Source organism: Cyanistes caeruleus, chromosome 2 (assembly GCF_971803275.1).
Source record: "Cyanistes caeruleus chromosome 2, bCyaCae1.hap1.1, whole genome shotgun sequence".
Classification (NCBI taxonomy): Eukaryota; Metazoa; Chordata; class Aves; order Passeriformes; family Paridae; genus Cyanistes; species Cyanistes caeruleus.
In genome coordinates, this window is record NC_141702.1 from 26,963,534 (window position 1) to 27,035,622 (window position 72,089).

Consider the following 72,089-nt stretch of genomic DNA (forward strand, 5'->3'; position numbering starts at 1 on the left):
AGATTCTCAAAACCACATAATTATTACTGGGGTGACTAAAAATATATTTAACATTTCACAAATATCAGAGAAAAAATACTAGTGTATGGATGAGCTATAAATGTAAGGAAAAACTCTTGGGAAGGACCCCTAATAATGTTCCCTCATTGTTTCCAGATACTGCTTTTGCAAGGGTCAATAAAAATGCCAGGCCCTGGAGACCTATCTGCATAATCCCTGCTTCTCCAACGTCTCTGAGTTTATGTGGCTTCAGCATTCATCCTGGATTAAGAGCCAACACAAGTCATGGATGTGACAGAATCTTGCAAAGAAGACTTTGCAAGAGAGACAACATTGTGCAAATATATTGACCTCTATTACTCTAAAATATTGAGTCCACTAACTACTGCTACAAGCAATTCTGTACTATTTGCTGTGTGAATACTCGGAGTATCTTCTGTGTCAGTCTGGTGAACAGCCTTTCTACAGCGGATTAGATGGACTTTTTTGGAAAGAATTCCATCTCAGTACAAGTTAGGATGTTATGCAGAAGGAAAACATGACTTACAAATTGCATAAGTGAATTGTGACTTGGAGCAAGAAATCGATAATTGGAATTTTAAGCTACGCATCAGGTAGTCTTTTTGGCAAGCAGAACGACAGCTTCATGTGAAAAATGCTGCACTTTCTGATCAAGCAATTTTGGAATCAAAACAAAAAATATCATTACAAATTCTATGTTAAGGATCATTGTGCACCAGCAGTGTGAAGAACTGAATGATTTTGTAAACTTTTTCCATCTGTACTCTTGATGATTCACTTTATTTTTTAGTCACAGCATGCAATAGTTTTTCTAAGGTCTCTTCCTAGGGTAAAAACTTTCATGTATAAGCATCTAATTCATAACAAGGGTTGCCAGAAAGGTTTGAAAGAAAGTACAGTCTTATTTCATGGTACACTAAACTTTAATAACAGCAAAACCTTCCAAAAAGGAAGAATTTGATTTACAATTTCTCTGTGTGCATGTTTACTCTTAATCAGAAGTACTGCTCCTTTGATACAGTGTATTAAGTTGAACAAAAATTGATTTTAGGTTGAATCCATCAATTGATAGGATTTTCTGCTTCAAAATTAGTCTCCTTCAGCAATCATGCTAACCAACCAGTAATTACATTAAAAAAAAAAAAAGGATTCAGTTAAGTATAGCAGGGATAATACATCACTGAGGCACAAACAAAGATGAGAAAGAAGCTGTGTAGTAGATGTAATGTTTTCTAAAGGAGAAAAATTGTGCATCCAGCCTAGAACTGTCTGAGAGTAGAAAAAGAGAGACTATTTAGGGAGAAAGTATTAGTTTAGCAACTTCTAGCAGTCTGCTACCTTTGAAAGCTCAAAACATTCATTAAAACAAAAACATTTTTGTTTTAAAAAAAATCAAAGGATACTCTAGTAATGACTTACAGACTTTTTGGTTGTGAACTTGTCTAATCTTTTACCAAACCTTCCAAATAAATTCTCTAATTATATCATATCTTGTGGTAACAAATAGAGAAATGTCATCTGTTAAACATTTTATGCTTCTAAGAGTCCCTCATGATTGTCTTCTACAAACTTAAAGAGTCTTCACTTTTCCATAAGGATCTTGATATATTCCATGAGCACTTCTGATGCCTTTCGGAATATATTGTAAAAATCCAACATCTTCTAGATTAAAATTTCCTTAAAAATAATATAAATATTGGCTGTGGACACCTTATACATTTTAGAAAGAGGTCCCTCACTCCTTTCTCAAACTGTTCTTCTCTACTTGACCATTTCAAGGCATGGTTTCCAGATGACAGACCACTATTGTCATAAAATATATCCCTTGTTTTTCACTTTGTTTCCCCCTTTTTACAATTCAATGTATATAGGTAACCATTTTCTAGTGGAAAGAAAAAAAAAATATAGCTGATAAATTCTTGAATACTCATAAAAAAATCTGGCTTTGGAAAAAAACATTGCATATAAACAAAGACTTTTATTCTTTTCAGCCACAAACTTGATAAAATGTAACACTATAAATAAGATTATGCAGAACTTTTTAAGATCTGGTCAAAATGCTTACAGCCTTTAAGACTGTGTAGGTATGGTTAGTCCAATTCAAATTCACCTCAAAGTATTATATTTATTAAGTAAAACTGGGTAAAGATTCCTTATTTAGTAATAGAATCAGAAGAAAACTTGAGCTGGAAATGGTGTCTTGAGGCCATCTAGTCCAATACTTATAATAATCCCAGCTAGATCAGATAGCTAAAGCAGCTGTCCTGTCAATATTCAAATATGATTCCATAGATGGGGACACCACAGGCTTTCCAGAAAATAACCACTTATATAGTGCTGTTGTTGCTTTTGTGCTTTTTCCCACCTTAATGTTGAATTTTCCTGCATTATGACTTCTTTCCATTGACTCTTGCCCTAAAATAATTTTGACCTGTAAGAAAACCCTCATTCTGTCTTCCTTGTATCCTTCCAGGAGGTAGCAGCAAACCCCAATAAATTCTCTCAGCCTTTTCTTCTAGGTGAACAGGTCCAATTACTTCAGTGTCTCTTTGAATATCATGTTCTCAATTTTCATCGCCCTTTGCTAGACTTGCCTCTGTAAGGCAACATCCTTCTTCTAGCAGAGAATGCAAAACTTAGATACAGTAATTCAGATGCTGTTCCACAAGCTGTAGCAGGGCATCTCACCCCCACACAAGAATCTATCTGTTGTTTGTTAACCTGTCAGGTAACCCAAGCAGGACAAGCTGTCTTGCAATGAGTTATTTTGGTGCCAATGAGGTTAACCCTGGTGTGGCATCTCCCAGCTGCCAATGAACATCTCACTGTTGAAGTGAGGTCTGGGAAGATAACCCAGTTTTCTGACTGACAGACACCTCACTTTATGACCATAAAAGCCACTCCAAACTTTCACAAAGCAGAAACCTGTACATCTTCCTGGAACTGTGTGGAGTTTCTCCCGTGAGCAGGGATGCTTCATTGTTACTGCCCAGGGATTAAGTGACGCAATCTGTGCACATAATCGTCATTTCAGTGGTAAGTTACATTTGACTCCTAATCAATTCTATTTCTTTCTCCAGCTTTAATGTAGGTCCCTTGATATATGCTCTGTTCTATGTTATGCTGTAATCTGCTGTATCTGCTAATAGTTCTTTAGTTTTATACTGATTAGTAAGGAATTGTGATAAAGATCTTTCATCTGTTGTCTCTGTAGCCACTCAGCTCCCAAAATCTGGCTATGGAAACCCAGAATATTTGAAGTCATCCATGGGGACTAGGGTTTGTGAATGTGAGGCTCCTCCCATCTCTCTATAGAGGGCCTCGGACTCCCTGGTGGAAGATCCTGTACCAGATGCTCGCTGAAAAGTCACCTGTCCTTGCCCTTTCTTTAATTCTGATCCATAAACTCTTGGTTGACTCCTCATCCATTACCAAGCAAAGCTCCATATGTTCCAGCTGGACAACGACATAGAGTGCAAACACTGCCTCCTCATCTGCCTTATTCTGTCCTCCCTAAAAAGCCTGTATCCTTCCATTGCAACACTTCAGTCACAGGAGTCATTCTGCTGTGTCCCTGTGATGCCAATAATATCATAGCCATGCAGGCATGAGCATACCTCCAACTCCTCTTGTATATTCCCCATGCTACATGCATTTGCAGACAGCCATTTAAACTGGGTTCCTGATGAAGCTGATTAGCTGAAATTCCTTTGTGCTGTCCTTTCTGCAATCCTAAATACTGTCTAAACCATCGCATTTCATCCTGCATGTTGCAGATGGATAAGTTCTTCACAAAGTGTGTAGCTAACAAGTGTTCAATATAGTAATAGAAAACGTTTATAGTCTGAGATTTCATATGTGCACTTGCAGTATTTTCATCATTCATTTCATGCATATGATCTCACTTTTTAAGTATAACAGGAAGATGTTTTCATATTTATTGTTGTGTTTGTGACTTCACAGAGCAAATTACACTGGCAAAATGAGATGTGACATTTGGTTTATTCACAATGGAAAGAATGATGAGATATAGTCACATTCTTTGCAAATGAAAAAGTAAAACTAACTTATTACAGCAACATATAAGAATTCAGCCTTAAAACAATAGCCAAAATAATAATAATAATAATAATAATAATAATAATAATAATAATAATAATAGTACTTCAATATTCTGCATCTTGAAAGTCTATTGTAAGACTAGAGTCTTAAAAAAAGTAATATGAGTATATTTATATATGCACATGTACAATAGACACATATGCATACTTCTATATATAGCAATATCCATAAATATTTATACATATATTCAAATTATATTCATACTCTTATGCTATTACTTACTGGCATTGCTGGCTGTGAGTTTCTGTATTCCATACATCAATAACTTTCAAGCCATTTGTACATTAGTCATGAAACAGCTTGTATACATTTTAAAAAGGTATATAGCTCTTATAGGGACATAAAAATTTTAAACCACTTCTTTTGCCTATCCACTTTAAGTAACTATTTCTGCCTAAATACAAGCTTGATCATTTTATCCTTACAGTGTTAACTTGACATTGTAGAACAGGGTTTAATGCAGTATAACTGACTTGAGCATTAAAAAACTGCAAGTGAAATAGCACTATTGTTTCATGTTTGCTCACTACTTTCCGACTAGCTGACAACCACTTGGCCCACAGTAAAGAAAGCAGGGGATAAAAAAAAAAATCAGTCATATTATGTGTCACATATTAAAATAGCTGGTTATATTAAAAGATACATTTCAACGTGTAAATGCTTGCCCATAGCACCAATCCACACTGAAAAGACATGCTGAAGTGCATTGGTTCATATCTCAGTAAGATATTGTTTATTTGTTGGACTCCATGATCTCAGAGGGGTTTTCCAACCTAATTGATTTTGTGATTCTGCAAATAAAATCACGTATGTCAGATAAAGACAGAAAACTTGATCTACTCTTATTGACAAATCCAGACATTGCTGGCATCGCTCATCACTGCAAGCACCTGAACTGGGTTTGCACTGCAATGTTTCAGCGAGAGGCAGGTACGTGGGTGCCCCATGGAGAGAGAAGCCCACACTGGAGCATGTTTTCTGGCAGGATCTGGGACCCTGTGGGGACCCACACTGGAGCAGGCTGCTCCTGAAGGACTGCACTCAATGGGAGGGAACCATGATGGAGCAGTTTGTAAAGAACTGCAGGCCATGGGAGGCAGCCCTTAGAGAAGTTCTCGAAGGTTGGGAGGCAGCCCACACTGGAGCAAGGGAAGAGCATGAGGAGTCCTCCCCCTGAGGAAGAAGGAGCAATGCAAATGGTGTGTGATTAACCACACCCCGCTCCCAGCCAGGGTCAACCCACTGCAGCAACCCTTATGACAACTACTATGGCTTGTAGCCTGTCCACATTTTCTTTCAGAAATTTTTTAAAAAAAACTTTCACTAGTAGAAAAGGTGGAAACAAAATCATGCTACTGACAGAGTTGGTTGATTTTTAAGTCTCTCTATTCACCAGTTTGGAAGGCAGGAGTTCCAGAATGCAAGTTATATTCTGTAAACAAATTCTGCTGACACCACTTGCATAACAATTGTAGCATATGCTTAGAGAATACCTGTTCATCCTTCTCTCTTTTCAAGGAAAATAAATTACTACTAGTTGTATGCTTATGAAAACATCTGTTTTTTTTTTGAAAACCACAGAACATTTCTCAACTATATAGCATGTGACTTCTTACCTGGCAAACAGCTACAGTAAAATTCACCAATCAAATCATGGCAATGGCCTCCATTTTTGCAGGGCTTGGAGGAACATTCATCAATATCCGTGGAACAGTTTTTGTCTGACAGAAAAGAAAATTAGACATTAAAACTATAAATCATGCTGGGAAAGTAGAAAAGCTTCTTCACAGTGCAAGTGACAGCTGCATCATTTGACTTTTCCAGGTTGGAAATATTATTTTATTTCTGCTTGACAGTTCTAAAATTAGAGACATTCATAGATCATAGCTGTTACTCAACAAATCAAATATTTTAACATTTTATTTAAAATATTTTAAATTTTTATTTCAAATATGAAATATTTTAAAGGAATAAATATGAACATTTGCAAAAATGTCCTTTGTATATTCTAGCATCACAAATTAATACCATAATTACTAGAGCTATATGCTAGTTTGAAAAAAATGTTTTAGAGGTTTAATAATCTTAGTAACAATAGCAAGAAGACAATATTTCTCAAGCTTGCATTCATATTTCCAGATGAATGAAGCCATTTTTCAGATCCAAACATAAACCCACCAGTTCACTCAGCTGTTTCTTTATTTTTCTGCTTTTAGAGATTTAATTGAGCTGTAATTCAAACTTATTCAAATCTGAAGCAACAAAAACATAGGCGAATATACAGAAGATACATAGAGGGGAAAATTTAGAAGACAATGGAATAGGTGGGTTATGAAAACAGTTAACTCATTGGACTGGACATACCAAACAAAATCCAGTCTCTTGTTTCTCTATTGTGCACTACATGAATTTAGGGCAATCCTTACCTAGGCTGTTATAAAAAATACTGGGATCTTTCTGAACAAAAAATGATCAAAAATAGGGGGGACCAATATCTGGACTAGGAGCTCACATGAATTTCAGAAGTTAAGCCAAAGATAGAAAAGAAAAAATGTAACTCTCACTGATGTTAGCAAGCAGAACTTCTGCTGGTGCTCTATGTAGAAATTACGGAAGCCTCCTTGTATCACTCAAATCAGATATACCAGACAGGCAGAGCACCCCAGGAACCTCTAAGGAGCTGAACTAAGAGATCCTGTCAGGTTTCTGGGGCTCCTCTCGGACAAACAGAGCTTGGACAATTATAGATTCATTACAACAATAAATGCATGGATGGCAGAGGGTGTCACCTTGCAGTTTTGTCTTCCTTAACCATATGATGTACTTTCAGCTAACATGTAAAAATAGAATGTATGCAGAAATCAAATTAAATGGGTAGGAGAGAAAGTGAGGAGAAGACAGAGGAAGGAAAAAACCATTTAGAAAAAGGTCAAAGGGGATGGAAGCAGAAGCTGATAGACAAGGATAATGATAGAAACCAGGTAAGACTTTGACATTTTGTGGAAAATACTGCACAGTCACATATAATATGATGTATTTAATGATTAAATACAACTCCAGTAGAATCAGTTTAAAAGAATCTTAAATTTTTATAGCTTGTGGGTTTTTCTGTTGCTGTTTTGCTTTGGTTTTGTTGTTGGTTTTAGTATTTTAAATAGCTAAAAGAACTAGCAGAATACTCAACAACAAAGGACTTGGACCCATAGGATATTAATTACAAAACCATAATTTTTGAAAGGAACCTTAATTCAAAAATTCAAAGATACTATTGATATTTTTTCATGTGATAATGGGGAAAGGTAACTGCAAGTTACTTGATTCAAAAATTAAAGGGAAAAGTACTCTCTAAGGAAAGAAATGTGAAAAACTTGGTTGAAGCAGTCAAAATCCATGGAAAGGGAGTGGGGATGAACAGCATAGTAACAAAGGAATTCAGAAGAACTACAGAGAATGTAGAAAAATTATGATTTGAAACCTGATAAAGAGTGAACATCTTACTTAAAAAAGGTAATTAAGAAAGCTGCTGCTTTCTATAAGTACACAAGGATAAACTCTCTCTTTGTGAGAGAAAGACGCTGGATATTAGGAGACCAACATGGCACTTCCTGGTTTTCAAAGCATGGAAAAGCCCAACTGACAAAAAAGCAGGTCAAGTTGCTAAGAATAAACTAAAAACTACAACATAAATATGAAGGCATGAAATCAGACCAGCAAAACATGTAGCTATCATAGGATGGTCAGGGTAACAAGAAATCATCCTGTATGTCCTTCATATCAAAGCCGAAGAAAAGCTGCTGTTTGCCATCCAGTGAAGGAGGATGGCTACTAATAATGGTAATCATGAAAAATTGTTTAATGTTTCTTCTGCCTCAATCATCAGTAAAAAGACCATATTTAAAGCAGGTCACTGTCATAATTAATACTTATGATTAAAGGGCAAAACTTCAGTGTTAAATACAGAAGGAAAGCTGGAGAATTGTCAGATGAGTTAAATATTTAGGCTGGTCTGATGAACTATACCCTTGGTTTTTTGTCCTAGTGGACAAAAACTCAATAGTTTTCTTTGTGAACGTGTGATAAATAGGTAAAGTACCTGCAGAATCACTAAAATCAGCCTTTAAGAAAAGAATAAAAAACAAAGACATGAAATTATTAATCCATTCGTGAAACTTCAGTTCCTTAAAGTGTTTACTTGCAAAAACCTATAAATACAAAACAATTCATACAAAAATGGGCCTTATATAAGCAAATTAATTCCCTTCTACACTAAATTTACACACTTTTTGGGTAACAAAACCCAGTAGCATATGTCACTGTCCCTCTTTTCACTAATGTATTTGCCATGTTTTTGTCAAATCCCAGTAATTGGTCTACATAGAAACTATTACACAGAAACTGTAAGAGAAAATTATCAGGTGAGCAAAACTTTATGGCAAGGCATATTCATGCATTAGTTATCTGTGGTTTTGCTACCAGACTGGATGAATGAAAGATTCATGAAAGGTTTTGAAAGAAGTCTACTGCCCATTCAATTCCACTAAATTTTTTTCAACAGCCTAGATGGTGGACAGCAAAGTAAACTTACTGATGGCAGCAAAAAGAGATACATGGAAGAACAGGATTAAAAGTTTTCGTGAATTTCAACAAATTGAAGATAGAGTTGGATATAAAAAATGTAATCCAATCAAAAGATAGCATACAATACAGAAAATCACAAGTTAAGTAGGAACAAATTTTTAAACAAAATTTACCAGAATTTTGTTTTAAAAGAAATAGTTTGCTGAGATGCATAAAAAAGATCATATCCAGTTATAAGCATAAAATTATGCTTCCATTCTCATCTTTCTGGAGTAAAGTTGCTTTTGGAGTGCTTTGTATTGTGCAGTAAGGTGCATTCAAGAAAATTGTGGGCCAAATGAGAGTTGATGTGAGCATGTTAGGAATGGCACGCAGGTCAAAAGCATGACCTTTGAGGATTAGCAAACTAAATGGGCCTGTAAAGCCTAAATAAGGAAAAATTGAATAGAAATGTGATGGGAATCATAAAATTACAAGGTACTTTTGCAGAAGCCATCAGTGTGTTGTGTTTGTAGTAGACAAGGTGAGAAGCAATGCATTTAAATGGCAGTGAAATATTAGAGAATAAGGAAGTCCTTGTGATGATTAGTACAGCATCACACTGGAAAGATTCCCCCAAGAAAATAAGGAATCCTTGGGCTTTAAGATACATAGGTGAGAAAGAAACATAGTATATTTTGTGGTTTTGCTGTGCTAAGAATGAAACAGATTATCATTAGTATTTTGTTCTAGTGTTGTTATTATATAATTTACAGAACATAAATTCTATTTATAACACTGAAGGAGGTCCAAAGACTCATGTTTGTACATGAGTTTGATTGTCTGGAAACTTGCTTTGCCTTATGGTAAAGATCTTAAGTCTCTTGGTGTGTGATAACTATGCTCTGACTTCTGGAACCTAGTGCATCTATCCAAATTCCTACTCTATTTCTCCATTAAAACATACTCTTACATTGGTGGTATAAAAGAGAGATGAGCCCAGACTTGCAGCAGACAAGAGAAACAGAATAAAAGCTTTAACACTAACAGGAAGAGACAAACACATTTTTCCTGCACACCATAAATGCACATGGTTGCAATTACAGAGGGCCAGACGCTAAGGCCTACCCTTCCAATGAAAGCAGTACAGCTTTTGGCACATTCAATCTGAATTCACCCTTCAAATCTTTCTCATGAGAAAATCATAATGAGGCAAATGAGGCATTTTATACTTCCCTAATTCTCTTTTTCTGTAGGAGAATGTGAAAAGTGCTTGCTCTATTACTTCAACACTGACTTTTAAACAGATACCTGATTTCCACTCTCACTTCCTTTCCTGCATCTCCTTTCCACAGGGGTGTAAGCCTATGCACCAAGTGAAATCTTGTGATAACTTTTTTAGCTGAACAGTACACTTTTCAATGTACTGCAGGTCACTTCTGGTTACTTGTAGTTTTCAGATACAAGCACAGAAAAAAAAATGCAGATTATAGCTACTGAACTGTAGCTGAGCTGTATGTGGAGAAACAACAAAAGCAATTTGCAAAGGACTGCTGAAGACCTCAGCATATGAGCACTGTTGCAGTGCTGTGAGGGAAAAAAAATTCTCAGATGTATTTAAATAAAACAAAAAACGAACATTGATGTGTAAAATACCTCTGCATAAAACATTGATTAGAATGTTCCATATTTAAGAATAAGTGAGAAGGATGCAAGAAAAGTTGCACAATTTATTCAAGAACTGAAGAAAGCCTGCTGTCGGCAAAGGCTTAAAGAGCTCCATCTGTTTCATTTAGGAGAAACAAAACTAAAAAGTGACTTGATTGCAGTGTGTAAATATCTTTACAAAGAGAAAATACTTGAATAGCAAGAGCTTTTTCATTTTGTGTAGAAAAGGTAATGAGATGCAATAGCTCAAAGTTGAAGACAAAAATTAAAATAAAATATTTAATTTAAACTTCTAAATGTGATGGTGATTACTACTAGAAAAAAATGCCAGTGAAATTCTGGCTTCTTTTCATGCATTCAAATCAGGATTGAATGCTTTTGGATTCATTGTGTGCTTTAATCAAAACTAGAGTAATTAGGTTCAGTACAAGGTGGTTAATGGCCAACATTAACTTCCTTCTGGTACACAGACCTAATACAGAGTGTACAACCAGCCATTTATGGATTGTTAGAAGACTTGCAGAATAAATACACTCATCCTGTAGCCCTCTCTGTGTCTTTCCTGGGAAAACATCAAAACAATTTAGTGAGACAGGTATATTTTTGTGACAGTAGTAGCCCACCCTGAGGCACATGGGCTCTGTAGCATCACTGCCATAACGTGAAATGCGTATGTCCTCTTTTTGGAGGTTTTGGAGATTACTAGGATAACTAGGGGCAAGGTGTTGCTCTATTGTTACCAGGGCACATAGCCAATGCAGTTTCATTTCTTGCCTGGCTACCAATCTGCCAAGGGAAAACAAAAATCTTTTCATGAAAGATGTATCAACAGCTTTAAAAAAAAATTATTCTGCATTTAACACATTTTCCCTCCTGGCTCAAGACTCCTCAGTAGTCTCCAATCAACTCATTATTTAAGTGAAGAGTCAAGCTGTGGTGTCATGTTCCCACTATCATCACTGCATCACTGAGGCTCAGTGCACATGGCACTGCCATTCTTAGCCATGGCTCAGGTGTCAAGCTAAGAGCAAGGGCCTCAGGGTTTGTCCAGTGGCCAGGTTGATGTTGGATCCATAGAATTATCGGATGGTTTGGTTTGCAAATGACCTTACAGACCATCTAGTGCTAAGCCCCTGTCATGGCCAGGGACGCTTTCCATGAGACCAAGTTGCATAATGTCCCATCCAAACCGGCCCTGAAAACTGCAAGGGATGGACATCCACAGAAAATAATGAGAAAAAAGAAAAATCAATCATGACAAAGAGGAACTCCAAAGAGTAAAGAACAACAAAAAAAGTCAGCAAGTTACTAAAGATGGCACCAAATAAAGACTCTATTTAGTGTGGTCATACCAAAACTGATAGTGCCATACCTTTTATGGTCTGGCTCTATCAAAGCAAAGGATACCAAGAGATAATTTTTTTGTTGTCTATAAAGGTAACCCAGTATACACTAGTAAATATAATTTAGTATCAATAATTCCACTATTATGCTAGTTGGTAGAGGCAGTGAATAACTGACTTTTTTCCAACATCAATGATTCAGTGGATTTTTTTTTCAGAAGAGAAACCATATACTAGAAAAAAACTAAACAAAGCCTAATAAAATCATTCCTATCTAAGATGCCACTTCTGTTTCTCAAATTCATTAACAGAATATCTGTAAGGGATGAAAAATATTTACTGGGGAAGTTGCTTGAAGGTTGAATTTTTTATGTCAGGATTTATTCACTGTTTGCTCAGGTCATAACAAAAAATTAAGTCCTAACAAGTTTCTTGAGGCAATAATAACAAAAATAGTGATTAAAATTCAATCTCTTATCCAGAAGTTATTTTTCAGATGTACTCAGATGTAAAAAAGTTAAAGCAGTGCTTACTCTGCTGGCATATTACTGTTCATTGTATGGTGTCATCAATGACATTAATAAAAAAAATATGGAGAGAAGGAAAAATGAGGTTTATTTTCCACAGTACCTCAGGAAGACTGAAAATTTCAGCCACATGTTCCAGTGTCTTCTGTGTGTTTTAATAACTGTATGAGCTTTTCTAGATATGATTTTTTACTTTTTTTTTTATTTGATAAGGGCCTCCTAGCAACTGACAACATTTTTAAAATTGAAAATCAAACTTATTATTATTAAATTATTATTTTCCAATTTATCTATAATTAAGTACAAAGTTACATCCAGAAAGATATTGACGGATGCTCTACATACATTATGTCATTCATGACAGTTGGAATCACTACTAAAAAACCTACTATTATATCTGAAATAATAGAGATAAACTAGAATACCAAAATAATCTCATAACACCTTCAGAAGAGCAAAGATAAAGAAAATTCCATACAAGCTAATTAAAGTTTTGATTGAAGAATTTACTTATCTTTTGTCAGGTGGTTCCAACTATTATTATTCACCCTCTAATTTAAATAAATCATGCTTCGTATTTTCAGATGGAATACTACTGGACAAATGTGCCATTTCATTTCTCATATAAAAAAACTGAACAACTTTGCTTATATTTAAAATTAATGTGAAAGAACTATTGATTTGCTTTTCTTTCATGCAATTCATTAACTTTTATGTATTATTTTACCAAAATTTTTATGTGATGTAATTTGAAGCATGATGAAACTTAAACAGATTTTTCTGCACTCGACTGAATTTTTTTTCCTTTTCAAGTTTTCTAACCTAAGTTCCTTCCAAGGAAAGCAGGTACACTTACACATGACATGACAATAAATATTCTCTAATAACTCAGAAGTACATAGTGAATCTATTTCCATGTATGCATAAGTGTTGTTTTATTTTCCAGCATGTTAAGTTTGCACACCCCACTGTGGGAAGCCTGCCCTCAGCAGCCTGCCATTTGCAGCCAGCAGCCCATCTGTGCTGTTCCAGCTGAGCAGGGGAAGGGAAGTCAGCCCTTCACTCCTCCATGGCCTGCTATGAGTCAGAGCTCTGCTGGCCAGGAGCCTGGGGAACCATCCCTCTCTCACCTTCAGCTTCCAGATTTGGTTTTTGTTTGAAAAAACATAGCATTTTGAGTAGAGCTCAGCCAGAGGCAAGTTGTTTAAATTAGCTTGGTCATTAGGGGACATCACAGAAAAGACCTGGCTTTTGAGCTGCTTCTGTGAAGGCCATAATGGCTGATATATGTGGAACAATAATCTGATGCATGATATGCAAGCGAGGCTGAGTTCCTGTGTTTGACTTTAAGGGTGGGTGAGCATCCATAGATCACAGAATCAACTAGGTTGGAATAAACCTCCAAGATCATCGAGTCTAGTCTTTGACCAATCACCATCATGTCAACTAAACCATAGCACTAAGGGCCATTTACTGTCATTTCTTGAACATCTCCAGTGTTCACGACTCCACCACCTCCCTGTCAGCCCATTGCAAAGCTTGACATCCCTTTCCATTAAGAATTTGTTCCTGATATCCAAATTCAACTTCCCCTGGTGCAGCTGTCTGGGGGAACAGGCCAACCCCCATCTGGCTAGACCCTCTTTTTGTGTAGACATAGACCTCTCAGGCCTGATTTTCTCCTTTGAATTGTTTGGGACAGTACTTTTTATGATTAACAGGGAAAAGAGGATGTAGTGACTCAATAATTTTGTTCTATGCCGTTTTCCTGCTAGTAACTAAAAGCATATATGTCAGGCAAAATGTGTCTAAAATAGACAATATAAAAATAGCTTTTGTAGGCTTACTGAAAACAAAGCTTAGAATACCACGGGAAAAGAATGCACAGGAAAGATTTTCAAAAGATCAGAGAAAGATATAATCTTACGTCTTGTGATGGCTTGAGCTGAGCTGAGCTGCAAGACCTTGCACATCCTTGTATAATTTTGATTTTCAAATGTTCAGTGTTGCAGTGCCCACTTGTTTAGCCATATCTGCTACAGAATTCCTAAAGCCCAGTATGACACACGGCACAAGAAACTATACAGATTTGATCTCCAGAACACATATTGAAAGGCTTGCATATTTATTTAGTCTCTTGTGTAAATTTAAGTCAATCTGTGACTGATGGTAGATTCTGACTGTTGATTCATACTGTCTCATTATAATGGTAAACATTAATGAGATATGAGCAAAACTTAGGGAAGGATCATTTTATACAGAGAATTCATATGGACCATGATATAAATGAGGGAGTCAGATTAAGAATATCATGCATATAAACTATACCTACAAAATTTGGTGCTAAGTGACGAAGTAAAAACCAATTAGGAATCAAGTTTTTTCTACCCAGTATTCACTGATGTCCCCTTACCCGTGTAGGGCTCATCCATATACATGAAAAGCTTTGAAATAATTTTAAATAATAATTCAATAAATAAATATATAATTAAATTAATCTCTTCCAATTTTAAAATTGGAAAAGGATTTATGATGGAAAAAATATAATCCCGTAATTTATTTAAGATTAAAAACTATGCTTTTTCATCCAAAACCACTGAATTACAGAGTTCTTCAGTTCTAATAAATTTATTGCCAGAGAAAATCCACAAAAATGATGGCAATGGTCAGTAATCACACCTCATAAAACTGCCTCCTCCTTCTGTATCATTGATGAATTCAACACCATCCCATTGATGTGTCAATTTGAGGTATCTTACTACCTAATGGAGTAAGAGTGTCCATCTCACTGTTCAATATTAAAATTCCCTGCTTTGTCTATCTTCAGGTTTGGATGTGTTGAACAAGACATTTTCTAATTTTTGAGGCTGGCCAGTTTAAAAGACTTGAACCACCTTTACCTATCTCAACTTCCAGATGTTCTCAAGACCCCTTTAATTGGCAAAATCAAATAAAACACTGTGAGGGAAGGAGGTAGCAGTTTTTCCATCTGTCCATTTGTCCAGTAGCTCTTTATTACAGGATAATTATCGTAATCCTGTGTATGCAGATTACCACAGGAGGGCATTTGAGAGAAAGCTTTGATTGTAGCGAAAGAATTTTCCTGGTCTTTTTCAGGAGCTGTCTGTTTTGGACAGAGTAAAGGAAATGCAATGCAGCAAGTTCTAAAGGCTGACAGAATTCTGATGCTCACCCTTTCAGCAACAAACAATTCAGCTGGCAGCAGAAGATGCAAGAGGGCTCCCTGCTCCTCTCAGGACCAGCTCAAATGTTTTGGGTGTTCCTGTCCTGCTAGCTTTCCTCTGCAGGAGAGAGTTGCTTCCACCATCTATCCCTGCTCCCTGTTGCACATGCGGCACTGCCTCTTCCCAGCTCTGTTCTCAGGGAAGTGCAAAGATCCTGTGGAGCACCACAGCCTGGTCCAAGGAGGGATTCATCCAAGGCCATTCAAGAAAGCCCTCCTGTCCCATGCTGCCCTTCCATCAGATCTTTTTTGCATGAGGTACATGATCCAAATCAGGATTTATGCTGCCATGCACAGATAGCAAACAGGAAAATAAGCAAACAACCAGGCCTAAGACAATTTTATACCAGACCAGCTAAGATGTTAAAGGTAAACTTAATTTAGAGATTTCTTTTAATATGATAGGAAAACACAAGTGTGTTTAAAAGAAAATAAAAGGTAAAAAATCAATCTTGTACAGTCAGTGGACTTTTTCAAATGTTACTTCCTTGATGTAGTCTCATCAAAAGACTACAAGGTGTGATTGACAGGGCACTAGCAGATCTCTTGATGAACTTTTTAACATGTGCCTTCATCAGAGCTAATTGTTATCAGCTAACTGCTCCGTTTATGGTGCTTTCCTACATTGATTATGCAATTTCTGTATTGCTTAAATATTAAGATGATAAAATTTTTATATTTATATACATACACGTTATGTTTCCTTTAGCCCTTAAATAGCTTTTGAGTGTATCACTGTTACTATAGCACTATCTTTGCATGCCATTTATATAAATCTTGAAACAGATGGACATGAATCACTCTTTTGTCAATGCTTGCCTTCTGTAAAAGATAGAAGCCCAAATATCCAGTATTTTGCATCACAGACTTTCTAGGGAGGCTTAAGCAGCTGTTGGAAGTCTTGGAGAGAGCAGACCTAATGAGATCCACAGTGACTGAGTGTGAATTAATTGCACAAAAAGCATGAGCACAGAGGAAAATATTCAGTGTAATCAGGAGGATCCTTGTCCCTACTTCTAATTCCAGTCAGTAGGCTGGCTTATTTGTTTTCTTGTGGGAGCTGTCCTGTTTCACAAAAAAACCCAATATGAAGTGAGATCAATAGCAGGCTCATGATGGAAAGTCTGTCACATAGGAAAAGCAGGAGAAATTTGAGCTTTTTCCATATTAGCCTATTATGCAGTCATGTGAAGTTCTGTGGCTTCAATATAGGCCTTAAGGTATCCATTAAATTCTACTTGTAACTCACTTGCAACTTTTTTACTGTTGACAGATTCTGAATCCTACTTGTCTTGAAATGAACAAGGATGTTACTGGCAAACTGCATCAGTATGAATATAGAATGAAGAGTTCCTCCTAAGGAACATATACTCTGTCTCAGGCTTCCTTAGTGACACTCACACATTAATTTGTAGTTCTGGCTCTACAATGTGGACTCCATTGCATCTCCAAACAGCATTGCTATATTTTCAGAGAAACAGCCTTCCCTGTGTTACCCATTTCAAACTGACTGTTAACCTACTGCAGAAAAGTTAGACCATTTTGATTCTAGCAGGAGAAAGTTTTAAAAGCTTCCTCTTCTACAATTTTTGCATTAAACTTCTATCTATAACAAATACTTTGTAATCACTTCTTTTATTTTCAAAATTGATGCAAGATAGAGTAATTATGCAAACTCATGACAGCAAAGCCAGTTACCAAAGTAAAAAGGAGAATAAGATCTTACAGGAAATATATCACATCTCAGTTTTATAATGCTGAATAATATAACAGTATGTTTGCATCAAGGAAACTCACAGATGTTTGTGGCAAGTGCAACTACTATTACTTTCACAGATTCTAAATCTCTGTATATTGCCTTAGATTCCTTATGTCCCACCTTCCTACTTTTAACCGTAGATAAAACATGAATGAAGAATTTCTAAACTGAGAGTCACTGGTATGCATTAATCAGATGCATATTAATCAGTTGGTTACTACCAACCTGAAATGCTCTGATTAATTTGCCTCCTCATACTTCACTGTCCTACTTGCTTCTCAGACTTTTCATTTCTCCATATAGATCCCATCCATTTTTTTCTCCTTTCCTCTCCACTGATCCCCACACATTGTGAGCACTCTCGATAAATCTGTTTGGCTTTTTATTACAAGATCCACTAACTATCTATGATTTCTTAGACTGCCACTGCTTGTCTTCCTGTTACTACTTATGACTAATGCTGCTCCATTTGCCTCTGAAATCAGCAACTGAAAGTCAGTGTTCAGTGCCTGATATAGTACTTTAGATGGCATATTTTTGGAGACAATTTTATTGATTTCCCTATGATCCTGTTAGCTGCTTCTGGCAGAAAAGAGAGCCTTGAAAACCCTTCCTGATGCAAGAGCCATTTTGTCTTGCTGTTAGACAAGCAAATAATCGTGCAAGTTACAAGAATTTATCCTAAGGATCTGATGGCACCTTTCTGAAAGAGTGCAAAGTGTCATCTTGCTAAAATTGTGTTCTTGTTACCATCTCAATCGAGTATGGCTGTGATAAAATCTTCTGAAAAAAAATAGAACCAGCTACCTACTCACCTATGTTTCATAGACTAGGTGTTTTCTAACAATTTTTTTCTTCTATGCAAAATACAGTTTTGCTTTCCATACTCACACTGTTTTCATTTTTATTGTATTAGGAGGGAAATTAAAAGAGATTATCAATTGCACAGAACACTGAGTTGATTTTATTTTTATTAATGCTAAAACACTGAAAAAGTGTAATTAATTTCAGAAAAGAAAATAAATAGTTTTACTCTTTAATGTCTCTTCCAAGTTAAAAGAAATCTTACCAGTGAATCCTGGAGGACAAGCACAGCTGTAGTCTGCAACCAGGTCTAAACAAGTTGAATTGCTTTTACAGAAGCCATAAGTGCACTCATCAAAGTTGATTTCACAGTTCAGGCCTTCAAATCCTTGGAAATAAAATGAAAGAGCTATGCATTATTCAGCTATATCTGTGCCTTATTTTTCTAAAGCAATGTCTTTAGGTCCATTGTTTTCAATTTACTCTTGTAAAAAATGATCTTGAATCCTTACAGAAAGATCATTCTAAAAGCTTTTTCTGCTCAGCCATTAGTAGGAAAGTGCATTTTTTTCTGTCAAGCATACTTTTAAAGGAGTCAATAAATGAAAGCGCAAATTTAGGATTCAGTATGTTCATTAATCAAATTCAACTCTTAGCTGAGCAGAGACTTAAGAATTTTTGTATCTGCTGCCATTTTGACAACATTGCAGATGAAGTGGAGCTGGTATTTGGACATCTGCTTTCTAAAATCAACTCTTAAAATCTCTGTTAAAATAATTTCTCAAAGAGTTGTTTTTCTGCTTTTTCTTTGTTTGTTTTACAGAACCCCAGAATTGTTGAGGTTACAAGAGGCTTTCCAGATCATCTAGTCCAACCCAGCACCACCACAATCACCCCTGAACCATCTCCCCCAAGTGACCCATCCAGACACCTCTCAAACACTTCCAGAGATGATGACTTCACTACCTCTCTGGGCAGTTATTCTATCTTGTATATATAAACTTATACATTATTATTTATAAATTAAAGTTATAAATCTTTCAGGGATTTTTTTCTTAGATATTAATATCTAATCTGAATTTCCCCTGACACAATTCAGGGTCATATCCTCTCATCCTTTCACTGCAGACATGGCAGAAGAGACAGACCCCCACTTCAGTAAACCCTCCTTTCAAGTAGTTGTAGGGAGCAGTGAGGTTGCCCTGAGCCTCCTCTTCTCCAGAATAAACAACCCCAGTTTCTTGTGTCATAACAACTTTTAGCAAACTCAGAGTCCCAGCAGTGTTTTTTTATAGTTGAAATTGCTAGAAAATCTCCTCTCCAATATCTGACATTTCATGCTCTTGTAAATGTATTCTAATTCATGGTCATGCTACAAAATGAGTGTCATTAGTGCTGTCACAGGCCATGGCTGCAGGAGGACCATGACTAATGCTAAGCTATCGGTACCCTCAGTGCAAGCCATACTCCAATAATTTCTCAAACTGACCATGGAACCAATTTCCACTGATCCTTAAGTCATAAAACTTTAGAATTACCCTTAATTCATTAATAATGTATAAAATAGCATTCTTATTTGCATTTAAAGTTTAATCAGACCCAGGTCTCAAAGGTAACACATAAGCCACAAAATTAGAAATATAGATGCCAAGATTTATTTTTGTATCAACTGGTCAGGCAGGCTTAAACAGCAAATTTATCTTTTCCAAGGTTAATTTCTAGCTACCTTCCAATATCTATTTTGGCTTCTAATTTAAGATAACTAATGACAGAGGCTGTACTGATGAGAATTATTTGTGGCAATTTCATCTCTTATGATGAGTTTCTGAAGTAATCGCCACTGGAATGCCCATTTAATCTATACATACCTGAAATATTGTCAGCTATGAAATCAGCTACCATGAGTCCATATTTAGAAAATAGTAGAATATGAAAATTAAAATAAAAAAATAAAACATCAAACATACCAGATTATAAATTACAATTTTATCTTTATTTTTAACTAAAATTTCATTTAAAAATATCCATAAGAAACCCATTTGTGAAGGCATTTCAGAAAGAAATTGTAATTTTACAGGTTTTACAATATTTTAGTTTTTCTCTGACAATTTTTTTTACTGAATATTACTCATTTTTTTATACAGTACTGATAACCACAAGCAGTGTGCATTTTTAAAGAAACAGACCTCAAGTGATGACAATCATATTATTTTTGTGAAAGTTCTAATAGTCTTTTTTAGTGATGGCCTATTAAAGTCAATATCACCATTGTAGATTGGCCTACAATGCTACTCTCTATGATCAGTCAGAAATATGCACGTCATTAATGAAGGCAAAAATGTTTTTTGTAAGTTTATTGATGATATTTTCCATGGAATTAATGTACTGCTCATTTGTGTTTTCTCCACTGCTTAAAACTTTGCTAAAATCATTATGTTCTGTCTGAAAAAAAGGTAGCATTTACATATATATATATATATATACATATATACACATATACATATACATATACACATATACATATACATATACATATACATATACATATACATATACATATACATATACATATACATTTTTTATATATATATATATATATATATCTCCACTATATATATATATATCTCCACTCTTAATTTATCTCCAATCCTAATGATCATAGTTGTTTTGGTACACGAGATAAAGATGCCAAAGAGACTTTGGAAAGGAATGAATGACTTCCATAAAAAGGAAGTTTTAACAACAGCATCGAAGCCTATCAAGGAGATGTTTTGCAAACTGCAGGCAGTTTTGAAAATTGTCAAAGATAATGAAAATAAATTATTTTGAACAACTTACCTTCAGGGCAAAAGCAATCATAGCTGTTGACATCGTTCTGACAAACAGCACCATTCAAGCAGGGAGCTGAATCACACTCATTCATTTCTGTTTCACAGTACCGGCCTGAAAAACCTGCAAATGAAGGAAGATAAGCTTTGATTTTCTTAGTCATTATGCATGCCATTAGCACAAAACTTGCATTTCAAATGGTGTTCTTTAACTAAAAGCCAGAGGTCTTATGATCCATATTCCCCTGGAAAAGGAAACTTTCAGTCAGAGTTTCTGTCTTTTATTTACAAAGAGTTAAATTTTATTCATTTCTTATTCAATATTACAAATTCATCTTAATTAATGGAATAAAGCAATAAATGAAGTAGGAAATGCTTCCAGAATGCAAGAGGAGATTCTTAGCTGTATGACTACCAGGTAGAGATTTTCCAGTGCTTTTCTTGTATTAGAGTAATTTTAGTATTTTTGTGATATAGTCACAGAATGTTTTGGGTTAGACTGACCTTAAAGATTAACTAATTCCAAGCCCTCTGCCAGGGGCAGGAATACTGTCCACTAAACCGGGGTTGCTCAATACCTTTTTTTTTAAATTTTGCCACATTAGTTTGAGAAAGAGTACATCAATTACACCATTACTGTGCATATATCAAGTACAACGTTCTATCCACTGTGTGGTGCTTATTGTTGTGGTGAGTAACAAAATACAAATATACAAATACTGAGGCATGGCAAAGATGCTCTGCACGAGTTAGGTCTCAGGACGTGTAAAATGCTCTATTATGGTACATAGGGCTGTTGGTTTTGTTTCTAAAATAAGGAAAGCACACATCATTAAAACAAAAATCTGAAGGCTAATTAAACTTGCACAAGGAAAGAGTAGCTCGGTTTTCTCATTTCTTACAGGTACTTTGAGGCACTGTACAGGGCACAGGTGCCACAGCAGCAGTGGGGGCTGCAAGGGGATCCTTTCAGGAGAGAAACACAGGGATAGAAATTGTTTAGTAGATCTAAAAATAAAAAAAAAATTAAATTACCTTCCATTGTGGGCAAACAGGGCAGAATTGACCAGTTGCCCCTAAGTTACATGTGCTAGATGAAGACATGATGAATTGGTATTTTCATAAATAACAACCCAAGGTGTAATATTTCATCTTAAATATGATGAATACTTATTCTAGAGGGCATATAATGTGAATCAAGACCTATACATTTTAATTTGTTTTGATGATACACCATATCAAAGAAACTTTGGAGGGGGGGTTTAGAAAATTACTGACACCAATGAAATTAGCTCATACTTTATATGTTTAAAATATTTAATTCAGAGAACAAGAAAATAACAATAAAAAGCAGTTTTGCATGTGAGTGAATTAAGAAACTGCAGGACAAATTACTTTTGCTTTTGGTTTAGAGCATTATGACCTTTCTTAAAACAAAAGTGGTCAGTATTAAAATAGCTTACAACCTATTTTAATCTTGCTATTGCAGATGATTTTTTTAAGTTTTAACAAGTTAGAATTGTTTTCTAGAATTTATATTCTTTTGAAAATGCTAGCTTCTAACACCTATAACTGAGAGCTAACTGCCTAGTTAGAAACTAATTCAGACTGGAAATTTAGCTGTCTGGAATCTGGCCTAAATAAGTTTGTTTCTTTGTATGGGGTTTTTTGGGGTTTGTTTGTTTGTTTTGTTGTTTCATTAGAAGGACAGAAAATTAACAAATACAGAAGGACAGAGAACAGTACCTCATTCTTAAAAATGGAAATAATTATTTTTCAAGCTGTTCTGGGGGTTTTTTTAGCATTTATGCCTATTCATAAATTATTTTTTTTGAAAACAACACCTTGTAGAGAGCTTCTTAAAGGAGCTACTGGGAAGCATATTTGGTCACTTTTGAAATAAATAGAATTTTTATAAGTCTAACTGGTAGCATTAAAATGTTTTAGGAACTACTGCTGCCACTTAAGAATTAGAAAAATCCCTGCATTTTTATTTTACCATGTGAAACAGTCTCACATCTGAGAAGTGACTCATGAGCTTCCAGCTCTCACCATGTCTGCTTGTGATGTTGCAACAATTCCCTGTGAGGAGTCATGACTGGGTCACCCTTTCTTGGAGCAATGTAAACATCCAGCAGTGGCACCTGACATTCTGAGGATCTGTGTTACAGCAGGACTAACAGGAGAGGGGAAATATCACAGGGGTAAATACAGAGCTGCAGGTAATAAAAGCCAATTTATAAAGTTTTTCATTACATAGTTTACTCCATCGCTGTTTTGTATACTTATGGATTGAAAGGGAAGAAATGAAAGGCATAACTAAAACTGTCTTTAAGAGAATTTGGTGCATACTGAAAGAGCTGAAAGGAAAATATATTGATAGAATTTTATTTTTTCCTGTCACATTTTTAAGAGAATAAATCCTGCAAAACAGAGAACAATTTAAATGTAGTTTGTACTTATCTTAAATTGTATCTTAAATTGTACTTCAAAATTAGAATTATTCAAATGTAATAAATATAATATAATAAATATAATAAATATAATAAATATAATATAATATAATATAATATAATATAATATAATATAATATAATAAATATAATATAATATAGTATAGTATAGTATAATATAATATAATATAATATAATATAATATAATATAATATAATATAATATAATATAATTAATATAATATAATATAATATAATATAATATAATATAATATAATATAATATAGTATAATATAATATAATATAATATAATATAATATAATATAATATAATATAATATAATATAATATAATATAATATAATATAATATAATATAATATAATATAATATAATGTATTATAATTATATAATATACATATAATATACATGCATACAATAGTACAGCACTGTGTTGTATCAAATCATATCATCTCATCATATCATATCACATCATGAGTAATTTGAAGTTTATCATAAAATTATGATCTCCAAAAATATTTCGGTATGGCCTTCAGTGAGTGGCAAATAGCTATCATCAGAGCATATAATAGATGCTGAACTGATATACAACTTTCTCTACCATGAAAATGCAAGGGTAAATCACATCTGAAAGATGAATTAGAAATATTAAATTATCTTGCTTCAATTATTGCAAGGAAGGAATTAATAACTCAGAGTTTCTGGGGTTGGAACTGGAAAAATATATCATAATTATTTACTAAGGATATAATTTCTTTTTTTTTTTTGTCAACACACACACTGCAGTAAAAAATTTTCAGCTCTCAAGGTTTACAGCTCTTTATTTTGACTTCCTCAACAGATGAGGATGAGAACTTTATTTCCACTGGCACTAGCCATAGTTTCCTTATCTAATATAAATGTAAGATAAAACATAAACAGTCAAGAAAATAATAAGATTTACTTTGAAGTAATTTTGAGAAAGCAACATTGTTTACAGGATTCTTTTACATATATGAATTTGTTTTAAAAATAGAGTAATTTTCATAGAGTTGTAGATATTCTGTTAAAATATTTTAGCAGTTATCTGAGTCATAAATATATTTCATATGTAAAACCTCAACATTATTTTCTTTCCTGTAGCTTAATATTAAGGAATAAATCATATAAGGCAAAATATTTTCTGTGTGTCATAAATAATCCTAGAAATTCTAGGTCAAATCTAAAAAAATCATTTGTTTCAATAGAAATATGAAAGAAATATAAGTTTCTAATATTTACAGATACCTGAGTATTATGATTTCACATTCTCATTCTTAGTAGAAAGTCCTCAATGAAAGAAAAGGTAATCTGCATTATGAATATGTCTGAAAAGTAGGACACGTCATCCCTGGATGCTTAAATCTACTAGATCTAATCCTTATTCACTAAAGGCAAGAAATCTTTGCTATTAAAATTTATTTTTAGTAATACATATATGTTCATAAACATGAAACAACATGTGTTGGAGTCTGAGATACAGAGTGTGTGCCCTTATTTCTGATACTTAGTTCTAAGATCCAGAAAAACACTGAATTTCATACAATCTGAAATTTATGAACATATTTTCATGGTAATACATGAAAAAAACTGTTAAAGTTAGATAGAAAAAGCTAAAAGTGTGAATGTGTAGATTAGAGAGTTTTCTTAAGTCACTGTGTGAAAAAGTTTAGAATTTAAGTTAGTTTAGAAAGCAGAAGATAAGATGGAGGATTTAGACAGTTGTTTCTTTTCCTTCTTCTTTCTTCTTCATGTTCTTCTAGAAGTTTTTGGGTAATAGTAAGTGATTGGTTAAAAAATGCCACAGTGCAACACACAGGAGATGGGTCATTGGGTCATTAAGAAAAATAATATATGTGTCTATTGTTAATTGGATAAGAATGAGTATAAACATAAAAGAACTGCATAGTTCGGGGCCATTTTGTGCTTTCAAACACAGAGTGAGGGACACGGCCTTGTTGTACCATCAGAAAAAAATGAGCCAGATTGCAGTGATCTGAACCTGTGCAGATAGTCTGGAGAGACCTGCCAAGGATTGTGATAAGATCCTAATAAACACAAGAAACAAGATCCTAACAGGCTTTGGAGTTTTTGTCCTGACCCAGAGGATTGTGATAAGTGGGACTCCTCATGAAGGAGTATCCCAAAGGAGCTCAGCTCAGAGGAGACTGAGAAATCCAGGAGTGAAAAGAAGTGCAGGATAAGTGCAGCAGAATCAGAAAGAGAAAAAAGAAATGAAAAATATTTTTTTAGAAAAAGTTACAAACATGTGTCTGACTTTTGTATGGCTCGATTAGCTTCCACTAAATTTTACCAATACAAATGTGGTCTAGGATCATCTAGGAGTTTGAATTAAGGTACTCTACATCAAAGTAATAATTTTATATAGTGGTAAGGCTCCTAGACATTTTTAAAAGACCAAAGCATAAAACTGAAAAATATTTTATGTTACAGTCCTTAAAGTCTCAACTCTTAAAATGTCAAGGTAAGCCAGTTACTAAAGTAGATTATATGTGAATGTCTTGCACATAGGTTATGCATTGAAAAATAAGAAACATTGGGAAACTGAACTGTCTACACCTCAAGTAATGATTTGTGAACTCTTCTTGTTGAGATCACATTTTTTATTATTTTATTTTATTTTGTTCCAAAGCAAGATTATTACTTTATTAAAAACCTTCTCTGAGGTCAGATAGAAACTCAGTCCCCAGAGCTGGCTGGATTTTAGGCAGACAAATGTCACAGTATTTTCTATTTCAAATGCATATTGGCAAACAAAAGGAAGGGTCTCATTAGAGAAAACTGCTTTTTCAAGAAGATGTAAGGAAAATGTGTCTTACAGTGAGAACCTTCACTGGACCAACCTCCCAAGCACATGGTAGGTTCAGCATCACCAGAGGTTTTCAAGAGATGATTGGATAGGGTGCTAGATACTTTTACCTTGGCTCCCTTTCTAATCAAACGTTGTACAAAATGATCTTCTGAGGTCCCTTTCCAACTGGGTTGTTTAATAAAAAAAAAAAAAAAGCCTGTAAAACAGGCTGCTAGAACGACCAGGGAAATAGAAATCTTGTCACAAAATAGAGGACTCCAAAATTCTAGTTTGTCTGGTGCAGCAAAATGTAGGCTGAAAGGAGATATTTCTGTTATCTTTGTCACTGAGAAAAATGGATAAAAATGTGAATTATTTAAGATAAAGAATAAGTAGCACAGGTATAAAGTGATATTATCACAAACAATCTTAAATTACATAGTAGAAAAACTCATCAACAGAGATTCTACCAGTACACACATTCCTTAGAGATTGTTATAGAAGTACTCATCATTCTCATGTTTCATAAATTTGCATATATGAATTGTGATAGCATTTAAAATTAAAGAGAGGATATAAAATTCCTTGCACAACAATTTTCATATGATAACATGCCAGCATTGTATCAAAAACATTTATTAGTAGCCTGAATGTGATTAAAAATAATTCTCAAAAAATCAAGATTTACATTTATAATTGAACTATCATTGCACTCAGTATTAATAAAAGTCTCCTGATCTGTTAGAATCCAGCAAAAAGCAGAGAAAGGAGTTATTACCTCTTAATCTAAAATTTTAAATAATCCTCTAAAGAGAAGATATAACCAATATTCTGAAATTTAACTGACACATTCCTATGGAGTGTTGGAGTACATGTATAGAAAAAGCATAATGTAAGCAAAAATAAATTATTCAACTTCAGATTATAATGGATTTACACAGATAGGAAGAGAGATGGTACAGGAAATCACACTGGCAGTATTAATTTTAGCTTTTCCAGATACTGTAATCTTAATCATTCTTTTAATATGGTTTGTGGGTGTATGCATACTAGGTGCATTCAAGTATTAAGAAGGAAACAATGAAGTCGTGCAAGAGATATAATATAGCACACAGTTATGCTTTTATGAAATTCCATTGACCTATATTAATCTAGAAGAGTTAAAGAACAAATCTCCTCTACCAGATGTTTCAGTGTTCTAAATCTGCATATAGATGATTTGCTTTACATCTGGCCATTCAAGGTAAGGGCATTACTATCGCCATGGGGTGAAGAAGAGAAGGGGGATATCCATAATTTAGTTATCCTGTCTTCTTTAAACCACCCTGCATCTATAACAGGGTTTCATCTAATGTTTTGTATTTTGAGCCTTCAGTTGTCTGTGCCTAATATAAAAAAACCCCAAAAAACAACAGACAGAAAACCTCAGAACAGGAAAAGAACAGCCACATTAAAATTATCTTGTACAAGTGTCAGAATTATTTGTACAGGAGATAAAGCTTTCTTGACAGCCACTTGAAGACTGCTGAACAAATTCCAATAGGAATTAAGAACAAACATATACCAGAGAGTAAGAGCAAAACAAAAAAAAACAACACTCCTGTATTATTTGTCCTTATAGAGAAAAATAAAGACAGACTTTCAGGTGGGAGGTTCTAGTAGTCACACAAACTGTACAGGGGGCCTGAATAGAAAACCATGTCCTCTGACAGCATGATTTTATAAAAACTACAAGCTGAGGCTTGCTGATTTTGCTTATGCTATGGCAGGAGATCTCCCAAGCTTTTCTTTCAACCTATTCTAATTTTTCAATGCCCCATCATTTTTTTGTTTAAAGATAAAAAACATTAGAGTGATTTCTTCTATTCCTGTAAAAATATTATTTTTTTTTTTTTTTTACAATTGGTATCTGTCTTTTTGAGATGATGCCATTATGGCAGACAAATTTATAAAGCCACAGCAAAACAAAAGGCATAGGAACAGCATCTGGATACCTCCCAGAGATAAAAATCTGACATGACAGAAAGAGCTCAGTTCCAAGAAAGATGCTTAACATACCTGTTACCAAGGGTAGCACAGGGACAACTATTGTTTCATTTATATCTCTAGGCCTGAGGAATCTCTGCTTGCATTTGTGATTTTCAGGACATTACAGCTCAAGTGAAAAGATTTATATTTCAAATATAAGGAAAAAAATTATGAATTTATGGAAGCAGTTGTAAGAAAACACATCACATTTATATAGTCAAGATTTGCCTTAGTGAAAATACATTATAGGCAATAAAAAGGATTTAAGATACTTTTACTTCATTCTTTAATTTGGCTTACTGTTTTATTTTCTTATTGGGGCTGTTCTGGTATTCTTTGTAGAGATGTTTTACTCCATTTTTCTAACATATTTTAAACTGACATCAATATAAAATATTCTTGATCAATTCACTGTAAATGAAATAGAATGGGAAAATGGTATTAGAAATAATAATAGTACATCTGGACTCTAATAACCAGATGGGCACTTTTCTGTCAAAGGGAGTAAAATTATCATGCAAAGAACTCTGACATTCTCATTGCCCAGCAGCTGCAAACACGGATGTCATTTTTGTCCAGATAAGTATCTCAGGAGACATGGAGCATTGTTAATTTCTTTTAAATAATTCAACAGACCATTAACAAATTCACATATCCTTAGATTCCTAAATCTATTTAAATTAGCTGTCCTTATAAGCAAACTTATCAGGACAAAATTTTACACTAGTGAAAAACCAAACATAAGTTTACAATAGTTTGAAGATTAACCTTAAATCTAAATGACAAATAGTTCATAGAATGTAGCATTTGAACTAAGCTGAATGTTTATTTTTACCTCTTGCTGGCAAATTCTGCATAAATTCAGCCATACAAAGAAGTAATGGAAGCTCTCTAATTTTCCATCATTTATAGAGGCAAAGATGAGGAGTATGAATCCCAGTGAAACTGGTTGAATTGACATCCCTGAAATTTGCTAACCATGCACCAAAATAGAAATCCTTAGTATGACTATCAGAGGGGAAAAACTGCACAAAGCAGTGTGGCTTTCTGCCTGAACTTCACACAAAATCAAACCATGGCATACAAAGCACTGAAAGAGTGTAAGTGGAATAACCAACTACAGTAGGAGCTCTTATCTGGATTGTTCTTCAATAAACCCATTCATTACCCAGATTCATTGTGGACCATTGTTTGCATTGTTTCCCATGATCATGGCTGAATAGGCACCAAACATGTAATTTTAAATAGACTCAAAATATGTGGCTTTTCTTGACAGAGAATATTACTTTACTTACAATAAGAAAGGAGCATACTAGATAATACACTTTAGCATTCTTAGATGCGTCATTAATATACTAAATACATTTTGTTTGTTAAGTACTCAAAGATATCCCAGCTCATTATCATACCTTTCTGGTACAGAAAGATGCTGATTTCTAGCTGCATGATTAAAATGGGAGATTTTATTAAATAAAAAAGATTTGACCTTAGAGCCAAACAATTTGAGTCGCTGTAATTTTTTCTCTCACAGAAGCAGGATAATTAATTTCGCTTCTATCTAGCATTTCAGTGAACTGGTGTGCAACTATGGTCAGGATAAAAACAGAAAAAAATAAAAACACACTGGAAAATGAATATCCAAAAATTTTAAAAAATCAAGTGTCTTTTGAGAAGAGTAGCTGAGCCATATGAGAAAATAAATAATCATATTTTTGATTATATGATTTTAAAATCATATTTTGTTAATACTCTCCTGTTTAGAGTATATTTAAAGTGGCTCAAAAATCAGCGCAAGCTAAAGTACAAAAGAAAAAAATATTGATTCAAAACTTAGTACTGGGGTGGTAAAATACTGGTATGATCAATCTGAGAGAGCAAAATAAGCAAAGAAAATGGTTAATTGCTACGACTGCTTACTATTGAAAAATGTTTTCCCCTCCCATTCATGAATAAATGAACAATCTGGTTTTACAGAGCCACTGAGTATGGGCAATGAAGTCATTATTTTTCACAGCAGTCAAGATGTACCATCACCATTTCCTGAAACAGAGGATTTTAACAATGATGTGACAGTTTAATGCAAGACCATGGAGACCAGCCGCTTTCAGTGCTGCTACAAGGTGAGATAACCATGACAAAATGATTTCTGTATGTGTCTATAGGGAGCCCATTATGAGTCTATCATTCTGGCACTACAGTGTGAAATTACAACGAGGGAAAAAAAAAGTCATTCAAATTTGTACTGCATGACAATGATGCTCCAGCACCAGTCAGTGATATATAGCAACCGAAATCCAAGCCTTTTTTTTTTCATTTTATACTGAATAAAACTGCTTAACCCCTAAGTTTTTATTTACATGTAGTACAAGAGAACAGGATATGAAATAAATTATTAGAATTACCTTCAATTAATCTCTACTAAGTGTAAAAATTCTGGTTTTAGGCTGAATCAAGATGCTTTTTGGAAATTTACCCACAACAGAAATTCACCTTGTACAGATAAAATACACAAACAAAAATACATAACTAAAAATCAATTATTTGTGTCCCATAATCAAAAAAAAAAAAAAAATAGAGTACATCCTCATTTATTCAAATTTCCATTTGTTTTCTTAAATACAATTATTCTTACACATCTCCAACTTGGAGTTCTTGAAATAAAGTAATTTTAACCTTTCTCTTTCAGGTCTATTAATATATTTATTTATTCATATAGTATTTATGTATATATTCTGTAATATCTCATTATGTCATCAAAAACTCATTGATCATCAGTTATTTTCCTTTAAGAACCAGTAATTCCTTACTCAAATACTATTTTCTTTTTTCTCATGAAAGCCTAAATTATGCTTAGTCAATAGTGTAGGGAGTTAATTTATTAATAGACATATTTTTTCTAGGACTTTGAATTAAAAAATGTGCTTCATGCTACTTCTAAACTGTGAATATTATTGATCACTCCTCCATACTTTTCCATTTTTCTAGAGTTCATTTTAAATTTCACCTCTTTGCATAATTCATATTTGGTCAATTTTTTTTTTTTCTGCTGTCTTCTCTTTAGTGAAATACTACTAGCCTGAATGTCCTTATTTACTGAACAAAAATTAAGAAAATGGTAAGAAGTCTGTCTGTTCAAGATAAATTTACACAGCATGAAAATGTAATTTACCATTGTTTCATATCTTTTGTGCCAGGTAACAAAGTAACTTCCTGACATTGTCCACAAGGATTCTTGTTTCTGCAATAGGTATGGGAATATGGCAGAAAGAAATGGAATTTAAAAAGCCAATAATTCAGTAGTTCAGTAGTTAGAAATTTTTCATTTAAAAAGTGAGCTTAATGCTGGTAAAAACCTCAATCAAACATTGCCCTAAAATACAAGCACTTAAAACAAGTACAATGGTATCCCACAGGTATCCTAAACAATGTGACTCATTCAGGCTTTGGAAGGACCTCCTTTGAAAGTAAAATTAAATTTCATTTTCCAATATCTGTTATATTTTATTATTGAAACTATCTAGTGGAAAAGCATGACATAGTAAATTAAGAAGGAAAGAAAAATAAACAGCTTTTTGGTAGAGTAGCAGATAGAAAAGGATCTCTTGAATGCTAATGTACGTTTGGGATGTGATGGATGAAACTTGGCATATTGTTGTCCACACACACCCTACAACTAACTTTCACTTTAAGTATAGCATTCTAGGTGAATTTATAAAAAAAATATATAGAATCCATAATGCAAAAAAAACCCCTTCTTTGAATTTTATCCAGTTTTGGCCTATCCAAACTGAACATGGATTCCTGCAAGTTGCTTAAATATTTCTGAACATATCCTATACAAGTTTTGAATATGATCACACTAATATTATGCTTCAATTTAAAAATTAAAAGTAGGTTGAAGCTCAGATCTTAGAAAGATAGTAGGTATTTCTTCATGGAAATGTTGTGGGAATCAGCAAATTTCAGAAACACTATAAGTCACAGAAACGCAACTCTCAGGAACTACTGAAGTCTTTGAATCAGTTGTCACCCCTTCACTCACTCCTGAAAGCTTCTGACTGTGAAATAAATGTTTCTTTTGGAAGAGTTAACATTTTCTTCATATTTCCTTCAGAAATATTTTCAGTACAATGCCATAAAATTAGGATCCATGACAAAAAAATTAATTGCAGGGGGAAGGGAGGAGAGCAGAATTTAAAGGTCAATAGGCTGGTTAAAATCTTACATATAGCAACAGCAGAAAATTTATTAGGTAAAATGGTGTGCAAATTGCTAAAAATATTTCATGCTTATAAAAGAACCTGACACAGAAGAAACTTTAAATACATTAAATAAATTAAAGTACTTAGATATGCGACCTGTGGTGTTACTTTCAGTAAACTCTGGTATTTCTCTCCTACCTACTTTGTGAGGGGGAAGTCAGCTGTTTAGCTGCAGTTACCAGTCAATGGAAATCAGGCACTTATGACCTTAAGGTGCTTTGGAAACTATCACCTTGAAGACTGAAAAATGAGAAAAAAAGTTAAGATTTCACTGAAGTATTTTTGATAAAGTAAATGCACATGCTTAGATGTAGCATTAAGACCAAAGAAAAAAAACAAGGATTAGCTACAGAGAATTGGGCTAGTGTCTGTTATCCATATGCATTTAAAAGACTTATTTTGAGGATTATTGCAGTGGTGTATTTGAAAATAAATTAAATACTAATAAAGCAAACAAAATCTGTGGTCACCTCAACTAGTCCTATCCAAAAGGAAACACAAGAGATCTGCCACCAGATAATTTGTTTATTGAATCTTTTGCACAGGATCTGGATCATATTCAAGTTCACTTCCTATCACCGATCTTCTTAACACCTGTATGAGAAGAGTCGGTCTGTTATACACATAAAGTAGAAAAACTGTATGAGAAAAGTTGTAAGAGATCCTGAGATCTGCTTCAGTGCCTTTGTACTTCCATTGTCTAACAGGATGTAAGAATTCAGCTTGGTTTTACGGTGACTGAAACCAAATCCCTTACATCTCTCCTGCTGATTTCCATGAGCATTGGTTCAGGCATAAAGTTTATATTTCTGATTCCTAATTTCTGATTCAAAGAGGATGTACCTCAACCTACTTTTCAGACACATATTTCAATAACCTTTTCTTGTGGGTGATGAAGTGTTGCCCCACAACCTGATCTTTATTTCTCTCAAGAGAGACAGCACCACAACAGCCAAGAGCTAATCTGAGGCCACTCTTCTTACCCAAAAATGGTTCTGGTCAAGATCTGGCTTGAGCCAAGTGTGATAAAAATCAACTTCTGTGGTCTGCATGTAGGTATGGTTATAATTCAGTTATCTTCCTCTGTGAACAGTTGCGCTCTCTTGCATGACAGTGAATGTTCACAACACAGCAGGATGTTCCCCTTACTAGGGACACCTCTCAAGGTTACTCCTTGAGCTGCAGACCCTCCTTGCTGCAACAGATCCTTGGTAAGTGATTTATAGTATGCTAAAATTTGAAATTTTAACTGATATAGTTGAGTGGCTGTGCACACCTCTAGACATAAACATTGAACAAGTTTCAGACTAGAAGAGGATCAGTTGCACCAAAACTCCTCTTGGAGAAGAATTTTAAAATTCAAGAGTGTCCTTCCTGAATCAAAAAGGATATCTCTCTGATAATTTTGTCTGACTTTATTGTCTGTTATAATAAATAATTAATTGATAAATAATCAACTGTACCTGTACCTTTGCCATTGAATCTTGTTAAACCACTGTGGCTTTTAGTATCAAACTTGGGTAAATGGCTGTTTTATATCAATAAACATATTGTTACTTCTCTTGTGTGTGAAGCCACATTGTCATATCAGGTTTCTTATAAAGATGTTTTTGCACCTACTGAAACAAAACAGTAGGAGACCCTACTATTTTTTGTGATTTTTTTTTTCCCCAAAAGCTGTATTTTTTCATTCAAAGACAAAATTTATTTCTAGGGAATCAAATCTAGATGCCCATTTCTAAGTATTCTTATCACAAACTTGAGAGTAGTTGTGACTAGAAATTGCTTCTTTGTCCTTCTCAGTAATCCATTCCATCAACAAGTGCTTAAACAGTAACTGACCAAGAATATAATATTACCTTAAATTGCTCTTGAACAGGTGTTCAAAATTGTGTTTGAATACAAGATATTTATTTACTTAGAAATTAACAACACAGATGCTCTCACCCACCGTGCACATTCTTTCTTTTCTGCAATGATTTAATGGTTTCTTGTACAGAAGTAGTCCAAGACAATTAAAAAGCTAATAAATAGTCACAGTGGAGGGTAAATTGCCTTTCCTGCTTTCAAGAAATGTGTGCAGCTATAAGATAAGATGCTGTCAGCCTGTTAAAATCTCAGCATAATCTTTCCTCATCAGATATTTATAGCACAGCATACCTCAACTTACTAGAAGTACTAAAGGTCATTCTTCCATGTAGTGTCATGTCTTGAGAGCATAAGCAAAATAGTATTACTTGTGACACTACAAATACAAGGAATAACATTAAAAATCTTTTATTTTAGCATAATAGATCACTTTTAATTCATCTAAGTTAAACTGAGAAGACTTACAACTAAGATTAATATTAAATTAGTAATAAGATAATACTCTAGTAAAAATAAAATACTGAAGAGGAAAATGTTTTAGATATGGAAATGCTACAAAATTATCTTCAATGCATGCAAACATTTATTTCCCTATAATTTTTAAAGCATTTGTTAAAAATAATGTGAAACTCTAGAGGCAAGACCAATTATTACTTTTAGCTTAGGAATTAGTCCTGTTTATACAGTCATCATTAAATATTGACTATTTCCTTAGTCTTTCAGATAACATTAAATGATAAGTATTCAATTTACTACCTTTTATAGTCCAGGAAGACATGGAATGCTCATTCAAGATTATGAAAACAGTTACCTGAGTCATCCCTGATAATGAATACTGACTAGAATACTAGAATACTAGAATACTAGAATGCCATAAAGCCTTTTGAAGTTTGAAGGGAAGAGAAAATATACATTTTACTGCTACATTATATGTCCCAAGTGGACTCTTAGAAATTGATATTTGTTACCTTGGCAGTATTTCCAGAAAACACTTAGAGCAAGATTTGGAGAGAACTTGGAGACAAATTGAAGGACAACAATATAATTTAAATAAATGATCATTATTTTAGGAAAATAAGCAGTATCAAATGAAATTGACATTTATGGCATTATCATGAGTACAGTTAAGAGAGTGTGGTGACACAAAACCATCATAGAATCATAAATGATTATTGCTGCAAGGGACCTTAGTTCCAATACCCCTGTAATGGACAGGGAGTTTCCCAGCAGAAATATATTTGGGTTTTTTGTTGTTTTTTTGGTTTTTTTTTTTAAACCTTAGGATCATAAAATATTCTGGAAAACACTTCAATGCCATCCAGAATAAGGGGTCCCAAGATTAACTGAAATTAAAATTATCTTACTGAGACACAAGTGATTTTGACTGCAGAACATCTACACACCAGAATTTTTTTAGTCATATATAGATAGAGGTTTTTCTTGGTCTGAAGACAGTGTGTATTTTTATGAAAATAAAAGATAAATAGTTATTAGCAAAGTTTACACTTGGGAGTTGGGTGGAAGAGTAATAAATATTGATGTAGGCATACAGGTCATAAAAGTCCATGGGTTTGTAACATGAGTGTGTGAACAAATGGTTCCAAAATCAAATGCTTAAACTAAGAAAGTAGGCCACACTTGCAGGTAAGGTTTAAAACATAGTTCAGAGAGATCTACAAAGAGCTTATGTATAAAAAAATGCCATGTTGTATGTAGGATGTCAGTGTATGAAAAGAGAGAGGTTAAATGTGAAAAGGAAGGTACTAGTGAGACAATTATAGCAATCCTCTAACCCAGTGCTCCGGTTGGTATTTTTGAAATTATTTGGGAAGGCTTCAAGTCTTCAGAATTTTTTCCTCCAAAGACAATTTGAAGATCCTCAGTCAATCTAATCCGAACAATATAAAATATTGCATTCAAAGCCATATTTTAACAGCCTCTAGCTGTTCTTATCATGTGTAGTTCTTGTCCATTCCAGTGGTCAAGATATATTTTGAATATTACTGATTCTGTTTACTTTTAGCTGTTTATTTCTAAGATGCAAATTTGTAGTTCTGCCTTCTAGCCAAGCAGCAGTTATTCCTAGGACTCATGGAATTGGCAGTAACAGTAAACTGTATAATTTTCTTCAGGTTTAAATGAAATCTGCATAAAATTCCATTATAATTAATCTTAATTCATACAGGACTATGTAGGGAAAAAAAAAATCAATTAAATCTGTCCAAATTTGTAATGAAAATAGGCTTTTCAAATTACTTAAAGGGAATCAATAGACATATTAAATTATACTTTGTTTGTTTATAATTTTTATTAATGTGGTCCATTGACTCAACCTGACCTTATAAAATGAGCATGCATATGAGATGTGAACGTTTTACAGAACTGCACCTTCATTGTTGCATTTATCTGAAATACAAAGAGACTGGTTTTCTAATGACAATATTTTGGCCCTGGATCCAAGAAAGCACTTAAGTAAGAGTACAATTTAGGTGTGTGAGGAACGGTATTGATTTTAGAGGAGGCACTTATATAATTAGAGTCACTTGGGTGATTAAAAATCCTACTGGACTAGAAGCCCAATGGCATGGCATAAAATTCACCTTTATGCAGAGATTCATAGTCAACAGGATGAAAAAAATCTCATAGATCTTTCAAAATAGGGACTCTGTTGTGAGCTTAAATTCAAACTTTTCATTTCTGGAGAGAGAACACGTAAAAATTAATCACATGGCCAAAGAGGGATGTGGCTGAGTAGCATCTCTTTTTTTTAAAAAAAACAAATTGCTTCCTCCACAGTCATCTTTCAAGCAGGCCACTCCCAGGGTAAATCAAAGAATAGACTCCACCACTGAACTTTCAGGAGATGCTGAAAAGTACAGGAAATTGATTTATTACTTTTGAAAGTGGGGGATTTCGTACGTTGTGTTCTGGGAAGCGGCTGTTGGTGGGTGGATGGGTAGGTTGCACACTAGAAATACAGATATTGGTGCTCTGGGGAGGGTGCTTATGGGCCTGCTCAGATTCACTGAGGCAGCAGCACAACTGAGACTTCTACCAAAGAGACACAGCATGGTACTCAGAAATGGGGCCAGAAATCCTGTGTGCCCCTGAAGACCGGAAGGGAAGGTGTCCTGTAAGGCTTTACAGAAGAACAGGACAAAGGATGAGCAGCAGGGTGATCTGGTTGTTTGAACCTTGCTCACACTGTGTGAGATTTGCTCCATCCTCATGTTGGACAGCATAATCAGCTCACCATTTCTCCTAATCTAATATTCATTCTGGGTAAAAGTGTGGTATAAAGCTATTGCATAGACATTAGAGCAATTTGCTGTCATTTGACATGACTGAAAAGAGGGGAGATACATTTGTGTCCTAGGTCTCCACAGCTCTGTATTAAAAGTGTATGCTAAAAACAGATCAAAAGATTTATATAAACATTATTAGTGGCATTAATTTAGAATGCTATAGCATTTTAGCACGTGCCTGCTTATAGGACTTCTAAGTGAATTACTGCAGTGTACATCTGTAGAATTTACCCAACAAGCTTCTATCTGAGATTACCAGAAAATCTAGATTATTGGGTTTTTATCCAATCTGATTTAACCTCAAATGCCTCCACCTTTTTTTTTTCTGTTTATGGAAACACTTGCTGAATGCTTTATGAAGTCAAATAATTGCTGAAGCAGTTAGCTACAGCAGACTCATTTAAAGTTAAAACATGCTTTACAATCCAGTAATTAAATTGTTCTGATATTTTTGATTCTTGTCATTACAAGTAATTTGCATAATTACATAATCCATTATATAAGGAAATTGATCAGCACTACTTCTTTAAATTGTTACTTGACACATCTATAGCTCTGGATTGCAGATATAACTACACCAGCACTAGAATGTATTTACTCTCCTCTGGTCTATACACATTTTTCTTGTGTGTCTAGAACCAGTCTAAAAATTAACTAAAGTATCTATACTTACTTTTGGAGTTTGGACATGTCATGCCTTAATTTTTGAGTATTTTTATTTAATATTTTGGTGTTAGAATAATTATCTGAAATACTTTTCATGAAGTTCTGCTCAAAATATTCAAGGATTGGTTGCAGTCCATTCACTCTTCCTTTTTCCTTCTTTTTTTTTTTTTCAGTTTTGCACCATGACTTGTATTTCAAGGAAATACTTTGAACATTCTTCCAGGCAGTTTTCACATCCAAAGAAACAATTTTGTTAAGGAGAGATTTTTAGGTTTTGTGCATATTTAACCTTTCTCTCTCATGGGTTTTGCATTATTAGTTAATCATGATGCCAATTGCAGTTTGTTCAGACCTTTAAATTAATTTCCCTAAATGAAAGTGATATATTAGGAAGAAATTCTTTACTGTGGGTGTGGTGGGGTACAGGAACATGTTGCCCAGAGAAGTTGTGGATGCCCCATCCCTGACAGTGTTCAGGGCCAGGCTGGATGGGGCTCTGAGCAACCTGATCTAGTGGAAGGTGTCCCTGCCCATGGCAGGGGGGTGGAACAAAATCTTTAAGATTCCTTCTAACCCAAGCCATTCTATGTTTCTATGGTCCTGCATGTACAGATCACCCACACAAATATGGCAGTTCTAGTAGCTTAGAAACCACACAGACAAGGCAGACAAAGGAGGGAAATGGAAACAAGTACACAAAAAACAAACCTAATTTCTCATATCTTGAGAAGATTTGAAAAGTCAGCCAAAGCTTCACCTCCATTATCCATAGTTTTGACTGTGTTAGTTCTTGTTTTTACAAATAAGAAATGAAATGAGAAATGCAGTACAATAGCTTCAGAGAGAAAAGAGGAATCTGTAAGCCAGTAGGTTGCACTGCAGCTCATTAACCACTGATGAAAATGTTGCAGCTGAATATCTCTGCAAGATACATAAACATAAGAGAGGAAGCCAAAAAAGGTTGCAATTTCTGTAACCAAAGATGAATGAGAAATAGTTCAAATATTGTTTTCCATGTCAGTATTCAGAAAGGCAAAATTCAGTACCTAGCCATTTGCAGCTGGACTCTGGACTGAGGTGGCTCACAACTTTATGCAAGTACCAATGTAAACAGTGCCCAGCAAAAATCAGTATTTATCAATAGATAAAACACCTAAGTATATAATGTTCAAAAACTGGGGCTCTTTTTTGAGGAATAGAAGAAAGTTAGGACATACGTTATGTTGCTGTGGGTATGTGCTATTAAACAAGGAGTGCATCTTGTACAGGGCCAGATTTTTAAAAGCTTTTACAGAATGTAAGCATTACAGAGTCTGTAGCATAGCTGAACCAGATGCATAAAACCATTGCATGGCCAGAAACAATGCCTAAAAATTTAGATATTATGGAATTAAAAGCTGAACACAGCTTTATTCAGTTCATTGGGCTGTATGTAATTTTCCTAATTACAGGATTTTCACAGCTTTATTTTACAGTGCTTTCTCTTCTACCTATGCCTATCTATATCCTTGCTTGATGCTGGTTAACTACAGTACAATTATCTTTCTTCACTTTTACTTTTTATTTTGCAAAAGAGCAACATATCTGGGTTTTCTGAATGTTTATAAGGACTTCTATGGCATATATTTTTGTACATTGCTTTATAATGGAGCCTTACTGCTTCTACTAAAATATTTACACTCAACATATTTTAAAATACCTATTCTGGATATAGCAATTTCTCCGGTCAGATCTATTACATGTTTACTCCTTTTCCACTTGTAAGTTAGCTTTTAGTGTTCCTCTTACTCTATTTTATTATGGTAAAAATCAGAGTATAGATAGAAAGAAATGTAGGCTATAGCAAAGTAGAACTTTTAGTTTTAAATGCTTAAAGACCTTAAAATCTTTATAGAAAGAAGATTTATAATTTTATCTTGCTATGATACTGTACAGCTTGAGATAACTGTAGATGAGTAACTATATATAGATTTGTAGTAATTATATCTACAGAGCATCTCACCTTCTGTACTTTGTTCCAGTCACACACCAGTGTGATGGATTGTAATGTTGGATTTAGAGAAAGGAGCCCTTAGTCATATCAGAACAGCTATAAAATTAGGATTGTTGCTATTTGGTAACATGTTTTATAAAGACAGATATATTAATCTTGGTCTGATTCCGTGAATATCCACAAATAAACACTTTGTGTTACCACATGTTTTGCTGTAACTAGCATATATCTTCCCAGTTATGCTGATAACTCATTTTAGTCTATTATTATGTTTAAGTGATGAGCAGTTTGAGATGACCAGAACAAATCTATTAAACAAAGACAAAAACAGTAAGGTCCAACCATCTGAAGTGTTCCAATAACTGAAAAGAGTTTCTAACCTGAAGCATATAAAACTAGAATGCAATCCAGCAGGTTTTTGACTTATTTGTTTTATTTCCCATGCAAGAAAACTGACAAAATTACCCTTCCTGACAATTCCAGTGCCAACTGGACTGTGAGTGCCAACTAGATGGTTCTCCAGGGAAACAACAGCTCCAGCCTGGGCAGGAGCGGATGCTGCCGGTAAGGTGGCTGGCATTGGGGTCCTTTAGATGGCTCTCCAAGGACTTGATCCCACTGAAGTCAATAGGATTTTCTCTTTTGTTTTAAATTTGCTTTGGCTCACATCCTAACTTCCCCGAGCCCAGGTCTCCACAGTGAAGATTCCACCTTCTAGCCTAACAGATAGCCAAAGCTCAGCAAGATGACACAGTACTTCATTGCGAGGTGTTTGTTAAACTTTGGATAATAAGGACTGGTTTCAACTGAAATTTCTCCACATTATAATCAAAATAGCTGTTTTAAGACAATAATTTCTTCAGTTTCAGTAGTTCAAGTATTTTAGTTTCTTCTCTATGGGTATCAACAGAAATTCATCTTAATTCCTCCTGACAGCTCAGTAGCAGATAAGTATGTAGAATAATCACAGCCTTTGTGTTTTAAAGCATTGTTCTGGATTCCCTGTTCACATTCCAGTCTATTTAGGTCCCCATTGTGTGATGACAGTAAAAACAGTTAATTAAATACTTTGCCAGGAATTTTTTTTTTCCCTTTTTATTTTATTTCTATACAGAATGTGCTTAATCAGGGGTGAAAAGCATTTTATGAAGAGTTTTATATTAGAAAATCAAAAATATCCAGCAAATTATCTGCAATGTGGACTGCGCCAGTTGCAAGTGGGAGTATAAAATATGTGCATTCAAAGACAAAAAGGAAAGAAAACAATGAAAAGAAAAATCTATGACCATTTACTTTCAATGGGTACTAGGAAGATGTGTCTTTATTTAATTGTATGAGGAAAGATAATAGATGACTGCAGTATGGATATGCAGGCTGTCAGATTTGCTTCAAGCCAAATACATATAATAAATGCACTGAAACTTTATTTATGAATTTTGTTGATCTGACAGTAAATCAGGTGTTATAATACACTAAATGTTTCTAATATTCTGCGCTTTAAAATTTATGTGGCTAATTATGTGAACCATATGACTAATGACTTTTCTGCTGTAATTATTTAGCACATGAGAGACAAGGCTTTCAATCTTTTAATGTTTAGGACTGGAAATATTTATTTAATGGACAATAGAACCAAACACTATTATCAGTTAATAAGTGTTCTAGAAAACCCCTCACTGCAGGAGCTTAATGGATCCCCTTTTTTAATAATGTTCTTCTACCTATTTCAAAATATGACTTTTGATTGTTTTTAATTCTAATTGCATTTAAATTTTTACTTCATATTAATCAAATTCTTAGCATTATGCTAATTATCAACATGTATTTTATCTTGATGCTGTTATTATAACTAGAAACTATAAAAATATAAAATAAATATATAAATATAAAAATAGTTATATAAAGATATGTCTTTCACCAATGTGAATGAAAAAATCTGCATCTGAGTAACAGACCTGTTCTGAATTTAAAGTTGACTGGGGGCTCTTGTATAATGTCAAATGTCTTTGTACATCTGGATAGGCTCTGCAACAGACCAGAATTTAACAACAGAGATCAGCCATGAGCAAATCCCAAGAGCATGTGTGTGAAGCATCACTAATTTTGAAGGGCTCTTCTGGGGCAAAGGGCTGTCACAGGTCATCACGGTGTAAACAGGAACTAATCTGCTGCTGTCAGGAAACAATATAATTGCACCTTTGTCAAAATTATGACAAGTATTTGCCGTGGCATAAATTAATTTGAAAAATTACAAACTATGCAAGTTAGATTTATTAGTCATGCTATGCATTTCAGAGTGGTATGGTGACCCTTTATCCCTACCCTGCTGACACAAATGTGTGGGCAGGTCTCAGGAACCTGTCTGTGCTCCTGTTGGATACACTTTCCCAACACAAACACATGGGAATGAGTTACAATGGCCATTAACTTGTCAGCATGTAACTGGAAGAGATGGCTTCAAGCATCATGGGCTGAAAAAACGCGTCTGTACTCACTCATGCTGGGATAAATTATCTGGAATTTCACTAATTTCAGTCTACAATTCTGAATGAGAAATATAAGTCTCACCCTTTACAGGTTATGTCTCTGCAGATTGTCCAGGTCTGTTTGTTGCTACATAAAGAAAATATGCATGAGGTAGAAATCAGTTGCACCTTATTGATCATAACAAAGGACTAGTAGAAAACATACTGCATTGTCACCAGCACCTGTTAAGGTGGGGGAAGAAAAGATAGAAATTTCATATTCCTTACCCCTCCTTGTGCTGTAATGCAGGAAAAAAATAATGGAAAAAAAGAAGAGGAACTGTGCAAAAATGCCACTCAGCCCTTCTCTCAACTCTTATGTTTTACTCAGTTCTGTTCCAGCCATGGGGGCCAGACCACACCAAAAGTGATGGCTCGGGCTGAGACCATCTCTGTGCTCAGGAGCCCAAGCTGATTAAATAGAGCTATCTGAACTTTCTCACCTGCTTTTCTACTTCATACCAGAAGGTGAACTGAATGGAGTGAGGGAAAACTTACACAACGGAAATATAATGGGCAGTCTCTGGGCCACCTTAATGCAATACTGATTGAGACAGCAAGGATCCTTTCTTGTGGATATGGAAGATGTTTTCTTTAAGGATTGTTGGTATAATAGGAAAGGTTTCATAATAGGGAGGATGATACCTAGAAAACACTAAAAAGTGTTCAAATGAGTCACACAAGATGCTTCATAGTCACTGAAGATTGTAGAGAATCTGTGCTGGAAGTATGGGAGGAAGAAGGGAGATTTGGGCTGGACAGCAATAATGTCAGACAATAACAGTTGTGGAATTGGAATATATAAAGGAAAGAAATATGTATTTTTTGTATACATTTTCTTTGACTTTTCCCAAATTACTATAATAAAGAAGTAAGGAAATATAAAAAAACATAATGATACCATTACATACAGTAGGAGATACATCAAATCTCTTATGTATATTTATTCAATTAAGACTGAATTTTCATTTTAATCCGAATTGTAAACTGAATTCTGTTTACTATGAAACTAATAGAGCACATTTCTATAATTTCTAAATTAAACTCTTTCTCACAGGGGTTGTTCATGCTTCAGAACTGCACAAAATGGTATTGTCTACAGAGCTGAGCAGAAAGTCCTCCATGTCATCACAAAGAGACCTACAACACTATTGGACACAGTGAGCGCCAGAAATTTCGAATATAAACCCAAGGGAGAACAGCTGGTGCCTTGAAGCCAACATCTGTTTTTGTTGAATGCTTCAAAGCAGGGAGAGACTGAACAAAATCAGGAGCAAGGACTAAGAGGAAACTTTGGACTTTTTTTCTTTACAAAGACATGATTCTTACTGGTTTAAAATATATTAAGGAAAAATTCTGCAATTTTCATCCAAGTCAGTGAAATCTGTTCTGGTGAGGACATTATTTCTGAATCAATCTTCTCTTGAAGCACAATCTGATAGACAGACCCCATTTATAGAAATATTTTAATAAAGTTCGATTATTTTTAAAAAAAAAGAAAATATATACAGTCCATATTAATTACTCCATAAATTTACTGAATCTTCCATAAATCCATGGGTACTGCATTCAAGGCAATGTAAGTCCTTCTTGGTTGCATTGTATAGATTTACAATAGAAATCCACTTCCTAATATTTTTAAAATTTTAAAGAAGAAAAACCTAATGTCCAGGTTGCTAGAGACTAGCCATGACAAACTCATTGAAACCATGTAATAAAGAGTACCACCAAGAGCTATTTATATATCATTTTTCCACAAAAATGATCAGTGAAAAACATTATTCTTAATGTATAAAATCTCAGCTTCTTTGAGATCCTTTGTACCATTTTATTCTCTGGGTACTTATTTTCACTCATTCCAATAAATTAGGTTTTCTTTAGTCAGATTCAGGCTAAATATAGCTAAATTAGGAAATTATAGAAAACACAAAGGAAAAATTGACACAGAATAAGTTGTTTAAATGATCAACTAGCATAAAATTTTCTTCATATTCTCAGAATTTTAGTTTGAGGGAAAGCCTTGAATAGGCATAGAATCATAAAATTATAAAATATGCTGTGTTGGAAGGAATCCATGAGAATCATCAGTTCCAACTCCTGACCCTGCACAGGACACCCTAAAAAATCACAGAAGATGTTGTCTGAGTCCTTCCTGTGTGTTTGTTACAGAAGTAAGAAATAGCAGTCATTGTCCTGAAATAAGAGCTGGCTTTATGGTATGAGAGTGACCCAGGCCTTCAGGAAGTTGTGGCAACAGAAGAAAGGCTAAAACTTCCTTCCACATAATCTTAACTCCATGTAACAATCCAAGTGGTATTTTAACAGTGAAAGCCTTTACCAAGCTCTTCCAGCCTTGATTCATTCTTGTTTTCAGAAGAATCTTCTTATCTGACTGCTCTGTTCCTCCTTTACTGAAATGTTTAAGTGTTTGCTTGGTGAGACAGACAAGCTGCTGTGATAATTCTGTTTTCCATTGATTTTGTTTTAGGAAGAGGTACTGGCCATTCTATCTGATGCAGATTGCTCTGCAAGCTGGAGGGAAGAAGGGTGGCATTGAAATACCCATCTAGCCAAATCCACTACTTTTCTAATGACCTCCAAAGGTCATACTCTCCTGTTCCTCAGCTGTGATCAAAAGATGGACAGAAATTTATATTAACTGAATTTGGATACAGTGTAGGGTAGACAGAATATGAAACAGGGAACACCAAAATCCTCTGCTGCTGTAACCACCAAGAAAATCCTGTATACACAGTGGTCAGGTTGATCATTTGTCTTGGGTTGCAATGCAACATGTAACCAAAAGTATGTATTTGATTACTGTTAAAACCAGGTGTGGCAGTGTTCTTTATCTCTTCCATGACCCATCCTCCCTCCAGGGGATATCTTCTGTTAATGGGCCACTGAGTCCCAGTGCATGGCTGATAAAATTACATAATTCCATTGGGAGATGCTCCACCCAGGGGGAGGAGCCAAGCTTTCCTACCTGGATAGAATCTGAGACTTGGAACACTGCAGTCAGCCTTCCTCCACTGGATTCCCAGAGGAAAGCAGGACTCATCAACACTTCTGGACCTCCAGAGGAAAACTTAACCCATCTACAGGATCATTGCTTCAACAGAACCACATCTGTCACTCCAGGACTGCAGACACCATTTAATTGGACTGCTACCAACACCCTGACCAACAGGGATCAGGCTGTGTTCTGACTCTGTCAGTGGGTTGGATTTTTTGACAGGTTTTTTTCATATTACTGCATTTTCATTTTAATTTTCCTAGTAAATAACTGTTATTTCTATTCCCATATCTTTGCCTGAGAGCCCCATAATTTCAGGATTATAATAATTTGTTTTACATTTTCCATTTCCAGTGAGGTTTCTGTCTCCCTTAGCAGACACCTTGGTTTGTCTTTTCAAACTGAGACATCATTGGATTTGTATTTGAGAAGTTTTCCTCTATTCTACATTGCCAGGGATGTCAAAATTTGTCAATTGTCTTTTACATTAGCTTTTTTTTTTAATGACACGAAATCAATACATTCCTTTTAACATGTTTACATCATTTCAGGAGCTTAAGGCTTTTTTATTTATAGGTTTGCTTTTTGCAAACAATCTTCTACAACTGTACCAGAGGACTGTGATGTTAAATCTTATTGATTAATATAAAGAGGTTGGAGGAAGATGAGTGATTTTAATATGAAAATGGAAATAGATATTTTGATGATACCTTCTTGCATAAAACCCAGTATAACATTTTTTCTTCACCACTGACACAATTAGAATAAAATAGAACATCAGGAACATTTGACAGAAACAAATCTTTGAGATCATCACTCCCACTTGACTTATGCTTATCATCTGTTCTGGATAAGTTTATTCTCATTTAAATAGCTCTCATGTAAGTGGTTTTGTGCAAAACTTCCAGACTCTTCCTTGAAGCTAAAGTTAACATTTTGAGTTGTTCTGGCATATGTCTGACTATTCCTGTAACATTTGTTTTCTTTTTCTTCTTATTATTTTCCTGGGGTTTTTTTTGTTTGTTTTTGCTTTTTTAATGTATCTGATATACAAATTTTGTGCCTCAACTGTCTGCTGCCAATGTTTTTGAGCGGAAAATATTTTTTGTTTTACAACTATAAAGGTCATCTAAAGTAACAATGCCAAAATTTAAGACTGATAATATGCCTATAGAATCCTAGAATTGTTAAGGTTGGAAAAGGCCTCAAAGATTGAGTCCAACCAGTAATCTGATACTGCCACTTTCACCACTAAACCATGTCCCCAAGTACCCCATTAGACATTTCTTGAACATTTCCAGGTATGGTTATTCTGCCACTTCCCTTGGCAGCCTGTCTCCATGCCTTACCACCTTTTCAGTTAAGAAATTTTTCCTAATATACAATCTATCCAAGACTGCTCCCCTACATGAGCCATTTGATGTCACTTAAGACAATCTGCTTCGTCATCCTCCCCAGCACCAAGGTCAGGCAACAGGCCTGTAATTCCCTGTGTCCTCCTTCGGGTCATTTTTGTAGATTGGCCTTACATTTTCTCATCTCCAGTCACCTGGGATCTTCCTGGTTAGCTAGGACTCCTGGTAAATGGTTGAAAGTGTTTTGGTGAGCTCTCCCAGCAGCTCTATCAGCACCCCTGGATAGAAGCAATCCAAACCCATGGAATTTTGTGTATCTAAGTAGTGTAGCAGGTCACTGACTGTTTCCACTTGGATTATGGGGGCTTCATTGTGCTCCCATACCCGTGATTTATCTTGAAAAGAAACATAGATTTACCTTCGTTCATATTCTGCTGTTTTCAGATACCTTATTTACATAAATATTCTTTAAAAACATTTAAGTTTGTCTTCATCATATTTTTTTTTCACTTCAGTAAGGGTTAATCTTTCTTTCTCACCTCTTTGCCCTGAATTCAGTCATGCAAACTTGTTTGCTGCCACAGAAACTAGGATATGTAGCAATTACTATTATGAACAATCTTGCTTTTTCCTCTAACAAAGCTTGAGTGCCCCTTGGCAAGGTCTTTGCATTCAAAATGTCATTCAGCACAAAGTGAACTTGATTATCTATTACTTAAAAGCTTGTACAGTCATTTCTACTTCTGCATAGTGTGTATGATGTCCTGAATTATTTTACATAGTTTTACAGGGACTATATTCACACAGGGAAGAGATTTTACCGGAGATAAAATATGTTTAGTACAGGCACTAGAAAATTTGTGTTTAAACTCTTAAAAATTGAAATATACTCGAAAGAAAAAGAAAAAAAAAGGTTGAATGGAAGAAAAAACCCAAATAATTAATAACAGTAAAGTGTTAACACACTATCTAAACCGAGATACTAACTCTATCTAAACCATGTTTTCAGTTTAAAATTATTACTTTTCATATTGCTTGCTGCAAGCCTATGACAAACGTCTCTCTCTACCTTTTTTATAAACTCTCTAAGTATTGGAAGGCCTCACTAAGGTCTCCCTGGAGTCTTCTTTTTCCCAGTCTCAACAATGTTACCTTTCTCATCAGCCTGTCTTTATAGGAGAGGCATTTCAGCCTCCCAGTGATACTCATGGCTAGCTCCCAGCCTGTTTTACCAGGTCCATGTCTGTCTTGTGCTGGGGTCCCCAGGGTTGGGAGGGGGACCTCCCTGGCTTATTGTATGTTGCTGATTCTATGATTCTATGATATTCCAGGAGAATACTCTGGGTGGGTCTCAGAAGAGCAGAGCAGAGTGGCAGAATCACCCACTTTGTCCTGGAGAACACTCTTGTTATGTAGTCCAGGACCACGGAATCATAGTTTGAGTTGGAAAACACCTGTAAGGTACAACTTCTCTGCAATGAGCAGGGACATCTTCAACTAGATCAGATGTCTCAGAGCTCAGCCTGACCTTGATTGCCTCCAGGGATGGGGCATCTATCAGCTCCCTGGATGACCTGTTCCAATGTTTCATTACCAAAAAGATACAGTTCTCTTTCTGGGATGCAAGTTTCTGCAACATTCCCATTTATTCATCCATGATTAGCCTCAATTCCTTTTCTTCAAGGCTATTCTCAGTCCATTTGTCACCCAGACTGTACTAATACAGATTGAAGATAACAACTTATATCTCTAAAGAAATCTGCATATTTGAAAAATATTTTTACTGGTAGATACTTGACCTTGAATAAGATATATTTCAGTATTCACTAGTTTGTTTTAAATTTAAGTTAAAACTAATTAATTAATGCAAAATAATTGTTAATTTCAACATACAATATAATGATTTTAATAAAATTATTGAGTCTAGCTGAGAAAAGAATATAGATTAAAACATCCATAGGGAAGTAGTTTTGTATCAGGCAGGTAGATAAAAGAGAAAGCAAAAAAGGGTATCAGAATGGATAAAGATGCTGATATTCCTTAACATCATTTTATAATGCTAGCTTCACTGAAAATAGCCATATATAATATTTGTAAAAATTTTAATGGTATTGATACTTTTACAACTGTTTCCACAATGAAAGTCTTGGGTTCTTCAAAAGTAATCACAATACCTTTATTACTTGTTGATATATGTGAAACTATTTATGCTTGGCTATAATGATATCAGTAAAAGAATCTGAAAAAAATAAATAAAATACAGGACAAATGTCATGAAGAGATAACATACTTTTTTTCTTTAAAATTAATCTATCTCATTAAACTAGAACATTAACTGAAACACTGTTGTTGCAGGTTTGGAGATCTGTTTGATTTTTTTTGTTTGGTTTTTATAGTATTTAATATGCATTAACTCATTTTGATTTTTCTGGTGGGTACTGAGTAATCTCAATTTGCATGAGCCATCCAAAATGACAAAAAGATCAAGAAGAGCAATTTGCTAACAACATAAAAGCAAAAGGCTGTTTCTCATTCATGCTGAGAACAAATGTCAACTGTCAACTTCAATTGCTACAGCCACAAGGCTTGTCAAGTTAGGGTTAGCTGTGAAAATCAGGGAGCACTGAGAAGTCCAAGCTGGATGCAATGTTCTGGTGCAGTCCCTGACATCTGTGGATTAGTTAATTTTGCCTCCAATTTCTAGTTGAGAGTTACAAATTCTGAGCTACAAGTCTGAAGTTTCACAGGAGAAGGTGAACTACAGAAAGCACTGTCAGACGTGGGCCACAGAGCAAGGCTAAGTCCTGCACAGGTTTTTGAGTTGTTGTGTGACTTGGAAAAATTCTTTTCAATATTTTTTCTCTGTCACTATTTATTAGTTTTCCTTCACATGTAAACCAGTGGGTTTCCAAATCCACTTGAGGCTCCTAGACAAAAGGGAAACATGCTTAAGGGCACAGTTAACAGCCACAGAGATTATTTATGTGCTATTAAAAAAAAGAAAAAAATAGGGGCAATTAGACTGTGAAAAACTTTCGTGCTCTGGACAAGAAGCTCAAATTCCAGGCAACATCCAGTAGGGTTGGACAGAGGGTTGGACAGAAGCCCCAAGCAGGGAGCAGGTTGACAGCTGATGAGTTAGGTCACACTTAATCATAAATGGTCTTGGAAGCTAAATCAATTTTAGAATCTATGGAATAGAAAGCCTGAAAAATAATAATTTGGGAAGAAACTGCTCATGATGTTGACAAGATAATATACACTTCTGTTTTGTGAATGTTTTCAAATGGAATTTATATTTTTTTTCATTCCAGGCTGTAACAATTATTAGATGATGTCACTTTCCACTCCACTGCAAAGGCAAGGGAACCTGTATAGTCAGTGAGATGAGAGGTGGAATTTTCCATGGTTATCTGGAGCTTTCTGACTTTTGCATCTTTTTTAGGGCTTCTGGAACCCCTGAAAAGTCTGCTCAAGCCAACTGACTTGACTTTGAAAGAATTTTATTCCAGCAGAATAGAAAACCTGGAGAATTTCATAACTAGACAGAAGTTTGTTGAATTCAAGATACTTCTATGAAATGTTTGGCTTCTACAAACCAGAACAGAATACATAAACAGACCTTTGCCAGATAATTTCCAGATAATGCTTGTAGTGATTAGGCTCACATGTTGAGAGCACTTCAGTCGCTAATTCTCTTCGACTTAAATGGAAAGAAAATGTCATCATTTCTTAGATATGGTTCCATGTATAGTCTATCTAATAGAAATAAAGATTATTCCTTTATTTATAATCACAACTCTCTGTTTTTGCACAAAATGATTTTATCTTACAAATTACTCCTGGATTTGCTGTAAAAGTGTTTCAAAAACCCCATTAATTTACTTTACAAGAAGAGTCATTCTAAATGTTCAGTGAGAAGTACTCCCTGTCATTATATGCTGCGAATTTCTCATGCTATTAGTCTTTTTATTTTAATACTTTATAAAACTTTATAGAGAAGACACAGCTTTTTTTCACCAATACCAATACACCAGTATTTTTCACCACAAAATTCAGATGAAATTCTAAAAAAGTAAGATAACTCTCATCTTGACCATTTTCCAACTGAGATACAAAAAAAGTATAGTTTAAGTCTTTGAAATTTATTGTAATGCCTTGATTATTAGTTACATTTTGTTTACTGGAATCTGTTTTAAGTCAGAATTTATCCCCAAGTTTATTCTGTGGGAGACAGCACAGACTAAAAAAGCAGCATAGATCTGATTTAGTAAGATTGTCTTCAAACATTAAAAATACAGCAAAGCAAGAATTGAATTGCAAGCAGAAAAAAATATTCTAAGTCAATACAAAAATTTTAGAAATTGTATCACTGACATGAAGAGTCATTTATATGCCTCCTGCCCAAACAAACCCAAAACCAAAATCAAGACCAAATGATTTTCTCTTGTACAATGGCAGAAGCACATAAATATACATCAACTTAACTCACAATGATACTAAATCACTCAAGATATATTTCTTTTAATGAGGTTTCTTTTTTTACATAAGATTAATGTGAAAGTCATTCATAAAAGAACAGGTACATATTCTGAAGCTCTCACTGCTTACCAAAGATTGTTGAATCACAGATGCTTTTCAGGATCAGAGGAGAGTAGTTAGCTACTACAGAAAAATTAGTATCTGATAATATCTTTACAAATCTATGGCTTTACTTTGAAAGGCATCAGTGTTTGCTCCTCCAGTGAAATATTTGAAGCATTAGCATAATTTGGAAAAGAGTTCACAAAGTAGTCCTGCAATCTTTTTTAAAAATTTATTAAAGAAAAGAAACAGTGATGACATTTTTACTCACATCTTATAAGCTTCATTACACCTAAAATAAATATTCCAAATGTCAGATGAAACTCAAGGGGTGCTGTAGAAAATACAGTCATATTTGTACAAGAGCAGTAGAATCTAGCCCACTATGTCTGCAATTTCAGGCAAAATAGAAGTTGCCTCTGATTCTTATCAGGTCAGATGCAGTTAGTCCCATATTTCTGTGCAATGCATTACACTGAAATGCCTTTCATTACATCTCTCTGTAGTAGCTTAAAGTAGATAATTTGACAGATATGGAAACCAAGAGAGCTGCAAGTACTCCAGAAAGTCCAGAGATCATCTTAATAGAGCTTCATCTCTGCAGAAAAGGATGAGGCTCCTGCAATTGAGACATGTTTTTCTAATATGTACACAACAGAATAAGAGAAAGTACTTGGAAACTACGAATAATTTAAGCATATTCTTGGCTCTACCATTCACACTCTACTGTAAATATGAATAGAAACTTCTAGAAACAGCAGCTATATTTTTTTTTTTTCAAAATAAGTTTCACTGTGTGTCTTCCAGCTGTTATTTGGACTTTATATCCACTTCAGGAAAGCTCCAGGGCAACAGGCACTTTAATAGCCCAAAGAACACTTAGTCTACCTGTGGGGTGCAGGTACAAAGTCAATTCAGTTGAGATTCATTGAATCTGAATGAAAAAAACACAATGGGAAACATTATTGGGGGCTAAAACCAGCTGCACAAGAATTAAATGTAAAGCCAGGAAGTCCATTTGCTCATACTGACTTAGACTTGTTTTTTGTCATAAAAATAAAGGAAAACCCCCACCAAGTTTCTATGTGATTAGGATATGACAAAGATAGAGAACAATCCTCTCTCTCCTCCTGCAAAATCCATTTATTTCTCACAGTGCTAATTTGTCAGCCTTTTAGTTTAGCTATGGGTAGCACCAAGGTATAAATTAAAGACCTTCATCCATGAGACTGATGTTTATTCCTCATCATGAGAGTCCAGTTTGATTGGCACAGTTGGCTGCACAACGTACTGGTAAAATGCTCATCTATCCCTGTCATCCCTGTACCTAAAAATAAAGGCAGCTTCTCACAGAAGGAGTGCATAATTCTTGGCTGCATGGCAATATGCAAAATGATTCAGGCTGTTCTGAAATACTTGGAGGAACAAACAGGACAAGGTTGAGAGCCTTGATCTTTTGTGGTTTTTTGTTTGTTTTGGGTTTTGGGGTTTTTTTTTGCTTTGTGGGTTTTTGGGGTTTGGTTTGGTTTTATTTTGGGGTGGCTTTTTGTTGTTTGTTTATTTGTTTTGTTTTATTGCTTTGGGGGTGGGGAGTGTTTTTACTGTTTTTTGTTGGGGGTTTTTGTGTATACAAAAGGATTTAGGAAACTCAGGGAGTAAGCAGAAATTCTGTGTACAGTTTGACAAAAATAGACTTCTAAGGGTTTGGAAATTTAGCATTTTAGTACAAAATATATACAGCAATATGTGTAAAATACATTTGTTTTTGTGACACATATACTTGATAATGGCTGGTGAGTTTCTTTTATTCTAGTTATAATGTTGACAGTTCAGGAGAACAGCTGAAAAGTTTGTTTTAAAAATGTATTTAAGCTATAAATTCTGAGAAAAAGGGAAGGATCATTAACTGCCTTCGTTATCATGACTTGTTCATGCTGTGAACATGTGAATGAATCTTCAAATGTGCTAGGGCTTAAACTGTGTAATTTGCTTTTTGGTCCATATAATATTCTGTAATTTTCTTTGCTTCAGAAGGCCCATTTTCTAAATGTCTCTTGTTTTGCTTTGACAATATGAAAGATAATGAAAATGATGGAAATACTTTTCACTGTTTAATTACAAAAAAACTCCTTTGAACAACCCTAAAGAAAAAAAAAAGGAAGAGTGAACATAAATCCCATAAGAATAGTGCTGTCTTTTAGAAGATCTGCTCATAAATATTATGCATTGCTGCACACTGGTATATATTTCTCAACAGAATTAGTTTGCATATATTAAATTTGTTGAGTATGATTGAATATAAAAATATTTTGTAAGTAACTTTAGCAGAAATGAAATATTGGAGCTTGATAATAGGCAAATTTCTTAATGGAACAAATAATATTTTTAAAAGACAGAATTGTTTTAAAGTAACAATTCTTCAGTTCTATTTGACAACAGCACCCTGTATGTCACACAGTATAATTAACACATTGTCTGACAAGGTTAGAGAGACAAGGGTTGGAGAGACAGCAAAAGCAATCTACACAAGAGCAGTGTTCTTAATAGCTACAATGTGTAACAATAATAAGGACATTTTGACGGCAAAATGTTTCTTTTTTAATGGCTTTATATTTATTTCCAGGTAGTTAATTCATTCGGTAACAGTTAGCAAAGCATTTAGTATTGTTTTCAAAGTAAAATTCTATACCAATTCAAAAAAAAATAAAAAATGGGGATAACAGATAAAGACAAGATAAAAAATAATTTAGGGAAAAAAATCCCAAAACAAACCAAGATAATTTAAACCACACTGTTCCCATTTTTACAATTAATGTTCTAAAAGCTATGTCTCAACAAGGTGAATAAAAAGGCTTTTCCTGCTGCCCTGACTATGGCATTTCTTGGGATCAGATACAATCTGACTCTTCTAACTCTGAACACTTTAACGTGAAACTGCTATTATTTTCTGAGCTCCTTGCCCTCCAGAATATTCCTGAATTTCTTCTGTCTTCTTCCAGAAGTAAATTGCAAGAGGCTTTTGGTGGAATAGCTACTTAAAAGCCACAGACACAACAGCTTCTAGCAACCTTCAAAGTCAACACACCTTTGAGTGTTACTCTGATGAACTTCATTGTTTTTACTGATACAGTTTTTTAATTGTTATGCTTTTTGCTTCTTTTCACCTAATAAACATTTAATGAGAAACAGTGACATGACACCCAAAATATCTATTAAATGTCCTAATCTTCACAGTAGCAGTCATATTCCCAACTGTCTAATTTTACTGTCTTAAAATCTCTTTCTCAGTGTCAGCTGAGTCAGCCAAGGTTCCCATTCCAGCTGTTCCAGATGCCCTTGGTGAAATAGGAGAGGTTTACAGGATGTCTAGAATTCAGTACCTGCAGTACCTCTTGATTTGTACCCTGGCTGTCTCCACCAGGGTCTCCAATCAAGATTCAGGTTTAATTGTTGGAGCAATTTATTCCAGGACTTGCTCCCAAAAAGCAAATGAACCTTTTTTGTCTCTTTCAGCCCTACATAGTCCACTGCAAAAAACACCAGAAGACTCTGCTCTCAAATGTAGCCTCATCCATTGTATTCTAAGTTAGGTAATACTTATTTCCAATTTCCTGTGACTGTGCTGTATTTAGGCCACAGCATTTTGTCTAGTTAAAATGTAGCTTTTAGACTCTTCAAACTGAAAAGTGTGTTTTATATATGTGTCTTGAGAAAATCTGATCAGGTTCTGTGGAAGATGCCTGTCTGTTTTTACATGGATCTAGGTACACCCAGGGTGGATACACGTCCATCCCTGCACACAAGAGCCCCAAAGCTGGAGATGGATTGGGTGAGGCAGCAGTCACTGGCTGAGGTTAAATCACAGACATTCAGCTCTGGCCATATCATGGATGAGCCTCTGCATTGCATCCCTCTGATGGGGCAATAATCATATTTACATGGCTACAACCCATGTCCTGGCGCTGATCTTTTGTTATGGTAGCAAAACATCAAATTAATAAAGACACCTTCTATTTCATTGACCCTTTCTCTGAATAAATCCCCATGCCTTTTATGATTTTTCAATTTTTTTTTGAATGGAAACTCTCCTACCTCCTAAATAAATTATTTTGCTTACATGTAATAACTTTATTATAATGATAATTTTTGCTTTTTATTTTTTCTTATTTATTATAAGCCATGGATTTGGGAAGTATGAACTCTAGAATTCTAAATAAATGTAGGTGAGATACGTGAGGCCCATAGTACACTGCTGAGTAAAAGTAATAGAAAACCAGTGTTGGTAAAAAATAATCTAAACATCCTCATGTGGGCAGTTTTTGCCTTTTAAATATGCTCTGAGGGACAGAAATAATAATAAATAATGCTTTGCACTTATACATGACCTATTATCTGAAGATTTTGAGTTCTGCACATTATTATCTCATTAAACCTTACAACACCCTTGTGAGGGAAGAAAATGCTTTATTATAGATATTTTACAGAGGTATTAATTTAGGAAAAATATGGAAGCACAGTAGCAATAGTAACCCATACTGCCACGAGTTAGAAAGCAAATGCCACAATTCTGCCCAGTAAGAAAGGGGAGAAACAAATAAAGAAGCGATAAAAACTATTCTCCTAAGGAGTGGATAGGCCTTAATTTAAATTAGTGTTTACCAGCTTTAAATAGTACTTTGGAAGGAGTGTTTAAGAAGGCAAAGACAGAGAAAGGATTGCACAGAGAAACTGATGTTTTATTCTTAGAGTTTTACAGAAATTTACTGCACAAGATTCTGAACAATTTGCATTTTTGAGCAGAAGTTGGAAAAATTATCTCTTAAATGTTTTGTTTCTTCAAACTAAATTGTTTTATTATCAATAATACACTTCAGATATTGAACTCAACTACATACATTATTTTTTTCTAAAAATTCATCTGTGATAGTCTTTTACCAACTACACAGGAGTAAAGAAATAACCTATCACAACTTTCACTCCAAGGAGAGAATAAATCATAGATTTCCTATGGGTTACAACCTCCTTGGGGCACATCCACCTGCTCCAGCATGGGCTCTGCTCTCCTTCCACAGGCTGCAGGTGGATTTCTGCTCCCTTGGGCTGCAGGGGCACAGCTGCCTCACCAGGGGCTGCAGGGGTTCTCTGTTCCAGCACCTGGAGCACCTCCTCTCTCTCCTTCTGCACTGACCTTGGTGTCTGCAGAACTCTTCCTCTCACTTATTCTCATTCCTCTCTCTTTCTGCAATTGGCCCTGCACAATAACTTTTTCCTGTTGTTAAATCTGTTCTCCCAGAGCCACTATCACTCTCACTGATGGATTCAGCCTTGGCCAGTGCAGGTCTGAGTTGGAGCCAGCTGGTTTTGGCTTGGGAAGACACAGAGGAAGCTTCTGCAGGTTCTCATAGATGCCACCCCTGTAGCCTTCCCTGCTACAAAAACCTAGACACATAAATCCCAGACAAGTCTTATAATTTAAAATATTTAAATTAGATTTAGATTTTTTTTTCATGCTTTTAATTTTTTTGCTGTTATAATACACAAATTTTTCTTAGACCTCTCATTTACCTGCTTATTACATATATAAAACTACATATGTGCACTGAACAGCTTGATTTTTTTGTTTGTTTGTTTTAGTAAATTTATAATGAGAGTGATAAATAAAGTATACCATGTATAGAGCTTATTGAGAGAAGGGACTTCAATCTGTCTGTCTCTCTGTAGACAAAAGAGCATTACAGTTCACTTGGCCCTTCTAGAAAGACACATAGCCCTATTTACAGATACAAACATAGAGAATACAGATGACTTTCTTGTATCTTCATCATTAAAGAGACCACTGTTACCTGTTTTTTACATCATAGAAGTTTACTTAAAAGCTATGACACAAGGGTCCATCATTTCTTCTTGGTTAACACAACCCTTACGTATTTCTCTGTGAACTGTTTAATCAATTTTAGACATTCAGCACTGTCCACTCCAATTTTTAATCAGGCTCTTTAAAATGAGCAGACAGTGTGCTGTCCTGACAATGTCTCAAACCTAAGAGAAACTGAATGTCCATACTAAACAGGCTTTAGTTTGTCTATCTTGTCTAGACTAATAATCAGACTTCTAGTAGGCTGGAGAACTTCATTACAACATGGCTATGTAGTGGAGGCACAATGCAAATAATTTCCTTTAGTCATGCTTACTCCATCTTCAGCATTGGCTACTGGCATGATTTAAGTTTTGATATGATGTATCTTCTTAGCCTGTCCCCTTTCATTACAGAGAATAATGGAAAATAAGTTGCCATTATTTTAAACTTAGTTTTGAAGCCGATGAACCAAGATTTTTAACAATAGCAAGAGTTATTGCTTCTTTTAAAAAATGAGACAAAATAGAGCATTAGATCACACATTAAAAAAATCCTATCCTAAAAGTTATATTTCTAAAATATACTTTTCTGGTTAAAACTCAAGCTTCTAAATTACTAAGTGCTTTTGACAATTGCCTTTTTAAACACCTTGAGATTAATCTGCTTATGAATTATTCATGGTTAAAAGGAAGTTTGCCTGTGATAGACTGCTCTCTAAAAATTGCTGTTAGCCCAAGTGTTTAGGCCATAACTCCAAAAATACTTCTCTCCCCAACCTAGAAAAAAATTCATATAGGAATATAAGAAATATCATTAGTTTTGAAGAACTTTGAAGCACCGACAAAAGCAAATGGATTTATGTTGTGAGGATTCTTCTCAGTACTTCTTTTAACAGTGTCAAAGTTTAATACTAATGTTTCTCCCAAAGTACTAAATGATAGCAAGTAACAAAAGGGAAATATAGACTGAAGTGAAATGAATCCAAAATTAAAATTCAGAGACTTCATAAATAAGCCAAAAGCTCTCCCAAAAGTATAAAATAAAATATTTTTGGGTGCCAAATTTTTAAATAGTCAGTCAACTGGAATTTTTTTTTTCTTCTCCTTTCTTTCTTCTGTGTCAGTTTATTTTTACAATTTTCCTCAAGAACAGGACAAAATTGGTTGTGCAGGTAAGGAGTAGAAACATTTGTAAGACAGAAAACCTTTTATCTCAGTATTTTAATATCTACAGTTTTTTAATTTATAAAAAATTACTTTTAAAAGTGTCAGTGATAGGGAATCATGATCCAATATTTGACATACACAATGTCAAATTATTGTGTAACCCCATATGAAATTCTAGACACTCTTTGCTGACTCAAACTAGACTATACAGATTTGTAATATGATGAAGTGGTGTTTTTTTACATATTTTCCATTAAGCTCAGTGTTGAAGCATTTAAAAACAGGGGAACTTACCAAAGATTCATGTAACAAGAAATACCAAAAGGACAAAAATTGTCCTTCATGAGACCCCAAAATGTAGATTAAAAAAAGACATTTTACATCTCTACTACTTAGTTTCTGACAGAACAAGTATGTATCTTAAGAAAACTATACTTCTTAAAATAAAACTAGGTTAATGAAACTGTAAATGTACAGCTTTCTGTACTTTAGACTATCTTGCCTAATACTTATCATAAATGCTTTTAATTGCATATAGATATTTTTTGCTGATTTTGTGTTCTTATGGATAAGCCCAGACTTCCAACTCTAACCACCACCTATACAAGTTCTGAGATCACTGTAGATGATGCGATCAAGGTTCTTTAAAAATTCTTTGCTCCCATTCTTCTTATTTTTCTTTCTATGACAACATGGTTAAATTGTATTGGAAGAAATTGTTGGAGTCTGGAATACAGAGTTTGAGCCCTTGTTTCTGATACTTAGTTACAAGATCTAGAAAAACACTGAATTTCATATAATATGAAATTCATGAACATATTTTCATGGTGATACATGAAAACAAATGTTGAAGTTAGATAGAAAAAGCTAAAAATGTGTGTAGATTAGAAAGGATTTTTTTAATCACTGGGTGAAAAAGTTAGTTTAGAGAACAGGAGACAAGATGGAGAATTTAGGGTGTTGTCCCTTGTCCCTTCTTTCTTCTTCATGTTCTTCTCCTAGAGGTTTTTGGGTAATAATAAGTGACTGGATAGAAAATGCCGCAGTACATCACAGAGGTGATGGGTCATTGGGTCATTAAGAAAAATAATATACGTGTCTACTGTTAATTGGGTAAAAATAGGTATAAAGATAAAAGAACTGCGTAGTTCGGGGCCATTTTGTGCATCAGACACGAAGTGTGCCACAAGGCCTTGTTTGTACCATCAGAAGAAAGAAATGTGCCAAATTGCCAAGATTAACCTTGTAACCAGCCTGGAGAGATCTGTCAAGTTTTGTGATCACCTGTTAATAAACACGAGAAACAAGATTCTAACGAGCTGGGGAGTTTTCATCGAATCATAAGGACTGAGATAAGTGAGACTCCCCACAAGGGAGGATCCCAGAAGAATTCAGCCCAAAGGAGGCTGAGAGACTAGAGAAAAGTTGTTTCCACAGAGAATTCAGCCCAAAGGAGGCAAGGAGAGAGAAATTACAGAAATCTACAATAAAACAACCAATCAACCAACCAAGAAACCCTATCCAGTCAACTTTCTTTTAAATGAGTTTGACACTGTAGGAAAGAATAGAAGTAAAGGCTGCAGTAGAGGAGGGTCAGCCTCCTATGTCAGTAGATATAAATTCAGATGTATTTATTCTCTATTTTCAATTAGAAATGTTGTATGTTGAAACTATTGAATACTTGCATTACTTTTAAAATATAATGTTATTGAGGTCTAGGGGCTCAACCTAGCTTGCTGCTGACCTTGAGCAATCTGCTTTTTTTGGTAATGATCATATGAATAGAATAAGAAGTAAAAGATAATATAATTTACCATTCTTCTTTTTATTGTTTGCTATACAGTAGAACTTTCTTCTTATTTTAAAATGAGTTATGGCTTGATCTAAACCCTTCTGAAAACAGTCCTTGCTTTAGAACAAAAGGAAGGCAAGCTAAATTCCATTTCATTTAGTAACAATCAAAATAATAGAGGTCATTGTACTCAATTTCAGTTCCCTGTCATGATTGAACAGAGGCTTAGAGGCTTAAGGTACTTTCCAGGAAATTATATAGCGAGATGAAATCTAGTATATAGATTTGTCACTACAGGAGATGAAAAAGTTTAGAGATAGATGTTACAGCCTCATATAAATCTTGGAAGAATCTCCCTCATTTCTATATAAGGTTGATATAGCCCTTTGGGTATTAACTAATATTTGGCATAACTGCAGTAATTGTATCACTTTTAACATGAAATATTTGCTCCTGTTCTGAATATCCATATCTTAATACATAAAGATGCTGTGAGATAATGTGAGCAAACAAAATGAAAGTTAAAAATTACCTTTACAGGCAAAAATCTCAAGGGGTGTTATTACTGACTCTTTACCCATATTAAAAAAAAATTTCTTGACTACATAAAATATTCTGCTAAAACAAAAAAGGCTAATTATAGAGGTAGCTCATAACCAAGATTAATAATGACAACCACATAATGGATTTGTATTAAAAAGAGAATAAAAGTCTACTGAGCAGAGAGAGCAAAATGGACAAAGCGGTATTGCAAACAGAGATTACACTGAGAAGAGTATTTGACATTTATAAAAACTTCATAGATTTTAATCCCAAGCAGATTTTGTCCTTTTTCACATAACACCATGACATTTTGTCTGACCACAGCCTTCTCCTTGCGAGACATCTTTTCTTGACCGCATAGGCATGAAAAGAACTAAATCCAATATGTATTTAATACATTTGAGTTGGTAAAGAATTTGAAAAAAATACAGATTTCCAAGTCTGAGGCAACAGCAATTAAAAAACTTCTTATGATCTATCATTTTAGCTCATGACTCAATTCTTCCACAATCTATATGCAGTTGGATGAGCTTACTAATTAAAAAGAAAATAAATCTGAAATCTGGAACAGAGTTTCTTAACCCTAGTAAGTTTATGCATTTAAAATGTAAGTTATGCATTTTAAAAATAAGTTTTACATGCTTAACTTTACAAAATTTTTCCAATATTTACAATTCAAACTAATTGCAAAGTAGCAGAATTAAGAGAGAAGTTTTTGGTTGTCACTAGTATTTCACACTTAGCCAGATGAAGTGCTACTGTTTTGTTTAAGTGAATGGAAACCTTAGTCTAATTGTTTTTTTATTATTTTTTTAACCATTTAAAACTAGAAAAATAGCTTACAGTTATTTTAGAACTGTGTCAATATTTGAGGAGGACAATGGTCACAATTCTAAATTTTGCAAGATACCGCATTCCTCTTGAACTGATAAGTACCTCAGTGCAAAAGAACTCTCTCTTAATATGCAGAATATGGTTATTGGAAGTTAAAAAATCAGACCAAATCAAAAGGCTGATACATGTCACCCCAATTTAAATTAGAATATTTCATTCTTGAGTTTATAGCTTTTAAAAGTCATGTTCTCTACTGTAATGAAAGATAACTGAAAAAGAGGTACTTCAGCTGCCTTTATTCAGTTCTTGATGCAGTGTGAAAATTTGTGTGGATCTTCAAAATGCTTATGCTTTCCTCCTTAAACTGTAAATCTTCAGAAAGTCATCTGTTACACCGTCTAATAAATGACCTTGACGTTAAACTCCTGGAGTGAAACATGAGAGTTCTCATACCAGGATTTGGGGTTACACAGGTACTGTGAATAGGCAATTATCGTACGCCAAATGGGAAATCACCTGGAACTGGATGACAAGAAATATCTTCAAAAGGCCATGAATTGAATCATTTTCATCCCTAATATCTGCCTCCAACCTCTTCAAGAGTAATTTCTTGAAATTTCAAGAGATTTCTTGAGAATCAATACTTCTGCTCATCTTTCAGTGTTTTAAATGATAAGACACCAGGGATTGACTGGCATTTATGAGAGCATTTTTGGCACTAGTAGATTTTTTTGACCCTGCTCAACCTCCTTGCTGCATCCTGTGGTGCTTTGGCATGGCTCCATGGACCCCATGTACTTCCAATACCTTGATGCTGTAGGAGAATGTTTTGAGCTGTGGCTCTGTGCTGTCTCCAGGATGGATTTCAGCCCTACAGTGTAAGTAGGTTCACCCTTCAGCCCTGCTCTGCAGTCTTGTCTGCAGTCTTTCCACTGGCCCTGTTTGCTCCTAGCTGAATTTTGTCAATGAATTCCAGATCTGGTTCATTGCTCACTCTAGACTGCCCACTGCTACCAGTCATTTGCATTGACCAGTTTTCAGCCCCTGTCAGTGCTGCTCTCTGATGGTGTTCCTCTTCCTTTATTGCTTTATGATTTGAATCACAACAAGCATGAAAGAACTTGATTTACAGTTTCAAATGCTGAAGTTGTTTGCACTGACATAATCTATTACCAGGAGAGCATCCTAGTCTCAAGGTCATCAGTTATTTTGTGAAAGATGCAACTTTCATCTTTTCCTCAGTGAGGAAAGAGTACACAAAATAAGGTAAGGAAATGTGGAGATAGAAACATAAATTAATGACTTTGTAGCCTAATGATTAAGAAACTGTTAAGAGGGCTCTAATGGTTTTGACAAAACTTGTGTCTGTAGGAAATCTATGAAAACCACCTTGCAGATGTGAGTCATCCAACCACAAGGCTGCAAAAGTAGTCCATTTTGGTTCTCAGGTTATGCAATCTCTTTGAAATCCTATGTTGCAGCTGATGTGCCCCTATTCTGACTGACTCTTGCTTTAAGATTGTTGCAGAATTTAGACCTTGATCCAGTTCCCTGTATCATAGGATCACAGAAGGGTTTGGGTTTTAAGGGAGCTCAAATCTGATCTAGTTCCAATTCCCCTGCCACACTTGGCACCTATATTCCAGTGATCCAATTAAATTTGAGCTATATAAGAATGGAATTGTAATAAAAGCAGAAGCTATTTTACATGCTAACTGAACACTCAAGATGGAGCAATTTTAAGACTGAGCCTAAAGGTTGTTACCTCCCTAAAGGCATCTGAAGTCTTCCAAGTTAGCCTCTTACTAGTTTGTACCTACAATAAGCATCCCAGATACTACATATCACAGTGTACTTCAATGTAAGAGGTTAATAAAAACATATTACTTTGAATATGCAATGTAAGTTACCACCTCTTCTATCAGGTCAGTCATTATATGATATAACAAGTTCAAAACAGCTTACAGTATCAAGTCATTTTTATATCAGAAATGGAGGTTCTTAGCTCCATACTTTCAATTAAATTGTTTCCTGTGCATTTATATGAAAATTATATTAGTCTGAAAACTCCATATCAGTAGATAAAATTGCTTCAATTTTATAATGCGTTTGTTTCAGAGCAGCAAATGTGCTAGTGTTTACTGATGTGCTGATGAGCATGAAGTACTCCAGTTTAGGAACAGAGAAAAATACAACTGTATCTGCTATTCATGCATATACATCCCTATAGGTGCAATCTTTTTTCTAATGCATAGGAAAAATTAAAGTCTTATGGAGAAAATGCTTCTTTTCTCAAAAAATCCTGTGAAATTATAAATCATGTAATATTAATATCTGCAGATAGACAAGTGTGGAAATTACCTAACACAGACACTAGCTCTAAGCAACATCAGCTAGGAAATCATCCACCAAAGATGCAGTGGTAAGGACATAATTTCAAGCTACATTGAATATTGCATGGTATAATACAAGCCATTTTAAAACAAAATTAGATGCATAATTTCCTATACAGACTGCATAAGAAGTAGAATCAAACTAAACTTGTTCTACTGACACACTTTTGCTACCTGTAGTGTCAGTTTCCTGCAATTTTTTCCTCCCACTGTGTTATTATTTTTGGTGAGGAAGAGTGCCACAGAGCCATGAGGTACACCTTGCACAAATCAATAGATCAGAACAACAGCTATGAAACTCATTTAGAAAAAAGATTACATAAAGTTTGAAGAAGAGACAGCAGTGAGCAGATCCACAAATTCAAATCTTTCGGACTGCCTCTCACTTTTCTCATATGCCTTGCATATATTTTAATTTATAACAAAGACAGAAATTTTATGAAATCAGATGATTGAGACATTTATAATCCTGTATTAGTAATGCCAGAGCTGAAAAGGTCATATAAACAGTACAGCCCTTATGAAATATAACAAAAAAAAGATCTTTCCATCAGGCTTTCAATTCCTAGGTCTACAATATCTTTTTCTGATTAATTTTGTTAAAAATTCTGGAATCAAACTGTAAAAATCATGCCATTCCAATACATCCACATTGTTTTAAACCAAATCAATATGCCTTTTGTCCATCCCTCTTGCACATACATGTGCACTTACATAATTTGTGAAGGTTTCATGGAAATTTACTCAAATTATGTTCATCTTGTTTCCGGTGATAAATATGTACTTTACACTAAGAATAGATAATGAATTTCAGTAATCATTATCTTCATAGCTTTCAATAACTACAGTTATAAATACAGTTAAAAATTTTATGCAAGAATTTTATGTAAGTAAGCCCGCACATGTGGACTGCATGCCATTTATCTCTGTGTCTTGTTTTCTTCAAAATATGTTAATTCATTATGTTCTCAAGGTTTTGGTTTGTTTTTTTGGTTTTTTGGGTTTTTTTGTGGTTTGTATGTTTCTTTTACCCCATAGGTACAACAATAACATTGTATTATTCTTGAGTTTTACTGGGTTGGGTCTTTGGATATCTGAACTTCCTCAGCCCCAGAATGGAAGCCACTGCTCAAAGCTGTGTCTTACACTGTAAGCAGGAGTCAGGCAGCCTGTAGCTCTCAGAGTCCCCAGCAGCAAGTTATGACAATGAGTCAGTCAGAAATAGGAAAGTGATTTCTCTTCAAATATAAGAGTTCCTGTGTTGAACTGAGATGTGTGTACCAGAATGTGTGTGACAAGGGCTGAAGATAAAGGAACAAGGACTCTTTTGTCCCTAAGGAGGACATGTGCCATGTATATGCATTATTCAGTTTTGTAAGAGACCTCTCATGGGGAAAGGGGAAATATAGGGAGAAAGCATTATGTCTCTTGTCAATTAAACATGTTTACACTTGACTGTTGCAGTAGCAAGCCCTGTACAGCAGGGTTACTCTGAGATTCCTGTGCTCTGATTCATTCTGGGAACGAGCAGCAACAAATGCAATATTTGGGAAACAAAAAAGGAAAATATAAGCTTATGTCTGATGGTTCACACAGAGTTTTGAATATACCTGTTCTAGGTCAGACCTGTTTGAAATACAGTACAGAAACCTTCTTCTGAACAAGAGCTGAAGACAAGTTCATAATCTCAGCAGGAACACATCAGCATTAGGCTGCTGAGACTTAGCACAAACTCTCTTGCATGCTTTTCTCACACCTGTGAACCCTGAATTCCTCATCATGCAGTGGTATTGTTGATACAGAAGGGGTTTATATATCTTGCCCAACTCATATGCTAGTCCCATAAGTAAGGCTTGTCATTGTTCTAAGTAGTGGGAGATTTAGGCTGAGAAAGGAACCAAAACGTTGCATCCTTTTTTCTGGATGAATAGATGACTATTTTAGTAAGTAGTGCTGTTACAGAAAAACAAAACCAAAACCAAAGAAATAAAATAATAAATAGGTACTTTTTGCTCTATTTATTTTTAAACAATGAAAGACGACATTTTTCTTTGACTGATAAATGTTTTCAGTCCTCATCCATCAAATCTATATCCCATCTGCACTTTTCCAATGCTACTGTCTAGTTAAAAAATGAACATCAAAGCAGATGAAATGTTAAGCAGGAACTTGGCTTTGAAATCTTGCTTAGTCTTTCTGATAGGAACCAGAATATTTGGTGGTACATTTATCTACCTAATATGACAAAAACTGTAGAATAATATTTTTGTCAATATGATTTTTTTAAATTAATTTATATCTTACCATAAACTTCTGCATCAACTGGTAAAAATACCAAATACAAAACCACATAAAAATCATGAAAGGAATGCATTTACACCACTAACGGCTTTGGTTTTATAGAGTAAATACTGAGAAATACAATGCAGTGATTCATTCAATAAATCACTAGATGTACCTTATTCCAAATCTGACAGCAGTTGAAGTTTCTTTATTCTTTTTGCCTTTGTTTATAGACTTTGCTTCTATGTGTTTCATTCCTGTCAGAGATGCTTTGCACCAGGGGGAAAGTACTTTTGTTGCATCTGAGGTACTATATGCTAGTTTTCTACTACAGAATGCGTTAAATTGTAATCATTCATCTAGCAGTGCATTTTCGGTTTCTGTTACCTAACTATGTCTTAATTATATCCAGCAAATGACCAGCTATACAGTCTGGTTCCTTATCACCAGACACACAGAAGCAAAATATCTTTATATGTACATTGTTCTCTTCTGACACCTCTCACTAGTCTGATTTGAAATAGTTCTCTACCGGGAGCCTAAAGAGATGATAATTGTTTACAATTGGAATGTAAAGAAAATTACTAATAGGTTCATGGATGCTGCTCATAAAATGACTGCACTTCTCATAACAGGATTCAGCATTCATGAATATGTTCTGACCTATACTGATATACTGTTTTCAAAGCAAGGACTGTTACATAATGGTGCCATCATTTAGGACTAATGGGTTGAGGTACTTGAGACTGTATAAAATGACTGTATAGAACTCACTACTAGGAGAAAGCCTAGAATAGTATGGTTACCTTTAGATAAGCTTTAAGATATCAACTGGATATCATATGGTTGAACCATATCAGCTGAAGGGACTGTGTGATGGCAGAGCCACTTGCTTCATTCTGTGCCTGGGAATGAATGCCTTTTGAGGAAGCAAGACAGGGGAGATGCATTCCCTAAATATCCACAGGAGTAGCCCTAAAAAATAATCTGTGTGCAGAATAGACACTATGAGAATGAAAACTCCTTAATCTTACTGCTCTTCTGCTGAATGGCTATTGAAATAAGAGCTCTATTAACTATTTTCTACTGGAAGGGTCATTCTGTGAGGAAGCATCTGTATATGGCTTTAATACATTTATCTTGTCTAAATTTGCATGGGTGCATAAGTGGATTGATAGGTCTGCTGAAGCACAGACAAGCCCCACATGCTGAAATCTAAATCCCAATACCAATGTCCAGTCTTGTGTGCAGCAAGATTAAAGCATATACGATATTTGCTCTCTTCAGCACACCCAAATAAAGAACAAAACCATTCTGAAGAAGGAATATAGGAACATGTTAAAAAATACAAGATCATATCTGCAATATATGTTGCAGCACAGGGAAGTGTTTGCACAGGAATACTACTACATTTCACTCTAGCACTCCAGGGGAGTGTGCCTAGCTCAAGCCAGTCCCCACACAATCACATTCATTAGCTCCAGCCATCTCTGATCTGGGTCTAGGGAGAGTATCCATGAGATGAATACAAGCCTACCTGGCTCTGTGTGTCTGTGAAACAGTACTATGCTACTGTGCCAAATGACGAAAAAGCTGTAGATCACCACACAGCACTTCTTTCTTTTACCTAATTTCATGCATACCCCTGCTTCATTTTCTATTTCCCTGCTTTGCGTTTATTCTTTACAGAGATGCTTTCTGGGTTCAGTCATGCATGGACAAAATGAAAATGTATTAAAACCACTGGAAGCCCTATACTGATTGAAACAACAGCCATGTAGAACTCTGACTGCTACTAAAAAACTGTTGATTTGATTGCCTAATGCTGGCTGAGCAACTGATTATCTTGAAATGACAAGTCTGTGCACCCCCTTCACCAGACTTCTGGACATAGAACGTTAAAAAACAATGTAAATGACAATGAGAGATATTTCTCCAGTGCTTGGATGCCAATAAAGGAAAAGTGGTCGCCTATTGTGTCTATAAAAATTATGCCAATAATATTAGAACAACTTCAAAGGAAAGAAGAGCCTGCCATTTAATTTTGTGTACAATTACATGAGATAGGCAGCTTGTAAGAATACAAACAAGCCACTATTCCTCTTGAGAAACAAACTTAAAAATGAGAACTCTGTGAGTCCATATGGGACTTTGTCCAATGTTTACTTCATAAGTCTGATATCTTTGTGACTTTGATAAGAAAGAAGGTTTATGGAATTTTTCAGTGGAATATCCATTTGCTTCAGAGCATAGATATTGGAGTTTTATGCCTATTTTACTAGACCTTCTATCTGCATGTTTATTAGAATAACTCTAATGAAATAAAATAGAATTCTAGCAAACTAATCAATCTCTATATTATAATACACACTTCCATGGACAGGCATTACAGGCAGATACACAGCATTTCCTAAAGAACATTTTCCTCCAAGCCTTGCTCCTCTGTACAGACTTTTTTTTTAGGATACACAGTCCTTTCTACCCTTGCCCTTCTGCTTCCCTCCTTTCCCCTTCCTCTCCCCTCTTCTGTCCTCTCCCTCCCCTTTCCTTTCCTGGCCCTTCCCTCCCACTTAGTTACTCTCTTAAATGTCTAACCTCAAGTTTTATTAGAAATGAGCACATAGACCATGTAGAGAATTAAACAAATAATACTAAAACTGTCAGAATTCTTAACCACGCAGAACTGAATACATGGACCCTTTAATGCACGTATTCTGAACACACTAAAAAAGATTATCAAAGAGGGATATATTTGTTACTCCCTCCTGTGTGGATTCTTTTTCTCCTATATAGTTATACACTTATTATGACTGATGACAATAATTTATTATCACTCTCTAAATTCTGTGAATGGAAAAAAGCATGTGTTTCCTGGATTTCATTTACCACTGTCAAATTGAAAAGGTATGTGATATTATAATAGATGCATCAGAGACTCACCCTTATGTGAATAAAATCCCAGTAAATTAATATTGGTATGATGATTTTATGAATATTTACATTCTCCTTGAAATTGATTACAAGAATAAATAATCATCTGTGCAAAATTTATCAGAGCAGACAGGTGTAAAAAGATGTTAAAATGCATTTTCATAAATACAGTAATATATTTCAATGCAATATACATTATAAGATGCCACTTTCTTCTTTTGACTAAAAAGCCAAATTTTCATTTCAGAATATGTTGATAAACATGCCAACAGTAAATGCCATACTGAAATGCAAAGTCAATGGAAACTGTAGAAGAGATGTTTCTTAGTCTGACATAAAATAAATACGTGCTGAGTGTTTTAAAGTACAACTCAGTGGAGTTCATCAGATACAAAATAACACATTCATAAAGTATATATATGGCATCACTGTATGGAAAAAATGCAGCTGTAAAGTGCATTTGAAATGTTTTCTAAAAGTCTTTTTCTTGGAAAAACCAGAAGTTTAGTATTTGATAACAAATAAACAAAACAGGAACTTTATGAATTAAAGCACTTATTTATCTCTAAGAATTTGGTAAGGTATTGAATTATACAATGCATAAGCATAATTAATAACATATTAAACATATGAAAAGCAAATCTAAGTGATGCTTCAACAAGAATTCAGAGGAACTCAAATTCACTTACAGTTTTTAGATTTTAGAATAAATGAAAGTTGCCTAGTGAAATAAGGAAAGGATTAATCTGGTACTGGCATGTGAAACTGGTCATATACAGATGGGGTTTTCTCAAGAAGCCCAAATCAGCACATCTCTTATCACTTCATCATCTATGAATCTTCAGTCACATTAATTTCACACACAATTCTCCTCTTCATATGATGCTCTGTGAGTCACACAAATTATATACTTTTCCCTGTTATACTGAAAGGCGTAATTTTTCATATGTGTTAATGACATATATTATTCTTTTCATATATATATATTAAAAGGTATGTTGCTCACTAAAACAGGACATAAAAAGTTTTGGATTTTTTCTAAACAAGATGTTGAAGCATCTAACTATGCGTTTGCATCACAGAACATATTTCCAGTAAAAGAATAGTATTGGTAGACAAATGAAGTGGTACAAACTAGTTGCTATTGAAAAGAAATAAAGTTGCAAGCCATAAAGTTCAACAGAATTTCAACAGAATTGGAACAGGCTGGAAGAAACCTCCAAGATCGAGTCCAACTCATGCCCTAACACCACAACTAAACCATTGTACTGATTGCCACATCCAGTCTTTTTTTAAACACATCCAGGGATGGTGACTCCACCACCTCCCTGGGCAGGCCATTCCTGTACTTTATTATGCTTTCCATGAAAATTTTTTTCTTAATATCCAACCTATATTTCTCTTGATGCAGCTTGAGACTATTTTGTCTCATTCTGTCAGTTGCTGCTTGGAGAAAAAGACCAACCCCACCTGGCTACAGCCACCTTTCAGGGAGTTGTAGAGAGTGACAAGGTCACTCCTGAGTCTCCTTTTCTCCAGGCCAAACAACCCCAGCTCCCTCAGCCGTTCCTCACAGGGCCTGTGTTCCCAGCCCCTCACCAGCCTCGTTGCCTCCTCTGGACACACTCAAGTGTCTCAATGTGCTTCCCAAACTGAGGTGCCAGAACTGGACACAGAACTCAGGTGTGACCTCACCTGTGCCCAGTACAGGGGAAGAATGACCTCCCTGCTCCTGCTGGTCACACTACTCCTGACACAGGCCAGGGGCCATTGGCCTTCTGTTCCCAGTGAAGGCACACTGCTGGCTCATGTCTAGCCAGCTGTCACCAGCATCCCCAGGTCCCTTTCTGCAGGGACACTGTCCAGCCACACAGCCTGGTGTTATTAAATGTTGCAGGGTGTTATTGTGGCCAAAATGCAGAACTTGGCACTTGGACCTATTAAACTTCATCCCATTGGACTTTGCCTCACCAACCATTCCAGATCTCTCTGTAGACCCTTCTCCCTTCCAACAGATCGTCACACTCTCCCAGCTCAGTGTTAACTGCAAGTTTACTAAAGAAGGACTCAATTCCCTCATCCATAAAAATATTGAACAGAGCTGGCCCCAGCACAGACCCCTGAGGGACACCACTGGTGACTGACCCCCAGCTGGATGCAGCACTGTTCACCACCACTCCCTGGGCCCGGCCATCCAGCCAGTTCCTAACCCAGCACAGAGTGCTCCTGTCCAAGCTGTGGGCTTTGTGATTGAGTTTCCATACTTTTAAATGTAGATTAATTTATGTACTAGGGCGTGGCCAGATTTTGGTAGCAGGGGGGCTACAGGGGTGGCTTCTGTGAGAAGCTGCCAGAAGATTCCTCCATGTTCAATAAAGACAATGACATTCAGCTCCAAGAAGGATCAGCCACTGGCCAAGTCTGAGCCCATCATCACTGTTTGTGGTGCCTCTGGGATAAGGTACCAAGGAAAGGTGGACAAAAACTGCTTCACAATGGCAACAGAAGAGAGGAG

The 72,089-nt window shown here is 35.0% G+C and overlaps 1 long non-coding RNA gene across 1 annotated transcript; it reads left to right on the plus strand.

Annotated features, from left to right (window-relative positions):
- The first annotated feature begins 23,009 nt into the window (after positions 1-23,009).
- LOC147654681 (uncharacterized) lies at positions 23,010-49,532 on the plus strand. Its single transcript, XR_015282899.1, has 4 exons — positions 23,010-23,095; positions 30,175-30,320; positions 40,779-40,859; positions 43,878-49,532. It is a non-coding gene; the product is annotated as an uncharacterized LOC147654681 (long non-coding RNA).
- The last annotated feature ends 22,557 nt before the right edge of the window (positions 49,533-72,089 follow it).